Below are 70,657 nucleotides of genomic sequence, written 5' to 3'. Positions count from 1 at the left end.
CTACTACTTTACTGGACTTCGAAGATATTTCCAAAAAAACAGTGTTTTGCAAAAGCATGAAAGATATTAGTAAAACCTCCTGGCTAGAAAGGAATCAGAAATAGAGGGCTTCTTACTCTGAAAYAGATCAGAACCAGAGATGGCAACTCTGTGATGCTTCAGGACAGGTGCTGGAGAAAAGGGTGGAATCCAAGATAGTTCTATTCCTCAAGTCAAACAATAAGCAAGGATGGGAATGAGAATAGCAAAACAGATCCTCTTACAGCTGGGGGCATGGTTTCACACCAGCAGCACAAGCAGAGTAGAAAGTAGAGCAGGCAGAGTAGGCAGCCTGTCCTTTCTTCCTGACACAGAGAATGGTGCAGCAAGTCAGCTCTGCCTGGCCTTTTTAACCCCAGGCTAAAAAGTTTGAAGATTTATGCAATACGAGCAGAAGGTGGAAGCTGCAAAGCAGTTCCAGCCTCTGCCAGCTGTTACTATGAGCTGAGATAAGGCACAGTGAGGGAATGCAATATACAATGTTAGGGAGGTTTTCAATGTCAGCAGGTTTTCACATCTATGACGCAAAGGGCAGTTTCAAGGTATATTGTTTACCTGTGTCTTTGTTCATAATGGCATTGTAATAAGCGAAGAAAGCTCTGAATTCAGCAGGTCGATGAGACATGGCTTTGAACACATTAGGCAAAAATCCAGTCTGTTCAAGGAAAAAGATAAACAAGTCAAGAACTCTAACGTTAATGCACAGTGCAGCAAGCAACATTAATGTGTTAGGCTTAGGAAAAAAACTGTTAGCACAGCAGTCCTGGAGAATCTCCACAGTCCTTGCACTTTAAGCCCATTTATAAATACGACTGACAATGAAATGATGTGCTTCATAATTAGGTATTGCTATGTATTCATAGAATGAAATCTGCCCTGCTGATCATCTCCCACACAAGTAATGACCACAATCATATTCCCCTCAGGCAACTCTCTTCCAAAGTGAGAAATTATCATCTATTTTGTTTCTGCCTGCACAGAAGCTGCTATGTCCATCTGATCATCCTAGACCTCCCCTAGTTCTCCCCCTCCATACAAGATTACAGGACACAAGACAGCATCAGCTGAAATTGAATGTCACACAGTTTGAGATACAGGCATACCATGGATTTATGTGCTGGTCCAAAGATGTGGCTCTGTTTCATTTTCTGTTCTCTCCCTGATGCTCAGTTCATCTCTTTGATGGTGCACTAGGCTGCCACTCCCAAAGAATCACTTGCTGTCTCTCCTATGCAAGATCAAGCTAATACTGAACACATGTGTGTCTGGGTCCTACCACTCCATGTTTATCTGTATGGGATTTCAGCTGCTGTTTACTGCCTGGCTGCCAAGCATTGGGCGATCCTATGGCAGTTCTATTCAATCAGTTTTTGTTGAGATTCTGGTGTGTCTGCAGACTCTACTGGCTTACTGGCTGCTATTCTTCAGGATGTTTCTGAAAAAGTAGAATAGTTCAGGTCTGACAGACTCCACTGGCAATCTTCCTCCACTGTCACACAACTGACTGTGTATTCCTCCTATCCCACACATCTGTTTGTTGTTAGTTAACCAAGGGGACAGTCTTCCCTCTTAAATCATGACTGATTAATTTTTTTAGGAACCTTTGGCAACACAGGTTGGTAGCAGTTCTGGTAACACAAGTCTGCTACATTGATTAGGTTCTACATCTAGGTCTTTGCTGAGACCTTCAATGCACTGACAGAGAAGAGTTTGCATCACAGTGTATGAAAGCTGTGCTGGATCTTCCTCAGTCTATCATATTTACCTGTGAGACTGCTGACTCCTTTTGTTATTACACAAATTTCAGTAAGATTACTGTAACTGTAACAGAGCAAAGATACAACAGACTGGCAGGAACTATAGGGATGGAAGGACCAGCATTCCCCTCTGAGGAAGCTCTTGGAAGAGAGAAGTCTCAAGGGAGTTGCAGATGGTGGAGTGTTTTAGCAATCAGAAAGATGTGTGTGGAGTGAGGAAGGAAACTCATGTCCAGTTCTCTGTTGTTTCCCTTATATCAGCACAGTGGGGCATTTGGCACACTGTTCTGTTGTTCCACCCTGAAGCCCATTTAGCTTTGGGGAAAAAAGTCAAAGCACAAAAGAAGAAATACCTCTTAAGCCTTTTAATGCTGTCATCTAAAGAGCCTCCCAAAGGTTACAGAAAAAATTCTCTGTGAAAATTATTAATTATTAATTAATTATATTAATTATATATAAATTAATAAAATTCATAATAGTGTTGCAAGTGAACACAGATGCTCTCCAAGCAAAAAATATATATATATACGTTGGAGTTCCCACTACCCCTGTGAGCCGGAAACAATCTGAAGCAACCCACTAGCCTCATGGAACCAGAGACACTTAAAATCCTCTGCACGACTTTCAGCAAAATCCCCATCCTTTAGACTGGAAAGAACTTTGCAAGAAGTACTGTTCACCTCAGTCTCGTATCAGGTTTGTGTTAGACCAAACCAGACCAGAATCTTTCTTTTAAGATGTGTGACCTATTCACATTTTAGACCCTTTCTGCTGAGAGGATTTTGCAGCAGAACACTTTTACCTTCATTTCTACTTCCTCCATGAGCTCCACAATATCATATGGCATGTCCTTCTTGTTGGGTACTGGGTACCGTCCAATAGGTCTTGCAGAGCTCTCTTCCTTGGTGCTGTATGCATGGCTCAGGGCTGCCGCATGGGGCCTTCTCTGGAGTCCCCCCGACGCTAGGTGAGGCAGATGCTAGTGAGAATGGAGGGAAGAAAATGTGTCATTGGGAAGGAGTTATCATCTTGGTAGTCTGGGAAGGGAGGACTATTTCTCAACTACCCTTGCTGTTATCACACAACTCAGGGGCACCTCTGTCACTATGAGCCACTCTGTGCTCCCTTAGCAGGGCAGGCAGTGCACTGGAAGAGGAAACCCAAGCCCAATTCCTGGCTTTAGCATTGAGCTGCTGCGCAGACATCAGGCAAGCGTGACCTCCCAATGTTTCCCTCCTGTGTACCTGCTTTGTCTGGTAGGCAACAACTACTGCTCCTTAGAGTTCTCACTAGTCAGGAATCATGCCCCTTTGCACCAATGCTGAACCTGAGGGATTTCCTAAGCATAAAGGCTTTTTTCCAGCTGCTCTTCACACAGCAACTTCACACAAACATCTAACAGTTGCCCTGAGGATCTCCTTCAATAAGGACAGCTCTAAGAATAGATTCATGTCTGGGTTTTTCAGTCTTCTTCCAGGCAAAGCAGCTTCCCCTCCTGGGGTAACAATTAGCAGTTGAAACCTGAATGGTATCAGAATTAGGCCTTTTAGTGTCCTAAAGTAAACAGTATTCCTATAGCAAAACAACTGGAAAGGGTTTGGCATTCACAAGACTCTGTACCATCCTTTGTAATGCTGCATTATTGCAATAAAGGTTGTGGTCTTGCAGCATCTAATAATATAGAAATGCTTCATTCCTAGGCTGTTCTTCAGTTGTTTCTGAAAACGCTTTGCAAAAGCAGCTTCATCCTACTGATGGAAAACTGAGGCTGAAGGGTGAAGTGACCCACACCAGGTCACTCTTAGACCACCAGCATAGAAATAGGAACAGAACCCAGATGTCCTCTTTCCCTGCTTGGATGGTACCACAGACAGTCTTCCCAGCTCTCTGGCACACAGCACAACAACCTCGAATTTTCACAGGATCACTGCATTATCCTCAATCACCCCATGACCACACAGAAAAGCACTGGCTTTTCCCACAATTTTCAGATAAATGTTAAACGAGTCAGACCCTCACATTTTCTAGGTGTTCTTGTGTGGAACAGGTTTACTTGAGTTCCAGTCTGAGATCCCAATCTGCTACTACAGCATATATGAAACAACAATGATAACTGGGGTAGAAACACATCAGTTTGCTGCTAAGAGGAAGGAAGACACTAAAACAGCTGATATGTGCAACCAGCACCAAAATGATCAGAAAAACACTGCAGCAAATATAAACAGCAAAACCACCTGAGAAATTAAATTTCTGAGGATAAGCATAAAAATAATATTGAAGTGTAAAAAACAACTTTATAGGCCACCAAAAGCAAGGATTCCATAATGTAGAGACCTATTGCACATGCTGTTCAAAATCAAAGCAAAAAGAGAGGGTTTTTTCTCTAACACTGATAGGAAAACAAGTGTTACAGATCTAAAGGAGCAGGGTGTGTGAAACACAGCAGAGACAGCCTACTGAGGGGATGGTAAGCAAATGACTGAAAAATTTGACTTTTGTTTGCAATGATTTTTAACTCCATGAGAAATAAGCTGTACAATCTAAATTAGTTATCTGAAGAACTCCATGAAGACTCAAAATACTGTAATGCAAAATGATGACAGAATGAGTGTTTCCTTTCTCGTCTTATATATGAGAGACCAGCTAGAGCACATCAGCTCACCTGGGGCCTCTCTCTTAAATTCTTGAGCATGCAACTGTTTTAGCCCCTGACTTCAGTGGGACTAACCGTATGAATAAAATTACATGCTTAAGAATTGGAAAGAGCAGGGTCATTTCAGACCAGTGGAAGACAGGAGGCATTACTACAACACAGCACAAGTCACCTATGGCTGCAAAACTAATTATATTTAGCAGCCACAGGAGATCATTTCTATGAGAGGTTTGGCTTGTACTTTGACAACAAATGCAGCCTGACAAGCTTTCCTTTGCCTTTGTTTTTTATTCAGGAACATTAGAAGAGCAAGAGGCAGGTGGCTTTTGGAAGCCACCTGGATTAAACAAGGTACGCCTGGAAGACTCAGGTTAGACATTTTTCTGAAGCACAGACATCAGTGCCACAGTAAGAGAGGAACGGGAGAGAAAACTGTTCCGGGGAGGGATGTGCCCGAGCCGCCGCGACGCTTCGGTCCACAGGCGGCAGCCCCGGGCGTGGAAGGGCAGCCCCACCGCCGCGGCGTGCAGAGCGGCAGGCGGACTCCCTGCCCGTCGCGTTAGAACAGCACCGTTGTACCCCCCCGCGTCCCCAGAGCACGGCAAGGCTTCTTCAGCCGAAACTGCTGGGGCGTCCCTTCTCCGCCCGGCCCTGCTCTGCGCCCCGGCTCCGCAGCAAGCGGTGCAAGAAGGGAGGCAGCGGCGGCACTGCCGGCCGCCCAGGCCGGAGGGGGCCGCCGCCTCCTGCAAGGCCCCGAGACGGCGCAGCCCCGAGCAGCGGGCGGGACGCTGCTGGCAAGCGGGGCTCCGGCGTACTGCCGCCCGCCGCGGCCGGCGCCCCGGACCGGCCCCGCTCCGCTCCGCGCCGCCGTACTCACGGGCAGGCAGGCTCGGCTCCGCTGCGCGGCGCGCAGCAGCCAGCTGCTCATGGCCGGTCCTCCTCTTCCAGGGCGGCCGAGGAGGAGGGAGGCAGGGCCGGCCGAGGCTACTGGGGCGGAGCAGGCCAGAGCCTGGCGCGGCGGTTCCGCACTGCTGCCTGCCTCGGTGCCCGGACCCGGAGTCGCGGCAGCCGCTTCCCCCGCCCCGCTCGGGAGCGACGGCGGAGCCCGGAGGCGCGGGGCAGCGCCGGCAGCGGTGGTGGCAATCACGATAAGGACGATGGTTTGGCGCTGGGGACTTGTCTGTAGCAAAGCGGGCTTGTTGGGAAGCATCCCGGTGCCCCCTGCGTTTGGCCCTGGGTTCAGAGCCCCTCTTCAAACGCAATCTTGCCAGGTAAGGGCAAAGCAATACAGCTGAGGGGTCTGCCCGCAACACCCACTGGGGTAAACTGTTCCTGGCTCTGGGACGTCCAGAGTCAGAGCTGAGAAAATACGGTGGGAGTTAATCCCAGAGTGGCTCCAGGAATCCTGATACAGACAAGAAGGAAAGTCTCTTGCAATGTGTAAGTGTTCATCTCAGTCAAATACACTGGTAGGGGAGGTGAAGTATTTCAGCATGACCACCTGCAAACACATGCCTTTTATCAGGCACAAAACATGCTGGATCCAGGTGAGCTTTATGTGACTACAGCTGTGTGAATTTGCCCATTTCTTTGCAATACCTTGAAGAATAAAACCTGAGTGATCTGTGAGTCTCTGTGTTGGGGATCTTGTCACAGAATGGAGGACATCCCTGTGGTCTGCATTTTTTTGGATCTATAAACTCTGCTTTCTGCCTGCAGCCAGTGCTGTTGCAAAGTGCGGTGAGGACTGCTGGCAGTGTCATCTGAGGCAGAAGATGCCCAGGCCCCAGAATAGGAAAGTGAATGAATGTTTCAAGTTTATATGGGTATTGTCAAGCTGAAGGGTACTGGCTTGTGCTCAGGACTGCATGGAGCAAAGGCCGTTTGTGGACAGGGTGAAAGGCTCTGCCCTCTATTCCAAAAGAGTCCACAGGGGAGGCCAGGCTCCTCAGTATTCCATCTTCATGTCCCCTGAAGGATGAACTGGGGACAGGATGCCCAATCACACATCCCTTTGGGAAGCATGCAAATCCATATATCTCCCCTGTACCCTAATTAACCCTGTAACTAAGTGGGTATGCTGCACTAGTTACAGACCCTATTGAGATGGGGAGTAAGGGAATATTCTGGGTGCATGTTCCACTCCCTCCACAGCCTTGCTGTGTGATAGAGAAGGTTGCAAGGGCTTCTGAAAGCCTCTCTGTCCATCAACCCCAATCCACTAGGGAGTAGGTAAACATGAGGGGAGCCAGCTCAGGGCCTCTGTATGCAGCAATACTAGAGCTCTCTTGATGCACTAGGCAAGCAGCTTTAGTTGCTCCTGTAGCGCTACAGGGCCTACAGATAAAAATACACTGCAGAGAAAAGCGGATTATGACCTAACATGTTCCACCATGGGAGAGCTCAGTGAAGCAAGCAGGCCCTCTCCCATAGCTGCAGCCGGGGGCAAGACACAAAAAGTGCTTGTCACCTCAAAGGGACAGAAGATCTGCTAGAAAAAGGCAAGGCAGGTTTCTGCAGTAACCAGTGCAATGAGACACCGCTGTGAGTAAGTAGCTGCAATTCTGCCTTGTGCTGCTTGTAAAGGAGAATAACTGTCCATTGCACTTGTCATGTCCCACCCACCTGGTGCTGTTTACAGTGCTGAGGCTGCAACTTCTACATGAATTGAATCCACTGTCTGAAAAACAGGTACCTTGTGTCCATATATAGACGGGTATTCCTCTGCAACAATGGGAAACATTTTCCTAACATTCCCTAAATGCAGCACCATTCTCAGCACAATCCCATCTATTCCAATCAAAGGAACAACCAGCTCAAGCAGTGCTTTTCAAGTGCTCCAGAAACCTCTTCAAATTCAGTAACATTATATGGGAAACCAGAGTCCTGACTGGCTCTGACAGTGGTCTTTGAAAAGCATCAGATACCTGTGTATCTGGATGGCATACCTTTGAAGTAGTGTCTCAGGGAAAGTGAGCCGAGCACTGATAAAAAGGCAGGCAAAGGCAGAAGCCTCTTGTACAAGGGTGCAATTCCATATTACCTGAGTCAGGTTAACACAGCAGGCCCAGTGAGGGTGGCCAGGGTCGGCCAAGAGACCAGATTGCCACACATATTCACAGTGACGTGGCAGGTCCAAGAGCAAGCCAGTAAGTCAGAGGGTTGGGTACATGGCCAGGCACAGCCATGGCTGCAAGACAGCTGCAATGTAGCTCAGGCGGAGGCCAAAGCTGAGAACCACAGTGTAAAAGTGGCTCCCAAGGGAATCACAGAATCACAGAATCGCTGAGGTTGGAAGGGACCTCTGGAGATCATCTAATCCAACTCCCCTGCTCAAGCACAGTCACCTAGAGCACATTGCACAGGATTGCATCCAGGCGTGTTTTGAATATCTCCAGAGAAGGAGACTCCACAACCTCTCTGGGCAACCTGGTCCAGTGCTCTGTCACCCTCACAGTGAAAAAGTTTTTCCTCAAGTTCAGATGGAAGCATCTGTGTTTCAGTTTGTGCCTGTTGCCTCGCGTCCTGTCGCTCGGCACCACTGAAAAGAGTCTGGCTCCAACCTTTTGACACCCTCCCTTCCGATATTTGTATACAAAAGATCCCCTTTCAGTCTTCTCTTCTCCAGGCTAAACAGGCCCAGTTCTCTCAGCCTTTCCTCATAAGAGAGGTGCTCCAGTCCTCTAATCATCTTTGTAGCCCTTCGCTGGACTTGCTCCAGTAGTGCCACATCCCTCTTGTACTGGGGAGCTCAGAACTGGACACAGTACTCCAGATGTGGCCTCACCAGGGCTGAGTAGAGGGGGAGAATCACCTCCCTTGGCCTGCTGGCAACACTCTTCCTGATGCACCCCAGGATACCATTGGCCTTCTTGGCCACTAGGGCACATTGCCGCCTCGTGCTTAACTTGGCATCCACCAGCACTCCCAGGCTGATCACAACCCTCTGAGCCCTGCCAGCCAGTTCTCAATCCACCTCACTGTCCATTCATCTAGCCCACACTTCCTGAGCTTGTCTGTGAGGATGTTATGGGAGACAGTGTCAAAAGCCTTGCTGAAGGCAAGGTAGACAACATCCACTGTTCTCCCCTCATCTACCCAGCCAGTCATTCCGTCATAGAAGGCTATCAGATTGGTTAAGCATGCTTTCCCCTTGGGGAAGCCATGCTGACTACTCCTGATCACCTTCTTTTCCTCCACATGCTTGGAGATGGCCTCCAGGATGAGCTGCTCCATCACCTTTCCTGGGATGGTGGTGAGGCTGAGTGGCCTGTAGTTCCCTGGGTCCTCCTTCTTGCCCTTTTTGAAGATTGGGGTGACACTGGCTTTCTTCCAGTGTTCAGGCACCTCTCCTGTTCTCCTTGACCTTTCCAAGATGATGGAGAGTGGCCTAGCAATAACATCCGCCAGCTCCCGCAGCACTCGTGGGTGCATCCCATCGGGGCCCATGGATTTGTGGGTGTCAAGTTTGCCTAAATGATCTCTAACCTGAACCTCCTCGCCCAAGGGGAAGTCTTCCTTCCTCCAGACTTTCTCTCTTGCCTCCAGGGTCTGGGATTCCTGAGGACTGGCCCGAGTAGTAAAGACTGAAGCAAGGAAGGCATTCAGTAACTCTGCCATCTCTGCCATCTCTGCATCCTTTGTCACCAGGGCACCCACCCCATTCAGCAATGGGCCCACATTTTCCCTAGTCTTCCTCTTGCTACTGATGTMTTTGAAGAAGCCCTTCTTGCTGTCCTTGACACCTCTCGCCAGATTTAATTCCAAACGGGCCTTAGCCTTCCTCATCACATCCCTGCATACTCTGACAACGTTCCTATATTCCTCCCAAGTGGCCTGTCCCCCTTTCCACTTTCTGTATACTTCCTCCTTCTGTTTGAGTTTTGCCAGGAGCTCCTTGCTCATCCATGCAGGTCTCCTACCTCCTTTGCTTGACTTCCTACTCATAAGGATGCTCCACTCTTGAGCTTGGAGGAAGTGATGCTTGAATATTAACCAGCTCTCTTGGACCCCCCTTCCTTCTAGGGCTGTAACCCATGGGATTCCTCCAAGTAGCTCCCTGAAGAGGCCAAAGTTTGCTCTCCTGAAGTCAGCGGCTGTGATCCTACTTAGTGCCCTGCTGCCTCCTCGCAGGATACTGAACTCCACCATCTCATGGTCACTGCAGCCAAGGCTGCCCCCGACCTTCACATCTTCCACCAGTCCTTCTTTGTTTGTTAGTACGAGGTCCAGCAGCACACCTCTCCTTGCTGGTTCCTCCACCACCTGTGTCAAGAAGTTGTCACCAATGCTCTGCAGGAACCTCCAGGACTGTTTGTGCCTAGCTGTGTTGTGTTTCCAGCAGATATCGGGGTGGTTGAAGTCCCCCATGAGAACCAGGGCCTGGGATCGTGAGGCTACTTCCAGCTGTCTGTAGAAGGCCTCATCGACTACCTCTTCCTAATCAGGTGGCCTGTAGGAAGCACCCACAACAGTGTCACCCATGCTAGCCTGCCCTTTAATCCTTACCCATAAGCTTTCGACTCGCTTTTCATCCACCCCTAGGCACAGCTCAATACATTCCAGTTGCTCTCTCACATAAAGAGCAACTCCACCACCTCTCCTTCCTGGCCTGTCCTTCCTAAAAAGCACGTAGCCATCCATGACAGCACTCCAGTCATGCGAGCTATCCCACCATGTCTCTGTAATGGCAATGAGATCATGGAAGGGGTAGGCCCTTGCTGAGGCAATACAGGGAGATGTATTCAGAGCCCTGAGGTAGCACATTAAATGTTGGGAGACCTCCACTGTCCTGACACAGAGAGATAGCTTTTGAAGTTTAGAGTGGAAAACATCCATGCACAGGGAAGTTCTGCAGGTACATTGGCATGTGGTAGCATGGGATGACTGTCAACCATGACAGGTTTCTATGCTTCCCCTAAAGATAGACGAAGTTCTCCAATTGTCTGCATTGCTTCTATAGTGAGGCACAGTTGGACAGTTCAATTCTTTCAGCCATGTCATTCCAGGCTGATTTTTCAGGTTGTAATACAGCACTTTTCACTGAAAGTAACAGACGACATAGTTTTGCCCTCAGTTTTCCAAGTACAAAGTTTTCCATCAGCCTTTCCTCAGAGCTGGCAAGTATTTCGGAGGATTCTTGTGGGCACACTGCCATAGGAAGCTCAGCCTGAAGAGCATCTTCTGTGTAATACAGAAGAGCATATTTGGGGGGGTTCCCCTGTCCTAACTTCCCCCAGGGTCCTCAACGCAAATATCATGTTAAAACCTGCTCTCCTACAGTGCAGAAGATGCAGATGCTTTCCACAACAGCTCTCGTGTTTATTCATTACATAAAGAGAGGGGCTGGGAAGCTGAAGGTAAATTTATTTTATCTCACTCAAAAATGAACTGTATTTTGGATTCCTCCATCTTGTTGCAGACATGCAGATGAGGGCCCTGCAGCCCTCACTCACTGGTGCGCAGTGTGATAGAGGACCTGCTCTCACTCCATTTTAACCCTTAGGGCTGCTCTGTCTGATGTGCAGAGGGAGGACATCAGGGAGTTCAAAATACAGCGCTTGCTGTTTTCAGTGGTTTACACTGATGTAAAAGAACGTGAGAAAAAGCAGGGGTTTCTCTTCCTGTCTTCCCATGCCCCATTTCCTGGCTCACCTGCGGTGCTCCCTTTAGCCAGGAGCAAGTCCAAAGACATGGACTGAACATAAACAAATAACTCTCGCCGACTCTTTCTATGCATACCAAGGCGGGAGTACACAGTCACAGCTTCGACCGCAGGAAGCTAGGCTCCTCCGTGCATGCTCTGCGCTGGCTTCGGGGGCAGCCCCGCCCGCCGCACCGCCCCGCGGGGCGGGGAGAGCCGACCCGGAGCGGGAAGCGGCGGCGCGGCCCCGCCGCGGCGATGGAGGGCGGTGGCGAGGCGGCGGGGCGGTGCGGGGAGGCGGACAGCGCCTGCGAGGCCCTCCGCCTCCTGCAGATCGACCCCGGCGACCCCGCAGAGTGGCGGGCGGGCGGCGCGGTGCCCTGTTCGGTGGGGGCCGGGGCCGGGGCCGTGCGCGGGCGCGGAGGAGGGACGAGGGGCAGGCGGAGCCGCCCGGGCGAGCATCGGTCTGGGCCTGTGGGAGGCGGGGCTGCATCCGCGGTAGGGCCGCACCGGCTGCCCCCGGTGCTCGCTGATTTCTCAGGGCTTTTTAGCATTGCATTAGCTTTGCATTCAGACCGCTTTGAACCCTTTAGCTCCTCATGAGCACTCGGCATATGCCAGAACCATGCAGACAGTAGCCAGGAGACTCCCCTTCTCTGGCAAGCATCCCGGCTGCACAGCAGCCCCTGCAGCACCCAGGTTCTCCGATCTCTGCAGGAGAATGGCTGGAGGTCCCTGGAGCTATGCATGTCTCTCTGCTCTCTCCTGTGCCAACAGAGGAATGTCCTGCGGAAACAGAAACACTGGGAGAAAGTCATCATGGCAAAGAAGAGGAAGAGGACGCAGGAAAGAGAGAGAAGAAAAGCACGGCAGGCTGAAGGCAAAGGTAAGAGGGAGCCATCGTGCAAGAGTATCACAGGATTCAATGAGGAAAGACCCTGCAAAGAAATGCAGGAAGGAGCAGGAAGCACCTGCATGGGAATAGAAGCATGCTTTCTTATGCAAACTGGTGGGGCCCTAGTGTGAGTGGTGTAGGTCCCTCAAGGCCTCCAGCCAAAGTGCAGGCTGCTCTCTTTCTGCTCTGCATTGCAGGCACTGCAGAACAGCACAGCAAAAGAGTTCTGAAAGCCATCATGAAAGAACGCCTTCTGGAGGCCAAGGAGTCTGGGCCTCGGCTGTGCGTGGACCTCAGCATGGCTGACCACATGACAAAGAAGGTACAAGGGGTCTACTTACCGCCCCCTCGTCCATAGCTGCAACCTGTGAGTACAGTCCTGCTCTGGGACCATGAGACTCACAGGGACCCTGGTAGCTGGGGGGGTAGCCCCATCATAGCTTTGGGGCCTGACAAAGGTTTGTAGGCTGGAGCAGGTCACTGGTTTGTTTTAACTATGCTAATGAAGCTTAAGAAACCTACCATCTACGGTAGAGTTGGGATACATGAGGGTGTATGCTGCCACAGAAACACAAAGAGCTTTCCTGAGCTCAGGTTCTTGGGAGACACTGGACCCCTCCAGTGTTTGCCTGTCCCTTGGCCCCCAGGCCTGCTTGCTGCTCTCAGGTCTTCAGTGCACTGGCTTGGTGTGGACTCAGCTCTTTGAATTTCTCTCTTTGGGTTGCTGTGCTCCCTAGAAACAGCCTCTCCAGAACCTCACTAGCCAGACTGTGTGACAAAAGCAATGGATGTCTGCAGGCCCTGGAATGGGGTCTTGGTGCTCCTTAGCCCTGGACATGCTGTGTGACTATGCTTGTTCTTTCTTGGAAGGAAACGAGCCGCCTTGCTGCTCAGATCAGGAGACTCTATGGGGCCAACAGGAGGGCCAAGAAGCCATTCTGGCTCTGTCTGACAGAGTTTGTGATGGGCTCTTCGATCTATGAGGAGTGCTTCCGCATGAACGATGGCTTCTCCAATTATTTGGTAAGGGTCTCTGACCACAGTGTTGCCGAGGCGTAGGAGGAATGGCTGCCCCCTTCCAGTGGCTCATGTCGGTGCCATGTAGCAACCTCCACCCACAGTGCTGGCCCTCAGTGCTGATCCAGGACAGGCTGAAGTGTGATCATGCCTAGCCAGCCAGCTGCAAGAACAACATGGTGAGGAGGGAAAAGCTCTGTTGATCTTGTCTTGGATTCCTTCTTGGCTTAGGGCAAATAGCAGGTGCTAGTCCTAGCAGCAAGTTCAGCCATGAGTGTGAGAGCTGTGAATGGTGTAGGGGTACAGTTTGCTGGCAGTGCTTAAGGTCAGATCTTCTTGCCCTTTGGCAGGAGATGAGAACTGACTGAGAAAACTGGTCATAAATGTACCAAACCTTCAGGCTTAGAGCTCGTGGTCCCTCCTGCCTGCAGGAGGAGAATTCCTCCCAGATGCTTCTTCCATAAAGAGATATGTGGACCTGGTATAGGCAGACACACCAGGCTGTACAGTTTTTGGGCAGGTCATGGATTCCTGTTGGGGAATTTTATACTGAGCTTAGCGGGGCTCCAATATGTAACCTGTACATACAGGTTATGTCAGTGACAGTGTCAGTGACGTTAAGCCATGTGTTCTACAGCACACACAAGACTGCAAGTGGAAACAGTGAGGGAAGACAACCACATGGAATGGAGATTCCTGAATCTCTCAAAAATTGGAATTTCATTTAGAATTAGTTAATTATTGCCGATCTGTCTTCCTTAAGACATGTCTAGAGATTTTGATCAGGAGAGGATATAATGGATCTTGAGAAATTTTTTTTTTTTTTCAGTGCACATATACAACATTTTTCAGTTTTAAAAAATAATCCTATCTGCAGCTGTGTAAACACCAAAGGCAGTGGTATCAGTTCCATTACACTTCTGTGTCTAAGAGTAGAATCTGCTCAGGCAGTGGACTTTGGGCTAATGGGTTTCTTTCCTCTCTGTCTTGCATTTTTCAGATGGATACAACTCAAGAAAGTTACCTTGACCTGTTTCCTTTAGATACAATTGTTTATCTCACTCCTGACTCCGAGAATGGTAAATATTTTGCTTGAGTCACAGGGGCACTAGGGTAAAAGACTGATTTTTAACCTTTTAGAAATTATTCTTAAGTCTATATCGTACTTCCGGTGATTCATTTCCAAGCATTCAGTGTCTCAATTGCTTGAGATATACTCTGTCCTTAGATCTGATGGTCATTCTACTCTGATCTTAAACAGCCTTGGCAGGGAATGAGATTTTGAATCAAGGCTCTGTGTGATCTGCAGCAAACTTAATTTGAAACCTATTTGTAGACCCCTGCAGTTTGTAATACTCCTGGCTAGCAAAGTGGAGATGCTGTGACAGTTTTGGTTGAAATTTAAATGGTATTTTTCTTTGAAAAAATGCAGTAGCTTAACATCCCCTTTATTGCTTAATCTATTGTTGTGTTCATTTTCTCTTCTTCCTCCATTTCTAACTGGCCACATGTTTCTGCAGACATAGATCCATTTCTCATTTTATGGGAAAAGTCTAGCTCTGCTAAGGAAGCCGATATGGGCAGGGGAAGGTTTTGGTGGGTGACATTGGGGTGACCAGTGGGGAGGCATCTGCAGAGCTGATTGGGATTGGACTAACCAGATCATCCACATGTCAGAACAGAAAACAGTGGAAAAATGAACAACATGTTGCTCATAGAACTGCATCTCCAGCACTCTGCACTTTCAGCCTACATCTGATCTCCCCCTTTCAGGCTGCCTGCAGGTTCAGGCAGACAGCTCTGTCTTAAAGGTCTGCTGCATGTTCTGAAGCTCCAGAGCAGGGGGTGGCCACCACTTTCTAGTATAAACGTGGCCTTGCCTGGAGAATGGTGCAAAGTGAGATTTTACAGTTGCATGGTGATGAGCATGTGCTTATTTCCTTTCTAGTCCTTGAAGACATTGATCCAAAAAAAGTGTACATCCTTGGAGGGCTGGTGGATGAAAGTATTCATAAGGTGGGTAATAGCTTCTCACAGCCTGAAGGTGCTGTCTGTCCTATTCTCTACTTGAGAGATCAGACATCCCTTTGGTAGTATCCAATGCTTTTGCTGCCTTGATTTGATAAGTCTCTACTGTGCCATCAGCCATTCTTCCCACAGAACCCCAAGGTCCTGCCTGGATTCAGCACCAGGGTGAAAGAGCAATCTGGATGAGATGAACCCCAGGATCCCAGCTTTGCAGCTGCTTGTATGCAAAACAGTGTACATGCTATATACGTCCATGTCTGTGCACACTAGGTGCTGTGTTCTTGTTTCCCTTGTAGAAGCTGACCTTGCAGAGGGCTCGAGATCAGTCCCTGCAAACAGCCCGCCTCCCAATTCGTGAGTACATGGTGAAAACCATCAACACCAAGAACTACCACTCAGAGACGCTTGCAATCAATCAAGGTGAGAGGCTGTGCCTTGTCCTGTCACTTGTGTGGGTTTTGTGTGTGTGGGCAGCTATCAAGCACCTGCATTGGGGGGAAGGAAGCCCTACTAAGCCCTGAAGCAGTGCTGTTTCCAAAATGGAGGTGCGGTGCTGAATGGTGGGGGTAGGTGTTGTGCAGAGGTTTCTCCTGCTAGGCCTTGTCCTTGCTGCCCCCATTTTAATGGTCTCATGTGCTTTACTGCAGCAGCCCATTTTCAGGGGAGCAGAGCTCACATTATTCTTATTTTGCACAAAGCAGTGAACAGTTAGTGTCGGGAGATGTGGGAATGATGCTGTTGCTAGAATCCCCTCAAGGTCCTAGACAATGGAGATGGAAAGAAGTTGTCAGGCCTGTGTCAAGTTGAATCAAGGAAAGGCTTACAGCAAAAGGATGGGACTGCTTTGTGCTGTACAGCTGTGATGCAAACATAAGCTCTCTTATTGGCTGTGCATCGTGACCATGTGCAGGCTGGTCACATTAATGGATGAGCACTTGCTTTCCACCTCTGCTGGCAGTTTGTGGCTTTGCATCATGAACCCCTGTCTGCCAGGAGCTGGTGAGAAGCTGAGGTCCTGGGACAGCTCTAGTGAATTCTGACTTCTGGCTGGAGAAGTTTGTTACTATCTCCTTCACCACAGGGCTGATGGGATGGCTGAGGGCTCTGCAGAGCACCAAGCCTAGCTCCTAGACAGCACAGTGCATTCAGAGGGAGCCCTGATGTTGAGGTACAGCAGCTGAGAAGCCCTGGTGGAATCACTGTAGATAAATGACATGAAAACACACTATGGGGAGGGACACTGTCATCTGCAGCACAAACACAACTTGGGAGATACAGGATAGTTGAAAAGGTGACTGGGGATAATTTGGAATAGGAATTTTGCCTTGGTTGACACAGCTCTTGCTTTTCCTGGTCAGAACTTCCCAAAGTAATCCTTCAAAGTATGTATATCATCTGCTCTCAGATGAGCTGCCTCAATCATTTCCTCATCAGATTTTAAATGAAAGAAAATGTGAGCCCTATGCTAATCTATTGGGGCATCAGTTATTATATTTTCCTGACGTTTTGCAGCCAGTGGGGTACATATGACAGCTTGGCATTGATATCAATATGACAGTCTTGTCCATCTCTCTGTTATTGACAGTCTTCGATGTCTTATCAACTTACTACGAGACCCAAAATTGGCCAGCAGCCTTGAAAGCTGGAGTTTCTTCTGGAAAAGGCTATGTGCTCCCAGGTGCAGTAAATTAAGTAAAAATGCATGACAAAGCACAAGAAAACTCTTTATTTTCTGATATTATGGAGCTGTGACAGACAAGGGAAGCAAACTCCAAATTTCAAGCAGAGACACCACCATGAATGTGTATACAGAAAACACAAGTCAGCTTAAATCTGGGATAAGGAGCTTGTCAAGAGTGATAAATTATACATCAGCAGGGTATTCCTGGAAATGACTTCTTACCTTAAACTCAAAACAAAAGCCAGTTGAGCCCTGGAATCAAGTAAAAACTGATGGGAATTCAGTTTTGCTTTTCTTGCAGATTTTTGTTAGGGTATTTGTGTCTCTTACATTTACACTTGTTCTGGGACAGAGAGAAGAGCTTAAAGTATTTCTTTCATCTTGATTAAAAGGAAGTAGTGTGATGTTAGAAGAGTGACAGAGTACAGAACACACTGGTAAAGAAAATCATCTTTCCCATCAAAAAGAGCAGTGCTGTTCTGATTGGGGAACACAGAATGGGAAGTGATTCCCAGACTATTGAGGTAACAGTTTCCAGAAGTACCATGTCCTATCTTCCTTAAACCAGCTGAATTAAAGACTTTGTGAGCTGCTGAATCCCATAGCTAATTTTGTGCATTCTGCTTACAAGCTACAATAAAATGTTTACTCTTCAAGAACTTCATTTCACTCCATTAATTATCAATGTATGGTGCCTTGAGAAGTTCACTAGCCCTCATGTTCCTCCTGGAAGGGGAGACATATGCGATTTGACTGTGCTCTGCCTGAAGAGCGGTGACATATTTCAGGACCAAAGCAGGAAGCATTTTGATGTTTGTTCTGCATCTAACTAGATATTTTTCCTCAGCCGTTGCTGCCAAAAAAAATCAAGGTCAGTGACTATGTCTAGTCACCACTGGAAGTACTTGAAGGTCTTCTGAGGTAAATTCCTCTTTCATTTGCCTACATGTCTTCATTCCTCTTTGCACTAAAACCCTTTTACAATGCCTTGAATTCAATACTGATGAGACCGAGACACAAAATGTCAGCTATTTGTGGATATATTGAGTGTTGTTCCCCCACATAGGCTGAATTTGTGTATGTTCCCATTGGTTGCAGAAGTCTGTTGCTTTACCAGGTCACAGAGGCTCTCCTTGTCCTTATTCTGTGCCCCTGACTGATCAGCTGTTGGTTTGTAGTTAGATGGGTCATGGCAGTTCTGCTGACAGAGCAAAGTCTGCAAGTTGGCTTCAGTGTAAGAGGCTTTAAGTTACTAATTCAGACCCTGAGTTTGCTAGGCAGCAGCATACAATTACCCAAACCAGCTGGCAGTGATGAACTGCTCTGAAATCCTGCTTGGGATGAGAAATTTGCAGAGTGCTACCCTCCCCAGTAGCTGGAGACACCTGTCCCTATGCAACCAGTAACTAGCAGACTGCCTTTAGTTAGCTACCTTGGTGCCTGCTGGGCACACTCTGTGAGAATGGTGAATGCCATGGGTTTGGTGTAGTGCTGCTAAGGACTGCTGAATTGCTGTGGGTATTTGCTTGCCTGGCTGTTAGCTTCTTTCAGGTTAGGTAGGTCCTTTAGAGCTGCCACAGCACCCCAACCTTCCTTCAGACCAGCCCCTTCCCTCCCAGCTGCCTCTCTTGTCCGTACTAGGGCTCAGTTGAAAGGACTCAACCTTTCTTCCCCACAGGCATACAAGGCAAAAGTGAGGCTGGCCTCTCTCAGATGTTACGGAACCACGGGCACATACTGTCTATGTGTTGTCCTGGTGCTTGGGAAGGAGTGGTGTGTGTTGACAGAGCTGGCCACCTCTCTTGTAGAGGCCTGTCTCCTTGACTCATCCAGGGGCCCTCCAATTGCCTCTCTGCTGCCTCATGCAGACTCCTCTATCCTGAACACAGACCTTCAGCTGCATGGACTGACAGAGAGCAGTGCCAAACTTCTTGTCTGCTGCCTACCTATTTCAAAGAACTGCATCAGCTCCCAAACAAGGCCCCAAGTTAAACAGCAAAAGTCAACTACCTGCCTCTGCCCTCTTTAGTGCTAGAAAGCTGAGGTAATGCCTCCCAGCACTGGAAGGCATGCTGATTCACTAGAGGTGCACAGCCAGAAGACATTTAAGGGCAAACAGCTCACGTCTAGCTGGGGATATAAAATGTTAGGGAGGAAGAAGGTTGGGAAAAGGCTTGCTTTCTCCTAGGGTGGTAGGCATAAAGAGTCATCTGTTCTCTAACAGCTATGAAGGCAGCACTTCAGTGTTATGGATCACTTTTTCCTTTTTTGGAAGACAGGGATCCTTAGATAGCTAGAGGGTGGGGGATTAATTTGGAACTTTTTTAAGCATCAGCAGAAGGCACCTATAGCCTGGGATGACCCTCTTTTTCTTGCCTTGCAAGGAGAAGCAGTTAAATACAGAATAAATTCTTTCCAGAATTGTGCAGTTTTTGCTACAATTTCTAGTATTTCCTTGACCACAGATGGTGGATAAAGCAGTCTGGGTCCTTTTGCGTCAGATCAGGGTGAAGGGGGTGACCTCACTCACATGAAGAGTCTTCCTGGTCTCCTATGTACCTGGACAGTCAGTAAGAAGGGAGAAGGACAGGCCAGCTGCTAAGGGCTCCTGTCTTTCTCCACAGATGACAGAAGGAGGCTAAGACAACACCCTGAGACTAGCTACCTGCAAGGTGTTCAGGATGTGAAGGACAAGCCCTAGACAAGATACATGAGCCCAAACCACTGAAACACTCTGTGAGTTTGCAAATTAGATTGGGATTGTCTTTACAGAATTTAAAAAGGCTAGGTTGGAGTGGGGGCAGCCCCCAGGACCACCCTTGGACTGGGCTGCTCTTGGTGGGGGTGAGCAGTGGAGCATGGACAAATCATTCCATGACCGTTCTCTGAGTTGTGGGACTAAACACCCTGTGTGGGAGAGCCTGGTGACAGACAGCAGGAAATATGGCTGAGCTCCTCCCCGACCAATACATCTGTGTGCCACCAAGAAGCCTTGTCACAAAGAGGAGGGTACCCTGAACTGCTGCATGAGACAAAACACAGCAGCTGTAAGGGCTGTGTGCTGGTGGGCAAGGAGCTTGACACCCACATCCTGGCAGCTCGGCCTGTGAAGCAGCTGGTGAACAACCTGCACCAACTGGTGGTAGGTGCCCACCACATCTGTGAGCATGGCCACAAGCTCACTCTGCCTCTGCATGCACAGCTGGCAGTGTGTCACCTGGAAGCAGGCCACTGTCAACTGAACCAGGTCATCAAACGTCACTCTCAATGCACCCTGCAGCTCCTTAAGGGGTCGCTCTGTTTTCAGAAGCTCCTGGCAATTGGCCAGCAGGTCCCGGGAGGCTGATCCAAGTGCACCCTTGCTCTCAGAGCTGTGCTCTGCACATCTGTCTTGCAGGTGGGTTGTTTGGTTGCCAGAGAGCTTTCCCACAACCTTCTGAAGCTCTGCAATGCAGGCTAGGAAGTGGGAGAGATCTGCAGGGCTCATCTGTGCTTGGTCCTTCAGCTTGGTCAGGGCTTGTATGTGAGGGTCCAGCCATGCCCTGTCTCTAGCAGTAGCAACTGGGTAACTGTCCACAGGGGTGCCAGGAAGACTGTGGATGGTGGATGGCGGGGTGGTGAGGGGCCCCAAAGACATGCTGTGCATAGGGATAGTGTTTTCATGTTCCCCCTCTTCTTCAGGCCTGTGGAAGCAGCTGACATAGGACAGCTGACAGCTGCACTTGTCCATCCCAAGCTGTGGTGGAAATGTGTTCTTCATGGGGGAAAGACCCAGAGATCTGGTCTTGATGTGGCCGGGAGGTGTCTGCTCATCCTTCTTGTAGTTAAAGCAAAGGAAGGAGTGATTTGAAGTCCTATGGTCTCCTGCTCTTTTCCCCAGAGAGGCCAAAGGAACTGGGCCTGAGGGAAAGGCAAGCCCCAGAGATGGAATTAGGGGACAGTCTTTCTCAAGCACTGTAGCTTCTTCTCTGGGAATAAGAATCTGACTAACCTGAGGCTGTTTGTAATCCACATTTTCTGTATCTTTTCTGGGCTCTCCTTCATCTGGCCCCTGGTTGCTCACCAACTCTTTTTCACAGGCTGGTACAGCTGAGGGTGTTTGTGTCTCTCTTCTGACAGCATCAGGCCCGAGGCATTCCCTGGTCATGTGAGCTGTCTCTTGAGAGTCCAAAAGCTCTGGTGGGTTGTCCGCCCTCTCCCTAGATGGGTTGGATGATGTGAGGTCTGTCCTGACCCCAAATGACAGCCAGGAGAGGTGAGTTATAACCCCTGAAGTGCCACTGCAATCTGTTAACAGCTGGGTTACATTTGGAAAGCCCACACAATTTTTATTGTGCATTTTCCAGAAGGATTCTTCACTTACTGCCTGTCTGGTTTTCACCTGAGACAAGCCTATTTCACTCTGGTTTTCAGCACAGTTGTCAAAATCACCTTTTCTTTCTTCACAGGGAGCCAGGACAAGCTCTCCACATGCTGCTTCTTTCCCTGCTGTGGGGAGCAGATCAAACTCCAAAGTCATACCACAGGGAGAGGTCATGGTGGTGCCACAGGCTAAAGGAGAAACTGCACATTCATTATAAGGGCAGATCATTTCTTGGCTCTGAAATTTGGCTTCATTGTTGACCTTGCAGTTGGCTTCCATCATCTCAGCTGCTCCCTTCAGCACTGCTTGGGCCAGCTGGTCCCTATTGGTTTCACAACTGTCCTTGCTTTGCGCCCCAGTTTTTAACTCAATGCTAGGATCTTTTTTGGTGCTTCTGCTTTGTTCCCTGGGAAGGTGCCCAGCTTCCTCCCACAACAGGAAGGGTGCATGTACAACACTTGCAGGGCTGAGGCCATTGTCCACACATACAGCAATGTCTGAGCTCTCTTCCCCATTCTGGTCACCTTGCAGGCGAACAGCTGAAATGGAAGAAAAAAACAAGTCAGTCACTGATTTTGTTTCCATGGTGTCAGGCTCCATTTCCATCAAATCAGCCGATGGGTTTTTGCTTAGAGTGTCTCTCTGGGCCTTTGTATCAGTGTGAGCTCCTACTTCTGTGTCCATCTTAATGTTCTCTGAGGAAGGTGAATCTGGAGGCTGAGTGAGGAATGATGGGTAGAGTGACCAACTGCAGCAGCTCTGCTGAGAGCCTGGTAAAGCCAATGGGAAAGTGACCTGCGAGGTGTAATCAGTTTCCAGGAAAGATCTCCTCTTCCTCAGGCTCTTGGCATAAGTCAGCTCCTTCTCCATTCTGTGTTTCTCCCTTGTCTGCCTTGACACCAGGTTTTCCCCCAAGCTGTAACACCTTGGCTTCTTTAGGATGCAGGAGGCATTGTCTACACTGTCCCAGGATGTGAGGCTACAGCCTGCTGATAAGGACAGAACATGTGAGTCAGGAAGTGGCTCCAAGCAACAGAACATACATGCATCTGTGCATGCGGCCAAAAGATCTTAACACAATTCTTACAATTACAGACATACATGTTTGGTATCAGAGACTGGCTTGAAGTGCTAAGGGAAGGTATCTTATGTTATGATCATGCAGGTACTTGCAACCAGCTATACCAAAAAAAGGGAAGAGTCTGGACATGTGACTACAAAGACTGAGGTCCAGTATTACAAAAAGTAATATAGTCTCCTTGCTTGAATAGCATACTGGGGTCACTTCATCTGACTGCAGATACAGCTATCATTTGCAAACTGAAAAAGGTGTTATTAGTGGCAAGCTACAGAAAGCACTGGCCAAAAGTTGCAGATTTATTAGCCTTGAATGGAAACTTTAACAGAAATTCCTAGCCTGAATATTTAGACAATAAAATACCTAGAGATTACAATATTGTGCCTGAACATTGCATTGTTACTGTATGTGAACTCAGAAGCCAAAATTGTCTAAGTATATGAAATAGATTCTTAAGAAGTTCAGTTGAAGTTGAAAGAGCTGATTATTTCAGAAGCAAGAATCCTCTCATTTCTGAGAAAAAATAACTATCTGGGAGCCATTCAGCAACAGGACTTCTTGACCCAACTACATAACATGCTCTGATCCCCAAATTATTTTCAGTGTCAGTTGGGTTGTGCATTGAGCTGTAAAACAGCTTCCACCTCTTGAGTTAAGGTAGTGCCTGAAAGCAGAAATATTTTCCTTAAAGCTTCATGTCAGTGTAAGGGTACAGATCTTTCCTATGTTCTATTTCTGGGAGTCACCACCCTTTTCATCAACAAAGATTCAGTGTACATAGGAGGCTGCATAGGACTTGCTCATGTAGCACAATGGCTTCAAGACTAGGCGGACCCATATATCAGTATTCTGGAATTCGTGCAGAAACCTGGGGACTTTCCAGAATGCTAAACTCATTTGAAAACTGATTTTTTCTGAGACCAGTGCTTGAAAGTTATGGGAAAATGTCTCTGCAAAACTGCAGCTCTGAGCCCTATTGAACACCGTCTGCCAGCTTTGCAAGGTATACCTGCTGAAGGCTGGCTTGCAGAGAAGCTGTGTTTAAAGGTCCTTCAAAACTCTGGGAAAATCTATGAAAATTTGAAAGAGGAGATGGTCCCTCCTGTATCATTGACATAGTAAATAAGCACAGCCCTAGCACAATGAGTGGAGAGAAGGTGACAGGAGATCACCTGCAGGGGGTCCATGAGGGTTTACCTGCCAGAGCATCCGGGGGGCTGAGTCTGTCTGCTGCATCGTAGAACTCATCCTCAGAGCTAGTGTCTCCAAAGCCTGGGGGAGGGTCCAGAATGAGATCGCTCACCTCTGCCATTTGGTCTGATCTGCAGGGTACACCCTCCTGGGCAGACACATCTTTCCAAGAACTTCTTCCAGGGCTGTGATTGATGTTCCTCTCCACACTGCCAGCAGGGGATATGCTGTAACAAAGGCTGTAATAGCCCATGGCATTTCTCTCAGACAGCTTGGTCTCCAGCACAGATACACCCATGTCCTCACCTCTCTGCTCAGAGGGACTGTGTTCAGACCCAGGTTCTGCTGCTTGTGGTACCTGCAAGAAACAGAAGAAGTCTCTGGCTTCTGTCCTGCTGGAGCCCCTTTCAGCACCAATGGGCAAGAAGCTCTTGTCTGAGCTGTTCATCTCTTGCACTGTTGGCGTGTAGAAATGGAAGAATTCTGGCCTAGAAGAAGAGCAAGCTTCCAGCTCATCTTCCTCCAGTGCATCCATAGAGTCACTTGAGCCACTTGTCTTAAACCCTCGGCTCTCAGTGTTAGCTGAATCTGAAGCTTCTGATGTGCTGTCTGTTGCATTGTCAGACTTATTGCATTGTTCACCCCCTCCAGCTTGGGGCTTTATGCTGTCCTGATCCAGGCTGTGGAGGTCTTCCAGCTTCTCCTCCTCACACACAGGATGGGCACTGCCATATGTTGCAGGAGTGTCCAAGCAATGCTCTGAGGAGGAATCTAGCTCCCAAGAGTCTTCAGAGTCACTGCAGGTTCTAGATTCATACCCTGAAATTTAAACACATACATGAGTCTGCACTTAGCAGAGCATGGAGAAACAGTCAGACAAAGGTCTGAAATTGGCTGTAGGGCAGAAACTCAAGGCCCGGGGATCTCTGCCATCATTGTTGCTCCACAGCAATAAAGATGAAGATACAGTCTGAAGTGCAGGGCCATAACCTGTGAGCTGGGGCTTGGTCCTTCCTTCTTGCTTTTCTTTTTTTTTTTCTTTTTTTTCTTTTTTTTCTTTTTTTTTCTTTTTTTCTTTTTTTTTTTTTTTTTTTTTTTTTTTTTTTTTTTTTTTACTTCATAGCACATGTTTGCATTTTGGAGAGACAGTGTCTCTCAAGTCCTTCATTACAGCACCTCTTACATGAGTGGAGATAGAGAGGAAAACCTAGGCCCAAAACCTCTAAAGAGCTGAATGCTGTATTTATGGAAGAGAACTGCATTGTTGCCTCACCGGCAGCCCCTAAATCCCTGTGCTCTCCTGATTTTGTGCCTAGTCTGGGTGTTGGTAGCACCCAATATCTCCAGTTCTACTGTGCTCTCCAGTGACCACCAGTGATCAGCTCAGGGGTCTCAACAAGAAGTCCTACCTCCCTAAGATCCCTCTAGGGCCACTGCACAGAGACAGGCTGAAACAGAGTGAAGCATACCTACCTAGCAGCTCAGTTGCTCTGAGCAGATCTCTGAAGGACCCTGTCTCTTAACAGAGGGAGCTTAAGAAAAACAGCCAGCTAACCTGTTGTCTAAAGCCTCAGTCTGCAGCATCTGTTAGGTTGGAGTTATCCTGGCAGTGGACAGGACATCATGTGAAACACATACCACTGTCTCCTGTCTGGGAGAAGCCAGCAGAGGGGAGGTGGTTCACAAAGTTGGAAACAGCACAAGGACTCAGTTACTGGTCTGCAGTTTCAATGATAGATACAGCCTCCATTTCTTGGGAAGAGCAGACAAGTATTGCTGGCCTCCCTGTTGCTGCCCAACACATTTGGGTCTGATGGAAATCTGGTAGGGGCCCACACCAAAGCTGACAGTCTCAACAGTAAGCAGACATCACTACACCCTCCAGGGCTACTGTTCTAGCATAAGGCTGTATTCGTGGGAGGGAATAGCATCTCTGCTACTAGAGAAACCATTCACTTGCTCCCTACCCTTTGGCGAAAAGATGGCTGGGTTTTTACCTTCTTCAGCTGACATACGGTGCAGTTGCTGTTTTTTCTCCCCCCAAGTAAATATGGAGACATTTGCATCCACGAACAGCCTGTAATAGCCATTGATGAGGCAGACAAGATCTTTTGCACTGTTTGATTCCAACAGCAGAGTCAGCAGCTTTTGTTGGGCAGAGAGAGGAAGAAAGAAAACCACAATAACATTAAAATAGACAAACACTGTTTGTGCTGCAATCTGCAGGAGTGTGCTGCACACTAAAAAGGCATTCCCTGTCTCCCATACTGCCCTCATTGCAGAGCACTCTGTTTATGCATGAGGCACAGAGAAAGAATAGATTTTTTTGTTGCATTTTGTTTTTTGAGATGCCTGGTTGATGAAGGACAGCAGGAGGAATCACTTTTCTTCCATCATTTTGTGTTCTTCCTAATAGCTTTCCTTTCTGAGTCTGTTCTAAGTCTTTACCATTAAGGACACTTTTAGCTGAAGTGTCAGATTTTGAAAAAAAAATGGTGAGAATGACTCCCCCTTGTTCTCTGGCCCTGACAGAGCCACACACTGGCCATCGTGAAACCACCATTACCTTCAGATCCTGCAAGTAGATTTTCACCATGCTCACTTTCTCAGACTCCTCCGTAAGCTCCAGCCTGCTGATGTTTGCAAACTCTGCCAGACTTGTTATGATGTTGAGCTTATTATTGATAATCTGGCTCACCCCGTACTTGGCCCCAACCAGCAAGGCAACGTATGATTCTCTGTCCTGTAGCTGTAGGGGGAGAGGTTAAATCAAACTTCAGCTGAATTCTCAGCAGGAACCTGTTCACCTGGGTTGCACTGGGACTCCTCAGCCATCTTTTACTGTGTGGTATCTTTTAAAACAGGACTGCTGTTACAATTGAACTGTAATCAGCTGCAAAAGGGAGCTCCTCATTTCTTATAGGTCATCTTGTCCTGGCATGTCTTTCTTCTGACTTGGAGACTGCCAATTTCCCTGTGCCCCCAAGACACACGGCCCGAGGTGCAGCAGGCATCTAACAGATAGTTAGCAGCAGGTTGCTATAGGAAGTGTCACCAGTTGGGCTGTGCCAGATGAACCTGGCAAGACCTACTGGAACAGGTCAGAGACTTCAGGGAGGCAGACTGAAGCAGCCTGCAGAAAAGACTGTTGCAGATCAAGAGAAGTCTAATGTGTCCCATTCAACCCAAGATCAACCCGGAGGTACATGTCAGGGCTGTAACCCCTCTCAGGACTCAAAGGAACTGGCACTTTGTGCACATTGTCAGCCAGACACTGTGTTAGAGATGAGCCCAGGTCTATGGAAAATTGCAACAAAGCCTGCAATTTGTTTCTTTTCAGCAAAATTCACTGACAGACTATTTCAGCTGTCCTCTTTCTTCCCAATATATACTGTTTTCTCCTGGCCCAAGAGACTCAGACAATGGTCTGCGATGGTAGATGTAGTGTGACCACCACAGAGCACAGCAGACACAGGAGACACAGGACTGGGACGGAAGCACCTATGAGGCACTACAGGATAATTCACAGTCAGCCTATTTTGGCTCTCTGACTTTTTTTTTTTTTTTTAAAGAAATGCCAACATTTTCTGTTAGGATCAGACATTTAAAAAATAAACTAATTTAACTCCCAAATAGTTTAGCAGAAATACTTCATTTTCCACACAAGTGTAAACATAGGCATTACCGTAACACATCAGCAAGACCCTCCTCTGATATAGCCCAGCTGCACTACTTAGCTCTCTGTACAAAGCAGCCTGTGATCCCCAGTTTAGCAGGTGATCCAAGTGATGACAGGCAGAAAACCGAGAGACTCTTGTGAAAAGAGCAGTGTTCTTTTTTAACAGAGAGGTTTAATCTTGGCCAATATCTTTTCTTAATGGTTTTTAAAACACCCTGAGATCTCTGAAGTCCTTTAAAACATACAAAATATGGACAGAGCTCACCAGAGAAATAAGATCCACATATTTTAATTAGAAAATAACACATAACTATTGGGTAAACTGCTACATTATTGACTTTAATGGAGCTATGCAGAATTAACCTAACAGGGAGCTTGATCAATATTTATCATGATGTCTCAAGATAAAGTACCACTAGTATGACTGCAGCTTGCTGATCGCTGAAACAGCATCAGCAGAGCTAATGTTACATTTTCTACAAGCATCACAGCAAAGACAGAAGAGAAGACACAGTAACAGGTTGCTAGTTTTACATCAACAATCAGCTTAGAAAAATATTTAGACATTTCTGCTTTACATAGGGTTTGCTTTGGTCAAGTGATAATCTTATCCACAGGTGAAGAAAAGGGGTTAAAACTGCTTATAGTGCCCAATCTTTCCAGTTACTGTCCAAGTAATCTCTCTGTGAGAGATACACAGAGCAGATAGTAAGACAGCATGCCAAAACCCAGTAAGACAGAAAAACAGCGCTCATACCATCAGGGTGGCATTAAAGATCTTCCCATTGTACATCTTCAGGTCTCCCAGTATCTGTAGGTAGCTCAGGCGCACCTGGACTGCTGCGAGCATATGCTTAGTTTTGCAAAAGAAGAAATATTATTTAGAAACATCACAGACAAATAGTGTTTGCCAGGTATCCTGTAGGCTAGAAGATTCAGGAAAGGTTATTTTCATACAGGATTTGGTATCTGGTTTGGTTCAGATATGCAATAGATTTGTATTGGATCGTCCTGCATTGCAGCATTTACTGTCTGGCAACCTCACAAGCACAGTGCAGCAGCACACACTACACATGCAGATTAGGGTGTGTGGGCTGCAGAAAAGGTTAGAAGATGAAAAGATACAGAAAAACAAATGGTCATATAGAGATGAGACCAACACAGGAAAGAAACATGCTGCTGGCACCCAGGGAGGAACCGCAAAGCTTACCGTACGCCCTGCCTTCTGCCGAGGATCCAGCAAGACCTGGTTCCGCTTCATGTGGTAGCTGATAGCTTTCTTGATATCTTTGCCTCTCATGTTTCGAAGCAAAGTTGGTGAGATGAAGTTTTCAATTCCCCAGTCCTTCCTGCCGGAAAGACAGGGAAGAGAGCAAAGAGAGTTCCAGCTGTGCTGCCTCACAACAATGACAGAACTTGTAGAAGAAAAGTCTGTCAGGGACAGGGAAGGACAGAGACACCACCTCTGGCTCAGGGAGTACTGAGTGCCAGGATGCTGTGGGATCGTTCTGAAGAATCATGCAACACGGTTACCTTGCTCAAATTCTCTTCTCTCTGCATCTGCATCTGATCGGGAGATATGTTTGGAGGAACATGTAGTCTCACCCAGAATGCCTGCTTTACGTGCTTATACAGAAGACAATCTACAACTTCAGTCAGCATAATGGTCCTGTCTGTCCTTACCCTCAGAGAATGAAAACTCCATCTTTACATCCACTTTACTTTGCTTACCAGATTATTATATTTTAATATCTCTGCTCTCCAAGACCCAAAAATATGGACCAACTGTTCTGCTGAAGAATTTATTCAGCCCAAGCATTAACTGTCTCGAAACTAAGAATGATGCAGAGTTTTCTGTTATTACTTCTCACTCTCCACTAACTGCATGTGGTTGGGCATGTCCGGCTGTAAACAATGAATCAGTGATGCTGCATGGGCTGGCTGAGGCTCAGCAGTGCTGTTACATCAGCACTACAGCACAAATGCCTGTTACTTAATGACTGGCCCATCACAAGTTCTTAAAGCAGGATTGTTCTTTAGGGCAACTGTGATCTAACAGTACTGACATGCAGCACAGTGCATGTGCTGCATGTAAAAGCACTTCCTGTATTTTTTCCAGATCTCATTACTTCACAGGTCCCATCAATTGTGCTGAAATTACTGAAGAGATAATGCTGGTGGATGAAGAGGTGTAAAGTGCTGGATATGCAAAGGCAATGATTAATTTCTCTCAGAACTACAGCATGCAAGTCTCTGTATCCTGGCAGGAGTAGCCTGGATAAGCATAACTAGACAAGACATTGTGGCAATTGCTATTTGATGTCTCTGCTGTAGCTACAGATCAGAACTTCCCTCTGCTTATGGAAATGCTTAGATGTTACACTGTCCACATTATACAAGCAGCTCAGAAGGAATGTTAAAGACAGGGAGGCTCATGCAACTGCCTTATCCTAAAAGGACTGGCATGACTAAGAGACTGTAATCTCTTTGGGTCAGAGACAGTCTCCTACTCTGCATTAAACACTGCGAAAATGCAGAGCAGATACCATTTTTGATTGGCTCTTTCTTTTGCCTTGCCTGGCCACAACACAACACAGAAATTTTGACACTTACTCAATGTATTTCAAGGACACTTTCTGTGGCTGAGCACAAGCATAGATCCTTTCCTGTATGTGCAGAGCAGCCAGACGTAATGCCACACTGCATTTCATTTCCACAGCAAACCTTTCCTGAAGCACATCACTGCAGCTCTGCAACAGACAGAATTGAGTTAGCATGACGACAGGAGCTCAAACAGAAGTCAAGATAAGACCTCTAGTATGACTGTCATGAGTCAAATAAAGGGTGCCATTCAGCTCATTTCTATCTCATTGAAATAATAATCATGCCTTTAACAAGCCAAACATGCAAATTGGTTTGACTAAGAATTTAATGTAAGTTAAACCCAAATCATCTATTCTTAAATGCTCAACATTTTACATTCATTTAACAAAACTGCCCTAAATTATGCCTTGGTTTAAAGCAGACATGAGGACTTGGGTAAGAAGAGTTCCTGAATCATGGGATGCCTCAGTGTCACCTGCAGATAAAGATACTCAAAGGCAACTGGGTCTTCCTGCAGGAGGTCTAAGGGATCCTTTGGGATGAAGCAAACTCTGAAGAGGCACCGGTAGTCATGGGATTCTCTTTTCTGGACCACCTGCAATGGACAAACTCAAACAGCATCATTTCATAGCAACTGCTGAAATCCCCCCCTTCATAAATGCACACTCTGGCTCTTATGAACTTACACAGACTATTTAAAGCCAGTGGTATCTGGGATGGTTGCAGGTTAGCCATTGTCTTTAGCAAACACAAGGGGACATTGCTAATGCTTTTATTTCTTTCTTTGATTCTTCTGCTTTTTCGTTTTCTCTCTGTGATAGAGTGTAAGGCTGCTGAACTTCATTAAATAGCCATTGATCTTATGTACTTGTAGTGTAACCATAACAGAGGGGTCAAGGCCATATGATAATGACAGAGGAAAGGGTAAGCCTCTCTGATTTTAACTTCAGCCAGAAGATATAGCAGCTCAAAATAGACACTTGTGTCATCATCATAATATCAATACAATGTTAAGGCCACTACATTATACTTTAGCATATTTTATTTTAGGCAAAGCCAGAACAGTCTCATCAGCAGAAAGTAAGCAGAAATTCTCAGACAGTTGTGCTCAGGGGTTGGATGGAGGCTGTTAACTACAGAACCTATGTGCATCAGAGCAGATCACCAAATAACAACAAAGTCAAGAGCACGGAGATGAGACCCATAAGTAGACTCACTGTCACAAATTAGTTTAGCCCAGAATTACTGAGAAAGCAACTATGACACAAACAAGGTTAGATTTGAATAGGTTTTTCAAGTGATACACAGTTATTTTAAGACTGTCTCAAATGTTCCTCTGTAGATGAGCCTATCTAACAGCTGGCACAAAGCATGCTGGTCCTTGATTGCACTACTCTGTTCAAGCAATACCAGCTTATGGGTATTGCTCTGTGGGCTCTCTAAACTGATTGAGGCACTTTTGAAAGCATTATTTCTCAGTGAGCTCTGGTTAATGCAGTTTTAATATATGTGACAGGCAGAGAGGAGGACAGCACCTCTGGAGATGAACTGCAGAGTGTCATAGCAGGATTCACTACTTCTAACACTGTCCTCTGCAGGTAGTCAATAGCTCCCCCTCCTTCCTCACAGTAAATCAAGCCAAGTTCTCTTCCTCTCATACCTCTCATGATATCTGCAGAGCTGGGCTCTCTCCGTAACTTGTTGAAGCAGGAGAGGCACCAGACCAACTCATCCTGTGACCCCTTGCATGGGTGCAACTGCATTGGAGGGGCTCTCCTCACCTGCTCAATGAGCTCATCATCATGCAGCAGGTAGATCTTAGCAATGTTATACCGCTCCTCCAAGGCTAGGGCGAAGTGTGCTATGCTCCGGATGGAGAGCTTCTCCTTCAAGGTGAGAACAATGTCCTAGGAAGGCAAGACACGTGGACATGTGAATGCAATTTAAACATAATTGCTGAGTGTTGCTAGGACACTGTATGAATCTAGATGCTAACAAAGCTGCCCTTGATTTGAGCCTACCATTGGCAGCTGTGTGGGACAGCACTGAGAAGGCAACAGCTGAACCCAACAGGCTTCTGCAGCACAACAGTGAGTTTTTTAGTGCTGTCTCACAGAGAACCAATGCCTATATGATTATACTGCGTTTATCTCTTCACTGACAGATTTTGAACCCATGGACCTAGACAGACCATAGAGGTTTCATGGTTAGACAAAGCCTGCAAGCTTATCAGAACAAGAGATATGAGGGATGCCAGTCTCTGTGTGATTTCAAACACAAGCTTGACAGTTAGCTGTTCTGCTAGCCCAGCAGGATGTCCAACCAGTAAATGCATATGCCAGCCAGTCAGTCAGCATACAGGTAGCTCAGAAACACCCATGTACGCTGGCTATAGCCAGTGAGTAAGTACGGGACAAGGGAGGGAGCTGAGACAACTGTGGGGGGAGCTTGGGAAGCATAGATGAAGGGAGGACAGAATATTTTTCAGTAGGTCAAGAGGACTAGGGAGAGAAATTGGGGCTTGCTGTGATAAGAGTGTAGTAAGATGCAAAGCCTCAAGGTATAGCAGACATCAAATCCATTTCTTAGAGTTGCATGTCCTGGGCTGCTTCATGTTGAAGTCTTTTGCCTTATAGGTTTTAATTTTAGTTTATAGTTTTTTAGTGGTGTTCAGCATTTTCTGTCACCCGCAGCCCAAATGTTTGCTCTTAATCATTCTAGCTTTCTAGAACTCTAAGACACTATTCAAAGAAACTACAAAGAACTGGTGAAAAACATTCCCCCCCACATCAAAAAATAGGAAGAATTTAAGAGCACAGTTGTCAGTAAAAATCTTTCCAAACTTGATGAGGTGTTCAGCTGTATGCAGAACGCTGTTAGAATATTAAATATTTTGTTGGCAGACAGAAAACATTACATAAGGCTTGAGCGAGTACAAATTAAAATAAAACTTTGATTCACTCAAGCCTCATGGGGTGAGCATAGATGTTTGTGAAAAGACTCATTTTAATTTTAAGCCGGGATCTTTTGAATAGGAGAGAAACTTTTGAAACACCTATTTCAGAAAACATTTACCCATTTGAATGTATCTATGAGGGAAGTTGGTGAAAGTTTCACTGAACTCCAGCAGGAAAAAATTTGTTCCAGGATAGAGGTGGGTAACTCAAGTCAGTCATGAAGATCTAATCCATCTTTTAGCAATTAATCCCTTGCAAATGGGCACTCAAATTTCACTCCTCAATTCTTCTCTACCTTCCCTACTGCCTCCTTCCTTTCTTTTATTGTTTTATTTTTCTTTATGCAGCAGCTGATTCTCACAAGATTTGCAGGGACTTATTTGCATGAGAGACCATTACAGCTTTGTGAAATTTGGATTAATTGGACAATAGACCCACTTTTTGAGGAAAGTTATCAATAGATTATAAATAAGATCCCCTTGTTTTGCCTCCTTGATGTTATTTCCATTTAATACTCCAGAACGTCTGCCTATCGCTTGCCTTTTCCATACTAACTGCACTGCTGCAGGACATCACATATTTAAAGAAACGATGGCCTCCAATTGCTGTACACAAGCAAATCCCAACAACTCCAACAGAAACACTGAGCAGCTCTGAAGATTAGGCTAGAAAAACTCACAGCTTGTAGGCCTTTGTCTAAATGCAGCAATTATGAAAGTACTAGATTAATTGCTCTGGAGAGCAGCAATTTATATTTTGAAGAGAATAATGGTAGCTTTTCTGTGATGCCTCCAAGCACAACTGATCCTAAGGGGGTGGTACTGCTTTTCGTCTCAAGAGGTTATTCAGTTTTCATGTCCCAAAAGGACAAGTTTTCATCTATGCAGAACTGAGGCTGGAATACAGAGAGACACTTCAAAGAACAACTGGTGCTAATGCATTTGATGAATTTACTCCAGGCCTGGGCTCCACCCTCCATGTCCTAAACCAGGAAACTTGTTCTCCCTCTAAGGGGTGTGCATTGTCAATGCCATGTTAAACAATCTGTTTCCGAATATGCTGTCCTGTGGTTTCCCAGGAAAGAAAAGTTTGTGTGGCCAGCTTCTGATTTGTCAATCCCCTTCCAAGCTGTCCTGTTGTCCAGCTTCAACTACACTTCACAAATTTGTACTGGTCTTACAGCCAAGTTCCTGCAAGTTCTGTGAAAATTGCTAGGAAGTTGATAGGAAGAAAAAAGAACTAAAGCAATCCTGCCAGTGCAGAATGAGCAAGAAAAATCCAGCTCACTGAGTAGTGGCCAGCAATGCAATCAGCACTCGCTGGCTAATCTGTAACCAAGGCTTTGTAAGTTCTACTGCTTGTACTCCTTTGCAGATGGGTTAAATAGGGGTGGTAGGAACAAAAACAGATAACCAAGCATCATTACCTTCACAGTAGTGCTCATCTCAAACCTGAAAGCCTTCGTCTGCCCATTTTCCAAGTATACCTTGAGAACGTTTGGCATACAAAGAAGAGAATTCCCCTGTGCAACAAAAGCAACAGCCTTAATTAATCCCCAGACCTATGAGGCATCTGGGAGCCAGACTGCTCCACCTGACACAGCACATCCTGAAATAAAAGCAAATCTTTCTCTGCTGTTACAAACCTCATTTAGGGCACCTAGCTTTATTTCCTGATTATGCTCCTGCTATGGAACAAGGGAAAGAAACCATAACAAATTCCTTTCCCACAAAACACTGCCAAGGCAACAGGTGTACATGGTCCACTGTCCAGTTTCCACATGGCATGATATCAAAAGCTGAGAGACATCATCCCTGCTCACTACCAGAAGAGCAGTGAGGGTTGCCAGAGGAGACATCTTCCCATTGCACCAGACAATATTAACCTTCACACTGACACTTACCCACTAGCAGCAGCCATGCCTTCACTCCAGAGATATGCAAGCCCTCCATGCTACCATGAATAGACCTTGCATACCAGGGGAAGGCGCAGGATCTAGTTGAGTACGAAGCAGTACTTTACTTGAGCATCCCTTTAAGATTTGTGACTCTTGTGAATAACAGATGGTGTCACCAGAGTTTCTTGAGACATGTCTCAAAAGCATTAGGAAAGGCAATGACCACCATAGCGAAAGCCCCTTCCTTTGGTGCCCTCAGGAGGATCTGGGAACTTGGCCTCTGTCCTTCTGCAGGTACCCTGCAGGTACCTGCAAGGAACTACACCCTTGAGCCCACCACCTTCTTCCTTTAGTAGAGATTGTTTCTGCCTTCCCTCTTGTTTTCAGCCTTGTTCTTATTGCTGTTCAATGCTGAGATGGTGTTTACTCCTCCTCCACCCTGAAACTTATCATTCATGTCTCCCTTTACTGTTCTTGAACTAGCACATTATTTTTTCTACTTTCATGACAGTCTCAATGCTGAGAATGACCTTTCTAAGATGATTTCATATTTCATCTATGTTTCATCTGCTGGGAAACACCTCATAAATCTCATGACCTTGGTCTCTATTGATGGAGACCCCACATGCCCTGGAATTACTACAACAGAGAACATAAAACACTCTTGTGTCTTGTGCCTTTTTCCCCCTTTACCTCCCCTCCCTCCCTCACTGAGAGAAATGAACCATCGTTGTCACTATTCCTGAGCCCAAGCTCTACTTCCTTTAGGCTAAGTAACCCAAACAGATCATGTCTGTGACAAGCTCTGGGTCCTCCATCAGTTATAGAGAAGAACTGCTGTTTTACACTTATTGCATATCTCCTTTGGTACCTCCAGCAGGTTATCATATGAATATGGCCTTGCTGTTTTGTTCAGCCAGCACTCAGCAGAACTTGAAATATATATAGAAATTTTCAAATTACAAAACAAAATTAAATATCACAACTTTCCTGATCAGATCAAATTGACAGCGTGGTTTATCCAGATGAGATTTCTATCATTTGGTGAAGGCTCTGATAGATTATTATGAATTAATTTAGAAAGCTTCTGATACGGCTTAAGCATGTGTACCCCTACACTTTTGTCTGATGCAAGGCTGATTCACAGCAGGTTACAGCCAGCTCCACAGCTTCTAATAGTACACTGTTGATGTTGACCTGATGATCCTGAGGGATGCGTTTCCTGCATATCATTCAACTATATGGAAATAAACCAAGTTTGCACCCGAAAACAGAGGCTTGATAGCATTTGGCCTCATCAACAATTTATGCTCCCAAACTGAAGTTTCAGATTTCATCTGTAGAAGGCAGCTTCTTGACTCCTTCCAAAGGTCACGGAGCTCATTTAGCAATGCTCCATTAAGATGACAAGAGTTGTACATTTACTGAAACGGGAGACTCTGCAGTTTTCAGTGCCATAATATCCACTTTGTTGCCCTTAATGCATCAATCTTCTCTAAGTCTGAAGGGAGGAGCACATGTCTGTGGTGAATATTGCTTTTCCAGAAAGAAGAAATAAATACACAACAAACATACTTACTCTTCTTTTTGTGCTAATATTTTACTGTACAAATCAGGGGCTGTATACCAGCTGGTGTAAAAGGAGGTGACACCTGTGGGATCCCACTTGTGGAGGAATCCACCTCACCAGATTTCTCTTACCTCTGTGCTCTCACTATGTGAATATGAAACTATGCTGACTGCATATCATCCTCCTCTGTACTTGCAAGGGGATGATAACTTGGCTTAGCCGAATATTGACAGAGACTCTGTAGGAAGTGCAGAGTACAACCTTCCATCTGGAAGTCCTTTCTTAGTGATCCAGCTGCTGGAGTTGTCAAGACTTACCTTGTATCCAGTAGAATGGTACAAATTTGAAACCTCCACGCACTAGCAGAGTTTTGCCCTTTACACTTTCCTCCGCAACACGAATGCCCAGCCTATGGCTGAAACAGCTCCATGGGGACTCCCAGGCAGAGATCAGTGTGAACCCCCAAGTACAAGAAGAATCAGAAACTGCTGGCATTTTCAGGTCTTTAGATCTGGCTGTATCCCAAGACCAGACTTGCCCAAGGCCTCTCACAGTCATCCCTGCCTGTGAACCACTTCCAGGGCTCCCTTTTCTTCTGTTTTCCTTGTCTGTATGAGATCTGTGGCCTATGTCTCATGTCTTTCAGCCATACAAAGAGTCCAGCACACAGCTTCTATGCCAAGAAGGGTGGCCCAGCTACAGTAGTGCTCAGCTAGGATTACAGACAGACCTTACATTAAGATCAGTGGGATCTGAACACAGCCCAAAATAGGGTGAAGCCTTGCAGCAGCCCTAGCACATCTGTCAACAGCTGGCAGAGAGGAAAGGATCCTAGTGTCTAGAGAGCTTAATGGCAACTGTGCCAGAAGTGAAACCTAATCCTCTCCTGCTCCTAAGAGAGGGCCAGAAAAGGAGGAGGGATTCTGACATGTCTAGAGTCAGGCATGGATGTCAAAGCATTTGCACTGTGCCTGTCACAGCTGGAGATATCCAGGACATCTCCAGCTGCACCTCTGCTTTGGTGCAAGGTGAGAAGAGGAGAGCAATCAAATGCATCCCATGGAGGAATGCTTTGCCTGAGCTGGGTCAGGAAAGCTCAGTACAGCCAGAAATGGGAGAGAAGAGACAGCCTAGGAGAAAAGAAAGAAAGGGCCTAGTGACTGTTTCATCACATTGCTAAACGCAAAGAAGTAGAATTTGGTCAGATCACAAACAACTACTGAACAGCATTTACAAGTAGGGGATAAGGCAGGGGGAGTGTGGACACTGAGCTTCTTTATTCAGAAGGGGAAAAGGGAAAACTGGTTGAAGACTGCCAGCTCATCCCAGTTCATCTCAACCACATTGAACTTCTTAGTAAGTTAAATAAATAGAAAATATTTAAGAGCTTCTTCCATTTAAGGATAAGTGTCTTCACTGCTTGTCCTTTTTTGCCACAGGCAGACCCACATCTACCCAGATCATTTGTTATCAGTACTAGAAACCCTGCAATAAACTTGCAGTGAGCCATGCTTTTGTTGTTTCACATCAGGCAGATTGGCTCGGGCTACAGATAGTCTATCATGGAGGCAGCTGTGAATGCATTGCACAGTCCTCTGCAAGGACAGGAAACACAATGAGGCGGCAAGTCACCCTATCATCTAGAAAACATCTTGTGTCAAATTTAACAGCAAAGCAAACTGACCAGTACCAAACTATCCAAACATAGCATTGCCCAAGGCCAGGAAGAGATGCCTCAGCTACTTTGGCGGTGAAAAAACTGTCATGGACATCACAATTCACCTCTTTTAACTTTAGAGTTAGGATCTGTTGTGCACAAACTTCAGTCTAAGCATACTATGACAAAATTAACACCTCAGGAGATGACTCTTCCATCCCATGACAGCAGTAGCACAGGTATGTAATGCTAGCATAAAGTTTACATGATGGCAAAAGGACATAAGCAGTACCTGGAGGTATTTATCATTAGTCTACTGAAATAAATCACAGGCAAAACCCCATGGTAAGGAATAAGACATCTGGAGATGCCAATGCTTCCCCACTGATCACAAAGAAAACCTAGGAAACAGGTCAGGACAGGATGCCTGGGTACATATCCAGGATATGTTAACACAGTGAGCGTGTCACTATTCTATAGGTCCCAACCATGCTAACCCAGCCTGGCATCTGTCCAAAGGTGTGACCTATTTCTCCCAGAGATGTGGTCCCCAAAGTTCCCAGCAGCAAACATGCCTCACTGACCTGTGAGTGTCCATTCACCAGCACCTCCTCTGCAAACCGAACTTTCACAGGGTTTGTTTTTAGCCTTGCCCTCTTCTCTGCAGTGAGAAACGATGACTTAGGCCCACCCTGAAAAAATAACAGTGTGGCGTTGGCAGCTCAGTCTGCTGCAGTTATGTATGAGGTAAAGGCCCATGATACAAGCAGAACGTGATCACAGCCCATGCCAAAGCTGCTCATACCATATTGGCTCATGCTTACAGAAACAGGTGATGTTAGAGTCTCTTATTTCCCTGGGAAATCCAGGTCTGCTACAGGTTCTTTGACCTATCTGGACAGTTGTTGTTTTCTGGACCCAAACCCAGGCGTCCAAACACATGTTGTGCATATTTCTCATTTCACTATATGTTAACCACCTGCTGTATCTGGGCATCTTCCCAACTCCTGCAATGAAACCAGGATCCCACAGAAAGACTCACCGTTAAACCACCAATGGCTTGCTTGTATGGGGCTACACACCATAAACCAATGTATGCAGACTGCCTGCAAGCCATGGACCAGAAAAGCTTTATCCAATATACCATATGAACATAGCAATGTCTGCCCCACTTTCCAGCCCAGCAGGAGTTTCTAGAGCATATTCTCACCTTAAAAATATTTAAGAAAGCTTCTGGAGGGCAAAAAAACCAGCTTGACTTTGCAGTACTGTTGTCACATAACCATACTTTTGCCATTGGGGGGCCTACCAACCTCACAGAGCACTACATGAGCCTAGAAACCATTGAGTTCTTGTGCCAAAATGTCTTCTTGTAAAGCACGGCATTCCCTGAGGAGAAGCCACTAGGGAAACAGAAGTCTCTCAGTATCCTCTGAAAAGATTTTCAGGTAAAGCAATTCCTACACTCTTCCAGAGGCTCAAACGCCCCTCAACCTGTCACAAGAATCATCTTGCTCCAAAGCTATTTGGAAAGTATGGGGGAAGAGAGGCAGGCACGAGTTCCCAGTCAGCAAGTCATTCTGGAGTCTGCTGGGTTGTAGAGATCACTGTATCCCTAAGGCTGTTCATGAGGAGGGCCAAAGCCTGGGACAACCTTTCTAGAGTGGCCAGAGCAGCCCTGGCAGAGGGTTTGATATCCATCAATGGGAGGCGTTACCTCTCAGCTCTAAGCACTGCTGCCTTCAGAATGGGGCAAGAGCCAACCCCAAACCCAAGATCAGCCTTGACTGTATTTGGAGGTGTCCTTAAAGTGACCTGCAAAGGAAAAAACAAAAATGGGTTTGTGCTCCATTTGCCTCTCAAAAATGTATGAAGGCCTGTGAAGGGTTTTCCAAATCCCTTTCTCTCTGACAACCTGTTGCATTTTTCACCATTTGGCTGGCATTCAGGTCTTGTCTACTTCATTTTTCCCTTGATGTCCAGAGCCAGACCAAGCACTGGCAAGGCTGACATTGGATATACTACACCAGGGATGTCAGATTAACAGAGAAGGGAAGCCCCTGTTCACTGGGTTTGCTTAAAACTTAAAGCTTAAAGCTTCTGGTTACTTTGACTTTGTGCACATCTATTGAATGACAACACCTGAGAAATTCTGGGCAGGAAAAGATATTTTAAAGAGTTTTTTTCCTTAATGCATCTTCAATGAATGACCAAGAAACCTCATGACATTATGCCTGAGCTTCATGAACTCTTCTTAAGGAAAACCGCCATTCTTTATGTTTCTAAGAATAAATCAAAATGAAAAAAATCTCCAAACAATCAAACAAGACACAGTCCCAAAACACTTTGCTAGGGAAAAAAAAAATCCCCCTCAGGCCACTTTCATACACTGTAAGAAGCCTACAAGCACACAAACTCAATTTTGCCCTTGCTTTGCAGCTCAACTTTAATACATACTGAAATCCATATGGATAAACACATTATGTCGGCAGTACATCCCTTCCAGGGATTCTTATGCTATAGAGGTGGCCAATCAGCTCTGAATTTTCATACTAAAACTTTGAATCTTTTCCCAAAGTAAGATCCACACACAAATCCCAGCCCTTAATGGGGCTGGAGGGAGGAAAACACAGCCAGCACAAGCAGTTTTGTTGATTCAGGAGAGAGACAGAAGAGCAGAGAGTACATGGAGGAAGTATTTATAGACCATCCCTCACACAAGGACAATGAAGCAGGCTGGTTAGCAGCCTAGCACAGCTAGATCCCAGATTTATTGAATAAAAAAGGGGGAAATTCAAGAAGTCAGACTTCAGTAATGAATGCCTCTTCCTCAGGCTGTAGTGAGCTATCAGATGGAGCCTGAAGAAAAAGGCATAAACATTTTCTAGTGCTTCCAAAGGGGAAAGAGGTAGAAAACCCCAAAAGCTTTCAAGCAGCCCCTAGAGAGAGTGTTGCTCCAGCACCCCAGGCATCTGCCTTACTCATCCTCAGGGTGCAGCTGGCCTTCCTCAGGGGGATTCCAATAGACCTAGACAGGCCCATAGCACGTGGAGAACACACTCAGATCTCCTGTTAGGGAACTCGTTTCTCCAACAAGGTACAAATTCTCAGGCCAGGTTGTTCGTGAGAGCTAGCCACTATCAATGCAGGCCTGAACTTCCTCACCCCTGACGAGCACCTCTGGCCCCTAACACACCCTGTCAGGCCCACAAAGCTCCCCATCTCTGAATGGACAGATGTAGAGACAAAACTCAGACATGTACCGGCTACCCTTTCCAGGGCTGCAGGGGAACCATCAGGCTGAGAGTTGCAATTTACTGGCTGCAATTTACTAGCTGAGTCAATTCACCAGAGGCAATAACAGCCACAAGTCAGGCCTTTGCAGGGAGCTCTGACCCCAGTGTCCAGAAGAGCTGTGAGGAACTGCCAATGCAGTAATTCTCCCCCAAGGCTCCTCAAAAGGTATACACACATGCAAAGGCAGAGGGCCCCTTGCAGTTATTGAAGAGCTCTTTGATGGCTTTGGCTGGCCCCCTTGTGTGGCCAACACATACTCAGATCTTGCCATCCCATCTTCCCCACCTTCAATTGGTGGGCATTGCTCTGTTAACCATGGCCAGACCAAGACCACAGCACAGCAAGCAGTGCTACTTATAATGCTGAAGAAAAGCAATTTACCGACATGCAGCGCAGAATGGTTAGGAGGAGTTCATCTCCGGCCTCCCTGTAACAGAGACAGATGCAGTCAGCCAAGTTAAGCAGTCACCCAAACTTTCCTTTTCAGTTTTGCTGACAGATGGCATTAACAAGGCCTTAAGCAGATCAGCTTTCACTGTGAGGGAAGAAGCGTGGCTGGGCAGGATGCAACCCACAGTCTCCAATATGGAAAGCACCATCTTGGCAAAGAATGCTTTGCCTTTAGGAAGCAGGAGAAACCCATGGGTCCTGCTGTGAGAGCTCTGTGGCCTACAACCTACCCAAGCAGTGTTTCAGGAAGACTATGTGTGCCTTTTGAACTACACAGTGAACTTTCATCTGTGGGACTTGTTTAAAGAGGACATTCAATGGCCTAAGCCTAGCCTGCAAGGCTGAGCTTAGGCAGGACCCTAAGGAATGCCACATCATTTGAGAGGGAGAGATATTCCTTTGTGATAATGATTTTCTTCACACAACCATATTTAGACTGCACTCTCTCAAATACCTTCATAATCACAGGTGAAACTTGGCTCCTGTATCTTTTCTCTCACTCCTTTCACCACCTCATCCCTGTGACAGTCCTCTGGTTTCTCGAAGGACCATACCTGATGATATCACCTGCATGTTCAATAGAAATATCTTCCACAGCTGTAGTGTTTATCCGAAGGATCTGATCACCTGGCAGCAACTTTCCATCAGCTGTGCTCCCTGTTGGAGATCAACATATTGTTAGTCATGACATGCTGCAAACAGAACTCTTGCTATTTGAAATGGCTAACTGCTCTATGACCTGAAAAGATCCTGTTCCCACATGGCTTGTGCTTGCCTAAGCAACTTCCTCTAGATGCTGAAATAGGGATTTTGGGCCCTGGAACTAGCTGGTACACATTGGCTGTGTCAGTGCCACATAGCCCTGGCTCTCCTCTGGCCTCATGTGGTGCTTCTCTACCTCAGGAAACTATTCTTATGCATGTTTTTTTCCCAGTTGTAACCCATCATCACACTATTGTCATAGTTTGAAGCCAATGACACACACTGCATGTCCTGGGATGCAGCAGGAAGGCTCAGGCTGTTGAAACAACATAGAAGGCCTTGGAGATGGAGGGAACCAGCTGCTTGTTGGTACAGATCCCGGCCCATGATGTCCCCAGGCCTAGGTAGTACTTGGGAGAGAGATATTATAGTGGGTCAAAACTGCACTGGGGCTGTGATAAAAATTAAGCAGAATGGATGACTCAGAGGCTTAAAGCATGTACTCACTCCCTGGCTCTGGTAGTACTTGGGAGAGAGATATTATAGTGGGTCAAAACTGCACTGGGGCTGTGATAAAAATTAAGCAGAATGGATGACTCAGAGGCTTAAAGCATGTACTCACTCCCTGGCTCTGGTAGTACTTGGGAGAGAGATATTATAGTGGGTCAAAACTGCACTGGGGCTGTGATAAAAATTAAGCAGAATGGATGACTCAGAGGCTTAAAGCATGTACTCACTCCCTGGCTCTGTTAGTAATACAGATGAATCCATGGACAAGCTAGGCTCAGCTTCCTCTGTCTTCCCAGTGGCCACACTCAGAATGGGCTTGGGGAAGACAAAGGAAGATTGCCCCCACCAAAGCTGCAACTTTACTTTTTGAGTTCATAGTGACCAGAGCTGTTGGTAAGGTGCTGAAAACCCAAGGTCCCACAAACATAGATGGACTATGCCTCTACAGTGAGGGATGAGCAGAACAGGATCAACACAGATTTTCCATTTTCCGTATTGTCTGTCCTTGCTGGTTCCTTGTCCTTCAGAGCCAAGGTCTAGCTATTCAGAGCTGACTCCAAACCCTGGGCCCAAGAAGGCCCCTTGAGTTCCTGGACAGTTGTCACAGCATGGCACTCCCTCTTTGCAAATTCTGCACCATGAGAGAGATCCCAGAGGTTCATCACACTATGCAACAGTAGACACAAAGGCAAGGGCATGATGCAATCAGCAACTGCTAAGGTTTTAGATCAAGGTGCTCCACTAGACCTTGGGATATGTGGGTTGGATTCCTGGCACAGTAACTTCTCCTTTGTGACTCAGATTGTTCTTGTAATCTTGATAAAGGGAGAAGGTTTCCTTAAACATATGTGCTTCTGGGAGAATGCACAACTAGTGAGAAAGAAGGTTTCAGAGCTTTGCTACCTGGAAGAGCAGCAGCCACAGAATCTATGGGGCTAAGGAGTAGGTGATCTTCTCGTCTGAGAAATAGGTTTCTGTGAATGTGAACCCCAGAACCGTCACTGCCTGCCTGGCGGGTGAGGCAGAATATTTAATCTCTCTGACAGACAGGTTTGCTCACGTATCAAACTAGCACCTGTCCCTCAGGTAAACCATAGCAATAGGTAACATGTGAAATGCAGAACACAGAGAAAATTATTTGGAATTGAACACAAGGCTTTTAACCTTTAGCTCCCCCAGCAAAAAAGCAAGACTTAAAAGGAAGGGTTTCTCTGCACCTCAGTCTTAATAAAATGTTCAAGTTTTCTGATTAAGAAAAAAGGTATAACAGAAAACCTCCCTCCCCACTTTCATCAGACCCAAAAACTCTGTGCTAATTTAGCAGCACATTTCACATGTGATGAATGGAAAAAAAAGTAAAATTTCACTAAAAAGCACTGTGAAAGAAGAGAGAACATGCTGTAGCAGCTTTGCTAAACATGCAGCAAATAAGCACACTTGGACAGGCCACTGTCTCATCCGAATTGGGAAACTGAAACACARGGCTGCTGAATGCCACAGCCCACATGGCCTGGGAGAGCCATAAATGCACAGGTGAAGTTGATCACAAGTGCCATCTGGAACACTTCAGGCCTCTTACACCTGCTGTTGTAGGGAGAGAGAAAATATGCCTACCTGCAGTGACAGATGCAATTGTAAGAGGAAGGTTTGGACAAATCTCAAAGCCATAGTGATGGTGGACCAAATCCTTGTATATCGTAACTCTGAGTTTGACACGGCTAGCAGGCTGGCCACTGCCATCACTGGAGATATCTGCCACAGATGCTCTTCCCCTGTGAGACAAGAGCTTGTGATTAATTAAGACACAGGCAGAAAACACCTCTTCAAAGAGGCTGAGAATCCCTACACTCCCCTTTCAATTGGCTGCACCAATACAAGGATAGATTAGTTCTTCTTGGTATATCAGCATGCAGATCCACATTGAGTAGTTCTGCAGTGCTCCCCAATGACAGCCCAAGAAGTCAAGGTAGTTGTACCAACTAGTTCCAAGGCAAGATGAAGCCACAATTCTTTCAGCCACTTCAGTCCAGTGGTCACATGGAGGCAGAACTGCAGGCCCTCTCCGCAGCAAACCCTGACCTGTACGGGTCACAGCAACACTTTTACCCTGCAAGGCATCAAGAGAACTTGCAGCTCTTGGATCCTCCCAGAATCCAGTCCAAGGATGAGTGGACTTCCCATTTCCAGTGAATCACTTCTCATCTTTGGTAGACTCCTCACTTCTGGGAACTGTCATCTGTGTCCTGAGCACAGTTTAGTTTCAGAAAGGTTGGAGGACAATGCCTCATTGATACTATGATAAAATTCAATACTTCAGATGAGTTAAGCATAGATAAGGCCGTATCCAAATTCCATCAAAGCCAAGAACAAAGGGAGAGAAATTTGGAGAATTCTCCAAAGCCCACCCTGAGCTTTACATGTGGTGCTCAGGCACGATTATCTGTCACAGCCTTCTCCCACAGGAGCTTCCCAGGTCAAGATTGATGGCCCCTACTCTCCATCAGCCTAAGCAATGCCAATAGCTCTTGGCCCCTTCAGTCCCAACTCTGCGTGGGGGAGAGGAGTTAGATGACTCAAGCTGAAATTCCACATGAGAGCAGCTTCAGAGCTGGACCGTAGCTCCCAAGCCAGTGTCCCTGAGAAGAAAGAGGCCATGGGTGAAGAATATAGGAACAGTTAGATGGTTCCCATCAAAGTTAATTTCCTGCCTCACTAACGCACTTCCATTTTGCCTGTGACTCCTGCACTGGGACACACTGGAGAAAGCCCAGTCCTGTGCTGCTCTTCCATCCATGACTCAAGACGCAGGGAATGCTGAGACATTAGATAAAAGAACATCTGTCAATTTCAATGGGGGTTCAGACAACAAGAGCTAAACACATGGGTGCCTTTGTAGATTGAAGTCTGTCAGCTGACTGCCAGCAAAATTTCCGCTATATTTTCTCTGATTTAACACTGTACTGCTTGAGTCTGTTGGAAATTTTAAAATGTAATCGTCCATCCTATGGATCAGCAAATTTAATATTTGACAAATCAAAAAACTAGAGTAATAAAAACACCAAGAGAAAGCAATTGCAGTATGCAGCAAAGGATGATATGGGAAAACTTCTGTGATCAAATTCAAATAGTGATTCTAGCAGGAAATAACCAACACAAGATTCAGGACATAGATCATGTTTCAGGTTCTTCACACAGTGTGGGATTGCTTAACCTGATAATTCAGGTTAAACTGACCTGCTTAACCTGTTAATTCAGCCTCTTCAGGCCAATTATTCCAGTCAGTGTTTGAAAGAGCTCAAACCCTTTGCCATTCACAGGAACAGGCAACAGATATCCCACACAGCATGGAAATATCCTAAGTTTTAGATGCAGTATGTGTTGATAACAGCAGAATTTTGATTCATGGACCTTAGGAAAGGAAAGCAACCATAGGCCAGGATATTGAGTACGCTGTTCTCCCTTTTAAGTGCAATACAGTCTTGCCCTAAAAACACTGACCAATGGCAAGTCACAGAGAGAAATAAAACCCCATCTGCAAGAGAAGCACATTTCACATTGAACAGTACTCCTGTTTCTGTGGATGTGGCTCGTGAAATCAGCACTGAGGAAAGCAGGAACATTTGGCCCACTGGAAACTGCAGGGAATTGCTTAAAACCCCTGAATTTTCTAGGGAATGCAACAAGCATATTTCTCAAGAAGAACTGAAGGAATGACTCAGATCTGCAACCTGTGATTGCCTTTGTTCACTGGAAGCAAGCCTGTGCTGTCCCTGTTCAAAACTGATCAATAGGTGTTTCACTCACAAAAACATGTTTACCTGGATGCACTACTCCGAGAGCGATGGAGCCATTTTGCTACCATTTGTTCTATGCCACGTGCTTTGCGTGTCTGGACTAAGTTAGTCTCCAAATCTTCCATTACCTGAAAGTGACAGAAATCACAGGAGAAAAGAAAGACAGAAGATTTACGAAATCTTTCAGACACTGTTCACGGTTCCCAAGATTAATTCAAAACTCTTGTTAAAAAAAAGGCACCATGGGAAAAATACATATTCTAACATCCTAGCTGGTATTTTCGCTTTGTCCAGTGACTGGTCGCTATGCTGAATTAGCATAACAAAGAAGACTTGGGGTAATCTCCGTAGTCCTTTTTCATGATTTCTCAGCAAAAGAAAGCTGCTTTCCCTAGTCATAGGAAAGCCCCTCCCCACTTTGGTCTACAATCTCTTAATGATAAGTTTGGAAATACCTACCAAGGACATTGATCCAAATTGGACACACATCTTCCATTGACCATCAGCCCTACAATTAGTTAGTCTGTTATTTAGAAAACATCTTATTTCCATGTGTATTACCACCTCAACAGTTCATAACTGCAGTACTGGGCAACTAAACTAGGCAGCTGTCTTATCAACTACACAATTACAGCAAGTGGCACATAGAGCCCAACAACATTTGTAGTTCAGTCAATAAGTGAAAAATACATAACAGTGAGGACTGGCTTGAAAAACAGAGACCTTTCCACTGTAAATCATTATGGTCCATATAAAAACGCAGGGATATTGCAGCAAAACAACTGTAACTACCTCATGTCCCATTTACTTTTTACAATGTTCATATTAGCTCTAGAAAGACAGGGGACTTTCAAAGAGTCAGCTTCTATCCATCACACACATCTGCACCATTTCTTCGAGCAGTATTTCCATAAAATAGTCTTCTAGTCTTTTCAGTTTCTCTCTCTAAATTAAAAGGTCAGCAGTCCACATTTTGAGATCTTAAAACATTATGTTCTGTTTACATTCTTCACATGCTGTGGTTGAACAATACGGAAATAGTCACTTACCAAACCTGCTTCCTATGCATGTACCCACTGCTGTTGACAGGCACTGGTATTGTTCAGATTTTTTTTAGTCTTACAGAACTGAAGAACCATGGCATTGGAAGAATTTGTCTCAGACCTGGTTAATTCATCTTGAATTTAAACACATCCAAAAATTGCATTTCTTGTGAAGATGCAAAGGCTACATCTACTTCCAGATCCCAAACTGAAGGTGCAAGACTACACTCTATCAAACCAGTTAATTTGCAGCTTTAACATTGCGCCTTAAAAGATGCATAAAACCCATAGTCACATAGTACTTCTTCAAATACAGGCATAAACAGTTGGCTGCAGGTGAACCAAATGCAAAACAGGACAGAAAATATGTTTGCATCTACAAAAAGTCATGAAGAATGTCAACCCTCAGCTTTTCAAATATTGGTAAGGAAACAGAACTATTATACCCACCTTTCAAGTTGTGTCTTCTTCTCAGCCTGTAACATCCGTAGGTCCCCAGCTTCTCTCTCTTGTTTACCTCTCAGATAGTAAGTTCTGTGTGCCAGGGACATTCTTTGTTATGCTGGGACTATATGCAGGAAAATGGGCTGCTGGTCCATTGGGGGAGCTCTGCTGCAATAGAAATACTAATAAATTATCATCACTGTTGCTTAAGACATAAAAGAAATGGTGGGAAGCTGCCAGTAAAGAGGCATGAAACATTTTGTCTGAACACAAATTTGACCTCTTTCCCTCAGCACCCTCCTAACTCACCACACCCAATCTGTTCTAATAACGAAGAGAGGTCAGGACCAACATTTGTTGATTGATGTCTCTTTCCCTTCCAGCAAGCCTTTCTGGCCAATTTCACTGTCTGCCAATGCAGCAATGGACAGAAAAGAGGGTCAAAAAATTCATCCCTTCAGCAATTCTTTCACTGAGTGTCCTTTTGGCTGTTCTTTCTTATGCAAGACAATCCAGACTTGTTCTCTCAGCCACACTGCTGTTGTACCTGCCACTGAACAACAACTCAGAGCTGTGTGGGGAAAATGAGCACCCTTGCAATCAAACCATGTTTCCCAAAGCAAAACAGAACTTGCAGGATGGGAAGTCTGCTACCTTCCCAGAAGCACGAGTGAGAAGCAATAACAGCACAAATACAAGCACAGCTGTTCAGCAGCCAGGAAAACATATATATAGAACATTTCAAACCAAGGCCTGAGTGTTCATTGTCTATGCCTTGCTTGTTCCTTTCAGCCTCAATACTTCATGGTTTTGCCTGTCAGCTCTCTGGACACTGTGATACTCACACAATGTTTCAGCTGCAAAGATCTTCCGATTTTGACTGAATCTCTCTTCTCAGCAGCATGAAGTGCTTTTGGCTTTTCAAATCCCTTCAAGTGCTCGATCATTCCCCTCAGTGCCATAGATAAAGCCCTAACTGCAATTGTTGCTTCCCTCCAAGAGGCTCTCCCCTATGTGAACTTCTAGAAATAGGTCACTTTAGTTGCTGATGCAGAGACCAATTGCTGTTTGGTGCTTTCTAGTTACTTTCATCTGCAGCTCCAACCTCCATCCTGCCCCTTGTCTTTTACTTCTTTTCAAAAGTAAAATGTGCTTGTGCTATGCTTTAGAAAACYGAGCTCTATCAAAGAATGAGTACCCCTAGGTGCTGCTGTCTTTGCTGTTCAAGTTCTGCACTTGTGTGTTTAAATCTCATCTGTATTACTGCAGGCTGGAATAAAAACTGAAGAGTAAGGGACTTTTGGAGAAATGGTTAAATGCTTGTCATATTCTGACCAAGGCAGAAAAAGGTTGAATGGCTTTGCTGAACCAGTCATGGATATGTAATCTAGTTTCATAGGGATTAAGAAAGAAGGGACTGTACAGATTTCTGTTGACAGCTCCTCTAACCTTTCATGCAACCTGTGATATTTGGTGGTTTCTCTAAAGCCCCAGCTCCTGCAATCCTATGATTACAGCCAAATCCAAGATTTCTTTTCATGACAAAAGCCTTGGCAAGGAGGCATGGCAAGGAGGAAAAGCTTGAATAATGAAGATAAAGGATCAAAAGCCAGATGCAACATCAAAAAAAATCCTCTAAGTAAATCAGGATTTTTGAGTCAAATAACATGTTTTTTAGAAGAGGCAGCTTTTGGCAGATATTTCCCTATAATAGTGCAAAACCAAATGCAGCAGCCTCTTCTTTCTGGGGGTCTCCCCAGGGTAGCACCTGCATGTGTGCACCATGTCAGGCAGAACCATTCAGCCTTTTGCCCAGTAACACTATGCCTGTGCAGTTACCATCTCTGCCTTCCTTCAAAAAGGGGCCACAAAAGCTCTGAGCTGAACTCTTCTCCCACTTGCACCTGCCCTTTTGTATCTATTTTTGAGTCAAGCCCTTGAGCACATCACTAAGCAGCTTGCCTAGGCTAGGATCCAAATATGCAAAGATACTTAAACTCTGTCAGAGGAAACTAAGACTACCCTTTCTGGGCATTTGTACAACTAAATGGTCAGTGCAGAGAGCTAGTGTTTGGTATCTCACAGGAAACCTGGGCGATTCTGGCTCTTTAGCAACAATGCTGACTCAGAGATCAGGGCCTTGGGAATTCTCAGAGTGCACAGCCATGGGGTAGCATAAAGAGGGTGTTTACAGACAGTAGCTTTGAGAAGTTGTGTCTGTCTCCTACACAGAGGAACAAGGGATGCAAGGAGCCCCGCCACAGTCGCAAAACTCTCAGTCTTAACTGGTTGTGTTCTACGCATCTTTATAATAGAAACAAGAATATTGTTTCCCCATTAGCCTCTCAGCCATGGAAGGGACTGTCTCTTCTCCACAGCTTCCTTTTGGGTTGCTGCAGTGGCAAAGGAGGCTTTAAATTTTCTGCTCCTGTTGCAAATAAGTGACAAAATACAGCTGATTTTTTGCCTTTTGCTCCTAGTCCACTTCAACATTGAGCATGAAACTAGGGCGAGCCAGCCCTATGAGGAGAAGAAGCTGTGAAGAAATGGATGCGCACTGTGGAAGAAGACAGAAGGCCCTGAACTGGCTAGTGTTCAGCCACTTAGTTCAGGTATGACTAGCAGGAAAAAAAATATTCTGCTTGAGAAGAATACTTCCATTTTTCTCATCTCATTAAATGGAAGGTATCAATTCATTAAATTGAAGTTTTCTAACAGACAAAAGTTCTACTAGTATTTTGAAATTATGTCTTTGTTTTAAATTGTTAACTGCCATCAAAATGTAAAACTGCAGAAGATTCTTACTCTAGAATGCTGATCCCTGCAGCTAATATCTGAGACAGAACTGCATAGCACAAAGAGGTACTTAACCATATTTCTAGCTGCTGACAGAGCTCTGAAGTAGGAATAAGATTTAAATAAATGAATAAATAAAACAGAAAAAACAAATTTTTAAAGTCACATATTTAGAGGGTGTGAAACATTTGCAGAGAGAGGTTTCTAATACAGATAGAGAAGAAACTCATTTTTAGAGAAAAATTTGGGAGACAAACATTCCTTCCAGCATAGCTAAGACAACCCTGAATCCAGAACCAGTAGTAAATCTAGCCTTTAATACAAAGGTTTTGTAACCTCTTAAACTTTCATTTGAAATACATCTAAGTTATATAGAAAACATTGAAGGTCAGAGAATCATAGAATAGTTGAGGCTGGAAAGGATATCTGGAGATTTTCTGGTCTGACCCCCTTGCTCAAAGCAGGGTCAGCTACAGCAGGTTCTCCAGAATCACGTCCAATTGGATTTTGAATACCTCCAAGCATGGAGACTCCAGTATCAGTGGTAGTATCACTGGTGCCCATGTGGAAGAGGAGCAGGGGTAACAGTCTGAGGGCTGGACCAACCTCTGCAGCCTTTCCACAACAGTCCAAATGTGAGCTCACAGCAAGCAGGAAATCTCCCTAGATGATAGGTCAGGTTGGCAAATAGGGGCCTCTGTTCCCTGCAGCATGAAGACCCACTGCTATCACTTGCTACTTATTCCTGGTGCTCCTGTGAGGCTGAGGTTTAGCGGGCTTACATGCTTCACTGGACAGAGCTCGCAGTCCCTTTTCAGCTATGAGGGCACTGAATCTGTTCTGTAATTGCAAATCTTGAGGTGGAGCACAAGCCTTCCTCCTGGTGCCAAAAGCCACAGGAAAGGGAAGTGCAGGGGTACTGGTATTTTCAACACTACTCTAAGATCTTTTCTGCTGTCTGTCTAGAAAGAATAACTATTTTGTATGAATTGCCTTAAATTTTCCCTAACAAATTTCCAGGATTCTTTTTGCTCCCATGCTGGGCCTCAGTGTGGATGTGGCAGAAAAGCAGTAATTCTTCCAGAAAGTTTCTGTTTCTTTTTATCCTGTCACATCTCTCATCACAGTTCCAACATCACTGCAGCCAGCCAGCCAGCCAGCCAATTAACTGGCCACAGCTGCTATCAACACTTGATCTATGCTACACATGATATATTTTTATTTTTCCTACGACACAATTAAATGCACCTGCAGCTAAAGCAAAGCTGCAGAGAGACAGCCAGGCAGCCAAAATACAGCAATATACTACTGGGGAAATGATACTCCTTTCCACCCCACAACTCTGTAACCTGCAAGATCACTGCAAGGTCTATTGATCTCCCCAAGGAATTATTGCATCTGCACATGAGATAAGGGTTCCCTCAGCCATGCACCTAGGCCCTCTGTGCAGAGCTCCCTGTCTGTTCAACAGGAGTACAGCACAAGTAGCAGAACACACTAAAGGTTGCAAGAGAAAGAGTAAACTGGTATCCAGGGGACATACTGAGGGCAAGAGGGACAGCCAAAATCAGCAGGTCTCCTTCATTCACTGATGGCAGAGAACTGCATGAGCAGAAGTAGTTGCAATAAGCTATTGTAGAACAGCTTTGGATGTGGTCCACCCATATCTTCAGGATCAAGGCTTCTGGAAGGATCTTGTGCATTATGTTGGTCAGCAGTATGCAATCCTAAGGAAAGGAATAATAAAATCCAGGTAGTGTCATCCTCCCTCAGTCCCCAGACCACAGTATAAGAATGGGTACTGAGCAAGATCTGTAATACTTCAATGCTCCTCTGGGTGAACAGAGATTTGCTGCTCTTGATTCACATGCTCACTGCCCATGCAGCAAGCACACATAGAACAGTGCACGTACCAAGCAGTCCTGCAAGGTTAAAAAGGTTGTAATGGTTTGTGGGAACATAGTCCTTTCTTCAGCGCAATTTTGCCCCCTTGAAAGAGCATGCATTGCCAAGACAACATCAGAGCAAAACCCAAACACTGTTAAAATAATCAGCAAAAAGAACAAGGATAACCTAGCTGGCCTAGGTCAGTGACTGGTCTCCAGTTTTCCTCAGGATATTCAGCATTGTGGCTTTTCCTATTCAGCTTTTGAACTCTGCCACAGTTGTAAGACAGGCCATCTGAGAACAAATAGATCAACAGCACAGCGGGCAGCCCACAGTGAAGCAGATAGGAGGAGATTACCTACAGATAAGATTCCAGTTGCTTACACTGAGCTTTGAGAGCTGTCATAGTGACAAACGTAACTGTCCTTGGTCAGCTATTATGCCTTCTCCCACAGACATGGACAGAGGTGAACAGGCCAGCCTGAGGGCCTCCCTTTCACTCCGCCCTGGGAAAAATTTTTTTTTTTTGCTTTTCAGGACTCAGTAACTTTCCTCCTTTCAAATCTTCTGTGGACATTAGTGACTCACTGTATTCTGTTGGTCTGGGGGGCACCCAGCTGTGGGTAATGCAAAGGGTACCCACAGAACATATTTCTACAATACTTCATCTTCAGTTCAGTATTACCAACTTGCTACACAACAGCCACCATGATACTGTAGGTTCCCAGAGTCCCTAATGACGACTGGGAATTTCAGATTTGATTTGATTTTTACCATCACCATCAGATTATAACACCCACCAGAATGGAAGTATCTGATCTTCACAGTGGTAACAAAACCACCCTTGATACATGATCCCAGAAGAATACATCCTCATTAGGCAAATTTAGAGGAATTTGAGTTTTGGTTTGTTTTGTTTTAATTTCCTGATACTTTAGGCCTCTTTTGAACATTGGGAATCAGCAGTGATGACACACATTACTGTGAGAATAAGTGTATTTACAGCAGAGGCAGTGGGACAGCTGCATTTTCTTTTGTATAAAATACATTTTTCTACCTGCAAAATCAGATGATCCGCATTTGCCTTATCATTCACCTGCCAGCTCTGCCACTCTTATCAGCGGAAGATGAGGCCAGACTTGGCAGCTGGTACCTAATTATTGTAACTTCCTTTCTGTGGGACATAAGAATCATGGATTAGGAACTGGTGCAGCTACACAAAGACTGATCCAGTACTCCTGCCTCAGATGTGGATTTACCAAGTAAGTAAAGGGCTTTTAAGGCTTCTTCCACCTCCCAATATGAGGCCAGCCTCCCAGCCACTCTACAGCATGCTTACAGCAAAGAAACAGGAGACCAGCCAGCTCAGGCCTCTAACCTCCAGCTAATCCTACATAACCTTCACAGGAGGCCTAGCCTGACAAACATGATCATGGAATACACTGAAACCCTGCCTCTGCCACCCTGTCATGCCAGGGACCCCAATGCTAGCAATCACCACTGTGGCAGATGTGGAGATAGCACTTCTTTGCAGATGTGTCTACGAGTTCTGAACATCCATTTTATTCAACTCAAAAAGCCTCAGGGACTGGAGTAAAAATTTGGGACCCTGAAAATAGAGGCAGTAAGATTCAATGGCAGCAACTGCTATGACCTGGGGTGTAAAGACAATGTTTCCTGTGGGCACTCTGTTTTTCAGTTGCATCAGTTTCTCAGAATCACAGAATAGTTGGGATTGGAAGGCACCTCTGGAGATCATCTGGTCTAAACCCCCTGATCAAGCAGGGTCATCTAGAGCAGGTGTCCAGAATCATGTCCAGTTGGGTTTTGAATACCTCCAAGCATGGAGACTCCACAAGCTCTCTGGAAAACCTGTTCCAGTGTTCAACCACCCTCACAGTGAAAAAGTGTTTTCTTATATTCAAGTGGAATTTCCTGTGTTTCAGTTTGTGCTCATTGCCTCTCATCCTGTGACGGGGTACCACTGAGGACAGTCTGGCCCCATCCTCTATACAACCTCCCATCAGATATTTATAAACATTGATAACATCTCTCCTGAGTTAGAGAGCTGCTGGGAGGAAAACATGAAAAGAAAGAAGTTTTTTGGAGGAACTGGATCAGGAGCTGGTCCTGACCAAGTGTAGGTACAACTGGCTCCTGACCCAGTTCCTCAGAATCTGCCCATTGTGTTAGATTTTTAACAAAGCATAGTCTGCTCTCACTCAAAAGAGGCTCCCAGCTGCAAAAATGGCCTGCTGTCCCCTTTAAAATGTTCCTTTTTTGAGATGCTGAGAGTATCCGAAAAGCAGCCAGGCTGCAGATATAATGGCATTAACACCCTGCACTGCTGCTAATGTGGCCTCAGTGTCATCTCTCTTTTTTTTTCTAAACACTTTGAAAGACAGCTGGTTCCATACCAGAACTCTTGGATTTTAAAGTAATCGCAATGATTTTAAGCTTCAGTAATGCCTCTGGGAAAAGAGAAGAGGCTTCTGTACCTCTCATGTAGTAGTATGAGGATGCTGCATACAACAGCTGTAAAAACTACTTCCCAGAACAAGCTGTGAAAAATTCTATGATAGGACCATGCTTTTTGTTATGCCTTGAACCTTTGCCTTGATGTGATAGAGGCAGAGCAGTGTAAACAATTCCACTGTCCTCCTGATATCCAAACTACAGCCATTCATGCTGAAAAGGTTCTCCAGAAACAAGTCTGTGATTCCAGTTACCCAGTCAAGATGAACAGGGCCTTTACATCCTCTATAGCGGGTGGGACATCCTTGCACAGTGCAGCTGGGAAACAAACCCAGGCTGGTCCCTGCCTGAGCTACATCAGTTATCAGGCATGCTATTCCCTGGACACTAGTCATCTGCTACACACTGTCTTCATAGGGGCAGGGGGGGAACTGCAGCAGCAGGTTTTTTCCTTTTACCATAAGACTGACCTCTTCGGTTATGAGAACAGGACAGGGAAACCTGTTAGCTCACACTCAGCCTCTCTCCTATCAGAAGATGTCAGAAAGAACTGGGAGTCTCTGAAGACCATGGTGGTTTCCACATCTCCCCATTTGCAGGTGGAGAGCCCCAGCCTTTCCATCTGCTTCCAGAGATCTCAAGAATAGTGAAAGAAAGGTTCAGCCTAGGGACTTGTTAAGATCCTCCCCAGTCAGTGAACATCCCTGACTCTGAAGAATGCTTGGATTCCTACGGGATCAGACAGTCAGCTTGGGGTCCCTCAGTCAAAGCGGCACTCTCCATCCTTGACACCAGGATCTGGTGCAGAGCTGCTAATATTGGGCAGATGAGGGTTTACGTGAATGGGCAGGTTCTTACATGGCAGAACACACATCTCTGCCTAAGAGACAGGTCATCCAGGAGTCTGGTAGTGTAATGGGTCAATCAGAGGGTAGAGACGGATGAATACAATTGGCAACATCCATCTCTGCTCCTTCCTTTCCAACTGCTGCTCTTATCCATGTATTGTCAGTGTAGCCTGTTCTTTGCTTCTAAGGCAGGTGGTGGAAAACTAAGCTCATCTCTCATGAACATAGCTCATTGTGAGCCTGGGATCCGTCAAAGGACAGTTTTGGAACAGCTGGGCTTCTTTGCAGCATAGCTTTTGCAGGTCAGCCAGCCCTGACAAGGCATTGGGACAAAACAGTAATTTACAGACTTTCCACCAATCTTCTAAAGATGTTCTCTAACCTGTGGTCAGGGGAGATGGCTTTAATTTTGGTCCTCTGGCCAAGCTCCCAGTTCCCTCTGGGGAACCTCCAGTCCCACCAGAATGTTAGCAACCCCCATCTAGAAAGAGGATACTAGAAACCCTTCCAAGTATTTTTCTGCCTGTGTAGCACCAGACCTACAGGAACTCCCCTCTTTCTAGGACACATTTTACCCAACACAACATCCATACCATGCTGCTGACACACCAGTGTTCAGATTAAGGCCTACCCTGAAACATGAACAGCCAGAAGGTAAATACAGAAGGTAAATACAGAGAGTGCACACAATCAGGAGTTTGGCAGGAACACAGACCAGCAACCAGCAGTTCACCCATTACTTCACCATATCTTTCTTCAGACTCCAAACAAGCATAACAAATTCTGACTGGGCAGATTTCCTTTCTCTTCCCAAAGTCCAGGCCTTTTATGGAAGTTAAGAATAGCTACAGCCTCACATTCAGACACAGTCCTAGCAGTAGCCAAGCAGCAGAGTCCTCTGTTAGCAAGTCAATCTCCAGTCCAGGCTGAGGCTGGAGAACCGAACATTTAAGGAAAAAGGAACACCAATATACTGTCTGAGGCGAGCCATGCTACTGTCAATATTTGGATGCATTTGAGCTGCCACTGTTATGGTTTCCACAGGAAACTAAACATGACCCATAATGACACAATTTAATAGCATAAACCTCACTCACACACACACACACATACACACACACACACGGAAAAATCACTGTGGTCATCATCTCTCATAACTCAAGACAGTATGAGCAGGAGAAGGTTTACCTGAACAAATTTGTAATGCTTCACTGGCTGCTGTGGAGTCAGTCCCCTGGGCTTGCCCAGGTCAAAGGTCAGAACAAAGAGTTCGTATAGAAGTTGCCTCCATGGGAAAGGTCTTAACCTGTCTGGGGCTCATCTGTCCTGCCCAAGGGGATGGTTCAGGGCATGATCCTGTCTCCATGCTCAGAGGGTAGATGCCCAGAAATGTCATCCTCTATCATAATGTCGGTCCTCTCACCTATTACTGGAGTGTTGCTTTTCACCCACAAGGAATACATCCCCATGATACCACTTAATAGTCCCTGTCTCATTAATAGGATTGAGGTCTGTTCAGCACAGTTTAACCTACACGCCCTTATATTAGCTGCTTATCTGATCACCTCTGAGGCCCTGATTATAATCACTTTGGTTCCATGGGACAGCCTGCTCTCTGAGCAAGGACTTTACAGCTGTGCTGTTGTCCACCTGACTGCTTGAGAGTCCTGAACTCTTCAGCCCAGCTCCTTCACGTCAGGGAAGCTAAGCTTTGACCAGGAAAATAAGTTTCAACTCAGTTGCTAAAACGGGAGAGAAAAACTCTATAGCATCAACAGGTGGACCAGCAAGCTGGCAACCTAAATCTAAGGAACAGGTGACAGTCTCTTGTTTGCTGTGAAAGTGAAAGAACAAACAATTCATGTCACTGAAACCACTTGTTAGCAAAATGTCCTTCAAGATATGGAGCACCCATGCTGAATCTCTCCCTTTTCCTGACACTCCCTTTAACTAAGTTGTTTCTACAGGACCTTAAAAAACACCTAGCATCTGATGTGCACAGAGCAGCTACAGTGACTACATCAATTGCTTGCCTCACAGAGGTGTGCACTCACAAAGACAATCGGAACCTCACTGCTTTCATTCTGCTGGAGAGCAAGGGCAGAACAAATAGGCCAGAGGCATCGCTGCACAGTATTCTACTACAGGGGGGCCCACAAAACGTGGCCAGTTCTCAAACAAAATACAGAACATGAGACAGCTTCCCATTCCAGTGCTAACAATGTAACTGGGCAGACTGCAGGCTCTATCCCTGTGAAAGGTATATTTAAAACATTTGCCTTACTATCTAACACTTGTCAGCGTTTTTTTCTGCCTAAAGCACACCTGAACAATGTCAGGCCTTGCCTCTCCATCTTCATCAGTGGCCAAAATGTTCAAATACTGGTCCAAAACAGCATCTGTAAGGAATTTGGCCCAGAACTCATGGCTGTGGAGGCTAACCACCCAGAAGGGCAGGTCTGATGCATCACAGGATTCTTCCTCTGCATCTGGATCCCCAAGCAATTGCAGAAGTGTGGACCACATCTGTCAAGGCTGTTGAAGACAGTACACCAGCCCATCTGGTATTTTTTAAATTCTCTGGTTCATCTATTGCTATCAGCAACCAGAAAGAGAACCTGTGTTGTGCCAAAAACATATTATCTTGTCTGCTAACAATACCAGGCAAGTCCAGCATCATCTGATTCCTGCTCCAGTGCACACATGCCCTTTCCAGCTGGTCAAATCAGCAGTCAGCATACCTGATTAGCATACTTTCATTGTGTTGGTGAGCAATTTCTGGCTTGTCAACTTTGTCACTGAGCAATACAGGCAAAAGCACCAATCTGATACAACTAATTTTTCATTGAATCATCAGTTAGCCTTGGGATTGAGCAATGATCTGACGGCCACCACAGCCTCCACCCATCAGCCTATTCTCACAGCCAGGGTACCATCTGACACCAAGAAACAGGCCCCACACTGGCTGGTCCAAATGGAATGCAGCATCCTGAGGTAGTATCATTTCTGATGCTTTCTAAGAACTCATGCTCCTTGACTGGGCTCCTCCTCCCATGATGCACCACATCCTTCACTCTTAGCAGAAGAAAGTAACACATCACATGGTAACAGAGCAACGAAGCGCTACAGGAGATGTAATTTGTGTCAGAAGCATGATGTGCCCAAGCTGCAGCCCCCCCAAAGTGCTGCCAAATCATAGTAGTGTTTTCTTCTCATCCAAAGTGGATAAATCTTCAATGTACAGAACTTCTTTTTAATATCAGGGAGAGAATTAGGAAAAAAAGAAAACCCTGATGCCTCTTAGTTTTACTGAAAAACATGGTTTTCACTGAAAAACACTTGTTGCAGGGGGGGGTAAGCTTTCCATCAGCCATACATACAAGAGCTTCAGAACAGAGGAATTTTGAACACTCAGAGCAAACAAACGCAGGAGAGATTATGCTTTGGGCCTTGATGATGGTAGAACCCTGCCTGATGCAACTGCTGCACATAGATCAAGTTTCCCAGGAACAGCAGAGAGATCTTGAGACATAATTGTGCCTTCACTTGCACGTTCCAAACACTTGAGTTCTTGGACCTTTCTCTTCCCCCAGAGAAAGTGAAGTTTTACAGCGACATCACCCGAAGATAACTTACCCAGGTTCTGACAAACCASAATATCTCCATACATGCAGGTTACTGAGGATAAGCTCCTCAAAGCCCTAACATCCTCCTTCAGGTGCTCTTCATGCAAAGGAGGCTGCCTTACTTTCAGTAGATGTGCCCAGCAGACTGATATGAACTGGGGACAACAAGATCATGGAGGAGAGGAATGGCACAAGGCCCTGCTCAATCTGAAGACACCCTGTATACTAGCAGTGTGGAGAGACTCAGCACTGCACCTGAACCTCGTGTGGCATGAGACTTGCAGCTGGTACTGAGCAAGCACGATGGCTCCAAGCCTAGCACTGAAGAAGAAGCCTTGTTGCAGCAAAATAACAGAGGCAGGGACTCAGCAGCCACTGACCAGCTGAAAGATGAAGCTGAAGATCCAACTGAGCTGCAGCCTTCACAGCAGTTATCTGGTGCAGCCATCTCCCAAAAGGCTCATAGGAATCATTGTCATTGGCATCTTTAAGCAAAAGACAGGTATTTGTTACAAAGAACTGCCTCAGTTAAGCCAGTGTGTGTGGTTAGGAACATCCTCAGCGAAGTTCCCTGGCCTGAACAAACACAGGAGGTCAGTATGAACTGCTGAGCTGGAAGAGGACTGAAGGAGGGGGGGAAAACAATGGCTGAGAAACCTTGGGGAAGCAGTCATATATTTGCTTTGAAGGAAAGCAAAAGAGAAGTGTGCGTTGTCAGCTCTGGTGCCCCAAACACAAAGAACTTCCTCAGCCAAGAAGGGAGCAGCAAGTTCAACACTACCATCCTGCCCTCAGGCCAACCAAGGCTGTTCTGCCTGGCCCAAACTCTTCCCATTCCAGCTGGGTGGAGGCCCTGCTTGTTCTCCCCAGTGTACAGTCCTGAGGCAGGGCCTCTTGCTCCTATCAGCTGTTTTTTTTCCTGCATCTTTTTAGCTACAACAGCCTCTCCTCTGGTCCTGACAAATGCCGGCCCACATCTATCCAGGATGCTGACATAAACATATCTCTCCTAGTGTGCCACCTCCTCTGAGTATCTTCCTCTCCTCTGTCACACACATGCCATGTTTTAAACAAGCAGGGCCTTTATATTTTCTTCCATGCAACATTCTGTTCCAGGAGCTCTCCGCTGGTATCTACAGAGGTGCTCTCTTTCCCTTCAAATTCCCCTTTGGTACAACATCCATAGAAATCCTACCTGGACACCTGGTGCAGCGGGACTACTCCTTATCGCACTAGCAGAAGTAATGACCATTTCCCTGCCTTTTGTGTCTATTTGTCTTTGCCTGATGCCTCCTGTCCTTAACAAAGATCCCAAAGGCTGCCTTGATAAGTGTCTGGGGCCAGCAAGCCTGGCTCACGGCTTGGGCTTTTGGCTGCATTGTCAAGGTGGGTTCATCCTAACCCCATAGCTGCTTACTTGGGGGACACTGGCTGCCAGGGCAACTGAAGTGTAAGAAGCAAATGATGGCTGCACAGCAACTGCCCTCCATGGAGCACCTGAAGAGTTAACAGGGACAACTGCTGCCACTCTTTCCTCTCCAAGTAAACCTGCCCCTTGGCACCATGTGAAACACTTGCCCAGATCCAGGGAACCAAGAGAGTGGCTTGCAGTCTGCCTGAGAATAGACACAAACATCAGAAGAGCATGTTAGCCTGCCCTGCCGGATCACACTTACTTCTGCCAGATACCCATGAAAACTGTCCCTTTGTCCTTGATTAGCTTGCCCAGACATACTAACAGTGGCTGAGATGTATTACTGAACCTGAGTGTAAATCAGCCATTGACTGCTGCCCACTCCAGCTAATCTGCAGGACACTGTCTGCTGTTAACTTTCTTTCTGAAGTCATCTGGAATAGTCTGTCCTGTACCATTACCTCTTTATACTGCTCTGGTTTAACAACTTCCTCTAGACATAAAAGACTCCACATATGAATTAGTTTTAAAATATAATGCTCTAGACAGAGTATGCAAAGAGTTCACATGCTGAATAACAATCATTTACACAAAAGCCCTATATCCTTGCCTCGCTCATATATCTGGAGCAGAAGGGGAGAAGCAAGAATAGCTTCACACACAGTCCATTACACACAAACTGAAGAAAGTGATAAACAGAATGTTCAAGGTGAAAAGGGGAAATCAATACCTTTCCTCCTGAATAGCTTCACTTCTAAAAATAGACTTGTGGAGAAGTGTGCGGAGACTTTTGTTCCTTCAGTAATATCTCTCTGGACAAGAACTGTGTATACAGGAATGTTTTCTTCTTATTTCCTGATTTAACTTTCCAAGAGAAACTTCTTGCAGAGGTGATAAAAAGAAATGTCTGAGTGCTGTTAGCTCCTCTTCCCCAGTCCCACATTGCACAATACAGTCAAATTAAGCAGCAGACCCTATTAGCAACACTTTCATGCCACTCACAGTTTGCACAACAGGAAAATAAAAGATTCTCTGCAGACCTCCATATATTGCCACTGACCTCCAAATTTTGGTGCTGTCCTGTAACCAACAAACATTCCTGTACAGTTCAGCACTCAGAATATTTCCAGTGTCTTCCTGGAATTGCTTACACAGAAAATTCATCTCATCATACACAAGTTCAAGGCAGACAGTTTAACAGGTTCCTTCATACCTGAAGGTGATCTTTATTTCTGGCATTGACATGAAGGCTATGTGCTGGGAAACAACTTCTGTGCATGCCCTTTTGGCAAGTATCAAGAAAGGAAGAACAAAGAAAGGGAGAACACATGCACCTGTGAAACAGCTCTGCATGCAGCATGAAACTGCAGTGTCAGTATTTCTCGAAAAGCCTACGAGCTCCTCTTGAGCTTTAAAAATGACAGACTCTTTGCAGGCATTACAGCCCAGATAGCTAAATAGCATTAGACACACTGCTGTATTTGCTAGCAGTTTGCTTAGCAAGAATTTAAAGGGTAATTTAGTAAAACATGAAGGAGTGAAATCCAGGATAAATTAGACAGCACTACACTAAGAAACACATGCCAGATGCAGCTACCAGTGGCTAAACTAGAGGAGCAAGGGAGTCCCTACCAGCAGGCTCCACAACTGTCTGCAACCTCAGCTTCACCTAAATGTTGGCTTTCCTGCTGCCAAACATTTCTTTCCCACAGCAGCCATAGTCAGTAAAGGACAAGACTGAGAAGCTCTGATAGAAAGGATCTTCATCTGCTATTTCCTGGAGGGCTTCCCTGTCTTCTTCCAAGTCTCTTTTCCCTCCACAGCCCTCCTGCCCCTCTACTTAGTCCGAGAAATACTGTGTCCACATTTCAGTCTCCACAGTCTCCTTAGTAGCATGAAATTGGATGGAGGACCAGTCTCTTCCTCTGAATCGTGCTGTGTCCTTGCAGTTTGCTCTGCTACCCCCTTGCTTTTGGCCTTCGCACCCAATTCAATCACAGAGCTTACCCATCAGGAGCTGGTCTTGTCAGAGAAGCATTGGCTGCACACTTTTGCTGGCTGGTTTAGAAACAGAAGGATGGAGCAAGGGTTAGGTGCCTCTCTATTTGAATCCAGGGGAAATTCATGAAGTAAGAAGGAAATTCTGCCTTGCAGGCTTCCAGAAATTTTTCTTTTAAAGCTTTGACTTTTATCAGGTTGTGCAATAGCCTTATGAACCTTTCTTCCTTTGCTTTGCTACAGAAATGCTCCACTCTATATGGGAGTGGAAATAGCACCAAAGAAGGAAAAGTGAGTGAAACGGTCCATTAAAGGCTTCCAGTCCAACAAGACTATCATTTCCTCTCCAGTTCTGCAGATATTTTCTGTGTCAGCAGGACTGCTCATACAGTACGCCCGCCTTCAAGAACGGAGCCACAGACAAGCAATTGCAGGGAGTTAGCAAAAAGGCATGAATCTCAAAAAGTGAGGATCAGCATGCATATCCAGGACAAGTTACACGAGGAACTCTGGGAAGTGTGCTTTAATAGTTAGATATCCATCATTAACACATTCAAACTAAGCAAATACAATCACTTCAGTCAAAGAGACTAATCTACATCATCTATCAGACGAATTTGCACTGTCACACTGATTTTATCCAGGATCCTTCACAGAGTTGTATTCCACCTGTCTTGGCTTACACTGTCCTGCAAAGATCTTGCCTTTACCCAGGGAGAGCACCAACCCTGATCATGAAGAGGTTCTCCGTAGCACAGTGCACCTTCCACCTATCAGTTAAAACTGCTCTGACTTCTGCTCCTTCAACTCAGGCAAAATTTCTCTCCCCTTATTTTTCCCTTGTAGTTAAAACAAAACAAAACAAAACAAACAAACAAACAATATCAAGATCAGTGACTGAATTCTACACTGGAGAAGGTTTTATTTTGGTGTTATTTGTATAGCTTTCTCCCATGCAAGGGAGAACTAGCGCACAGATTTTGGTGTGAAATCAGGCCAGCAATCACTAAACAACTACCTTAAATGAAGGGAGAAGCACACAGAATTCAGGGTCATTAACATTTCATTCAGACAGAAAGATCATAGAAAGCTGTGATGCAGCTAGGTAGTTATTTTTGGATAAGAGATAACAGGACAACAGGATACTAGGATAACAGGATAGCAGGACACTAGACCAAACCCCAGTCCTACCAGCTTTCTGCTAGATTGCTGCGTTAGTACAGCAGAATCTCTCTCTCTTATAAGCCTGATCACTACATCTACACTGATTTCACTGATGACAGCGGGTTTTGGGTCACACAAAAGTTGGCTATAGTTAAAGTTAGAGCACGCAAAAGTTGGCTATAAGCTCTACTAGCAAAGCAACTTTCTATGTGGTTTTTGAGAAATAGTCAATGCTGATCAAAACCTGCTAATAGCACTAAAATGCTTCTTGAAGCTGAAACAATCAGTTTTGAAAAAAAAAAAAATTAATATACACTGCTATGTACCTGCTATATGTATGTACTTTAGCGGTGACCCCAGCCACCTTCAACCTCTTAGAGTGCCTGCCCACAACATCTCCACCTCCCCCATTGCCTCTCTGCATGTCAGGGGCAGTTTATTTCCAAAGAGGCCAAGGCAAACTAGGTCAAGAAATAAGGACAGCACTGCCATAAGCATGTGAGATGTGCTTCTAACCAAAATACCCCTTCAATGGGAAATGGCGAGAAACAAAGTTTCACAGGGATGACTCGCATGTAGGACAAAAGTGATTGGAGTAGCTCTACTGCTGGCATGGGCAGTTTTGCAAGTTTCCTATGTTCCCCTGAAATCTTCCACAGCATTGTGCTGTGTGTATTCAGAGATGATATGCAGGCAACAATTTACACAGCAACTTTTTCATGAGAGAAGACGGTAACTCCTTCAACAGAGATCTATCCTGACAGCCTGGTACGGGGACAAGGTCTGCAAATTTGGAGACAAATCTGTTTAGAAACAAGTCCCTCTCTATCACTGCCAAGCCTCTGACCGACAGAAGCCAGGGTGGATGTCACTTTGTGGCATCACTGCCAGGGGAACCCTATCCGGCAGCTAGGGAGGTACATGCACCCCTGCCTCCAGCCTCACCATGACAGCCCAGGCTGGAGCTTGCCTGTTCGAAAGGACGGCGCAAGGCTCGGCAGCCGTCAAAGCTGACTCTCCCTGGCATTAAACACTGTTCAGGCAACTTGGAGCCGCAGCTGACCCAGCGGGAGTCACGGCGTGGCAGAAGGTAGCTCCTGCAAATCAGTCCCCGCGGTAGGGATGCTGCAGGACGTCGCCGAGGACCGCGTCGCCTGTCCGCCCGGACACGCACCACGATCGGCCCCAGGCCCGGCTCCCCGAGGGGCTCCCCACGGCTGCGCCGCCCCGCCGCGGAGCCCCATGGAGCGGGGCCGGCCGGACCCGCCGCCCGGGCAGAGACCCGCCGCTCGGATGCTGCTCCCAGTAGGGACAAGACAGGGCAGTGTCCGCAGATCCCCGCGGCCGGGACGGGCACCCCGTTACCTGGTGCGAGAGCCGAGCCCGCGCCGCCGGGAGCGCAGCGCGGAGCCTGCGGCGGCGGCAGGTGCTGCCTCTGCCCCGCAGAGGCGGAGCCCGGCACGGGAAGCGGGGCCGGGCGCCCGACGCGACACCGCCCCCGGGGCGAGGGCGCGGGCGCGGCCACCGCCCCTGCGGCCGGCCCGAGCACCAGCTCTGGGAGCGTGTGGATGATGCGAGGCCCCGCGCTGCCCTTTAAAGAAGAAAACGCCGCTCCTCTCCACCCTCCTCTCTCTCCTCCATCCTCTGCATTTGAACCCACCACAGCTCCAGGAATAAAATAATAATAATAAAAAAAGCCTGTTCCCCTGACTGCATAGCAAAGTTGGCCACTCCAATCATGCACACACTGTTACTGGTTGCCACAGCTACAATCTGCCTGCCCTTTCTGGGCCCACAAATCTCCTGCAGTCCACACAAGTCTGGCCAATTGCCTTATTTACCTCCCTTGTCTCCAGAGCTCTTACATCCCCTCTCCTCTCTGTCCTATACCTTTTCTGCTACTTGCCCTGCAGTGGTTGGGCCTGAGTTAAACATCAAGTCTCCCACCCAGCCTGATTCCTGAAATGCTTTAATCTGTCCCCTCATGAGTACCTGCTGCCTTCTGTGGCATGCAGTTGAAAGTGCTGACTGGTACTGTAGGATCCCAGCACTCCATTTTCCCAGGATATGAGTTTCAGGAGAGGTGCAGTTTTGTATTCAGGCTGGCCCAGCATTCCCATTGTGTTGCATTGGTATTGAGATACCCCCCAGAATCCAGAGCACAGCGACTTTGATGTTGAGATACTTAGGGGAAGCTAAAACAACTTGCTGCACCTACACTGGCTTTTGAGAGGCTCTGTCCTGGCTCTGCACTGTGTTTCCAAGCAAGTCACTTTTTTCTTCCCCCCAGCCTCTGCAGTGGTCTAGTTCCTGACACACTGGACATCAGGTGGTGGTACTGAGGGCACAGAAAGTGGGTGCAAGGCTGCTTGGAGAGGGCCCAGCACTATGTGACTTCCATTAGTGCAGTGCAAGCAATTACCCAGTGATAGAGCTCCAGTTTTTCCCTTACTTCTTCTTTGATACTGGGCTTTGCTGTAAAAATGCCCTGCTCCAGGTTTAAGCTTCTCTATGATTGTCTGCAGCCCTTTATTTAGCACAGGGATGGTCAGGAAAAGATGACAGTCACCTACTGAAAGGTATTGATTTTCTTCTGTATTGTGCCTTTCTGCTTTTGCTCTTTCAACTCCCTAATTAGCCCAGAGTATTTCTGCACTGCGTATCTCTCTGCCTTTACCTTGGCTGCTCTTTCTGCTCTTAATCCAGAGACTGCTCTTCTCCCAAACCATCTGATCCTCAGAAACTCTGATTATTGTTCTCTCCTACTGATGTAAAAGGTGAGTTTGTCTGGCACCTTTCAAGATCAGTGCTCCCTTGTGATCACTGAACTTGTCCAAAAATTAGCTTTGGACCAACATCTGTATTTAATATGAGGTTAAACAGTGCCTGGCAAAAGGTTTTGCATCAACTGCTGATTCATGCAGCTCTCCTGGACAATCTACTGCACAACTCCCTTCCCACCAGTGCCCTCTATTTTCATATTCCTGCTGCTGGCTCTTATCTCTGCTAGTTTAGGGGCAGCCAGTCCTGTATTCTCACCTCTGTGGAAGCTTTGAAAGGAGCTTGTCAAAAGGCTTCGTGGCAGAGGTGGTGGAAGACTTGACCTTTACACATTGCTGGTTTGGTTTCTAAGTTTCTGAAGACAGCCTTCATCCAGAATACCCAAATCCTTTAGATTCACTGGATTGCAAGTGGAATTTTTCTTTTCACCACAAAATAGCAACAGTTCAAAATTCTAAGGGTTTTTCTGAGTATCAGAAGCTTGAAAAACAGGAAGCAACTTCACTGGCACTACTGAGGTAGAAGAGGTGAAAACCAAGAGCTTTTTGCTCCCACAGTGACAAATACGATCATCAGCAGCAGCTGCCTGAGTGAAGAGAAATGCCCAGGCCAGCCTCAGACACAGCCCTGAAGAAGCAATGGAGTATAGGATCTCCATCCTTGTCATACTCAACAGTCACCTGGAGAGGGCCTCAACTAACTCAATCTAGCTTTTGGCTTAGCTCAGACTTGAAGCAAGGGGTTGGACTAGAGACCTCCAGAAGTCTCTTCTGAACTGAATCATTTTGTGATTCTAGATCATGGGTCAGAGAAACTCAAACAAAACCAAAGAGGTACTTGAAAAAAAGCCATGTACAAATCTTCCACAAGATGCTGTGATGCTAAAAGTTTGCACAGCTTAAAAAGGGGCTGTAAATGCCTAAGGGGACCCTTAGTGCAAAGAGACCACTTGCATCTCTGAGTATCTAAGCCACAAATCACTGAGCTGGTGTAGTGAGAATACCTGCAAAAGATCTGGTGAGAAGTCAGTGACTGGCAGAGTATGTGATAGCAGACCCAGCATGTGAAACTACACACTGACCAAATTCCCATCAAGGCCAGGCATGCATATTCCATTTTGTCAGCAACATCTAGCTGCTTCCCATGCAATAGCTACTCAAGGTTAGCATAGCTGAGATAAGGAAACAGTTCTAGTAGATTTAAAGGGCCCTTATGAACAACAGGGAAGTCCTGTCCGTGCATCCAGCCTGTGTGTCCGACCCGTATCTCCAGTAGCCTCCCATCGGTGACCCTTCCTCACGGTTCCCAGGGCTCCCTATGCAGTCTGTAGAGTAAGTCCTTTATTAAATCTGTTTAACTCCTTATGAACCATGAGTGTCTCTCACCACTGGTATCCGACTCTCTCTTGCTCGCTTTGCAGTCACAGCTGGGGAGGCAAGATCGGGGAAAATATGTGGTTTTATTTGCTCTTACATGATTAAGAATGGGATTGTATTGTGCTAGGCCATCTACAAAAACACAAAACTAGATAGTCATTCTCCTTAATTCTTCTTAAATCCTTCTGCCAAAGTATGAAATAAAGCATACCACAAAATAGATCTTTTAATGTTGTATTTCTGAAGCTGTGTAACTACAGTGCCTTCACAGAATCACAGAATAGCTGAGGTTGGAAAGGATATCTGGAGATTTTCTGGTCTGACCCCCTTGCTCAAAGCAGGGTCAGCTACAGCAGGTTCTCCAGAATCACGTCCAATTGGATTTTGAATACCTCCAAGCATGGAGACTCCACAACCTCTCTGGGAAACTTGTTCCAGTGTTCAACCACCCTCACAGTGAAAAAGTGTTTTCTTATATTCAAGTGGAATTTCCTGTGTTTCAGTTTGTGCCCATTGCCTCTCATCCTGTGTTTGGGCACTACCGAGAAGAGTCTGGCCCCATCCTCTATACACCCTCCCATCAGATATTCATGAACGTTGATAACATCACCCCTAAGGCTTCTCTTCTCCAAGCTGAACAGTCCCAGCTCTTTCAGCCTCTCCTCCTATGACAGATGCTCCTGTCCCTTAATCATCTTTGTGGCTCTTCACTGGACTTGCTCCAGTAAGCCCATGTCTGTCTTGTACTCGGGAGCCCAGCAGGGACACAGCACTCCAGGTGTGGCCTCACCAGGGCTGAGTAGGGGGGAAGGATCACTTCCCTCGACTTGCCGGCAACACTCTGCCTAATGTGGCCCAGGATACCGTTGGCCTTCTTTGCCGTGAGGGCCCATTGCTGGCTCATGGTCAGCTAGCTGTCCACCATGACCCCCAGGTCCTTTCCTGCCAAGCTGCTTTCCAGCTAGTTGACCCCCAACCTGTACTGGTGCATGGGCTTATGCCTGCCCAGGTGCAGGACTTTACACTTCCCCTTGCTGAACTGTATTAGGTTTCTCTTAGCCCACTTCTCCAGCCTGTTGAGGTACCTCTAAACAGACTTCTGAAAGGTCTTCCAGAGTCCAAAAACAGCCTTAGCATACAAGACCTGGCGCTCTCTTCCCCTCCTTGCTAAATGCGGCTTATCACAGCTGCCACTCTGGAAGATCTTAGGATATCAGTACCACATCCAAGAAGTGCCACAAATTTTCATTTAGACAGCTGCTGGTAGCCTGCATAATCTGGGGAAGGTGGGCATAATCTTAAGCAGAAGATTTTGCTGGATTCTAGGCTACAGAAGTCAAAGCTGGTGGTAAAGAAGGGGGGCTGATGGGCTGGCAGGCTTTCTGAAGGAGAAATGTACTATTTTGTGCTTGCAGCTTGTGCTTGGAGGAAAATCTGTGTGTTCCAGCTGCATTGTTCTGCTGCTTAGGTGAGTTTTCAAAGCAATCCACACAGGGAATCAGATGTTATTTAAAAAAGGAAAGAAGAATAAAGTCATAGTTCTCTTTCATGGTGATGAAAATTGGTATCCTTTAACATGGGAACATCAGAGTTCCATTCCAAGATGTCATATATATTGAATCTGTACCTGTGTGTGTGGCAGAGCTGGGTGTGTGTTTATCTTCTCTCTCATTATTCTAAATGTCAAGAGCCTGGAGAACATTTCTCCGGAAAGTTATGAGACATTTTGCCTCTAGATAATGTTCTTTTTCATTGTCCAAGTCTTGATGATCTCACAGCTGACCTATAAAAGCCTTCTGAATATAGAAACATTTTAAAATAATTTGGAAGCTTCCAACTGGTTGCTTGTTGCCTGCTGAGCTGCTCCTCTGAAGAATGCAAGAACACAAAATCTCTAAGAGCTAATTCTAGTCATGACCTGAACTTGTGAACTCATCTCCATATTCTGTGATCCACAGAATAGCTCTGGAGTTGCTGGGTCTAGAGAGCTAAAAAACAGAGCCAGTTGAAGAAGAGTAACTAAGATCTTGTGAAGGAGAAAAGACCTTCAGATTTCACATATATGAAAAACTGATCTTAGTGGCTCTGTCAACCTCTCTCTCAGACTTCCTTGGTCTGGATCTGGATGACCTGCTTATCCATGCCTTGAGTGACTGTGATCTGCAGGTTATTGGCTCCAGGAGCTCCATTTGAACTGCCCCGATGTTCTTCCTGCGTCTCTCAGCAGACAAGGAGCAGCTCTGTCCTCCATTCCTTTCTGTGGGGTTGGCCATGCCATTTTGCTGCTGCCCAAAGGTCTGATGAGGTTTGACCCATCAAGAATTGTTGAGAGTTATGTGTGCG

The 70,657-nt window shown here is 46.1% G+C and overlaps 3 protein-coding genes across 7 annotated transcripts in view; 1 reads left to right on the top strand and 2 right to left on the bottom strand.

Annotated features, from left to right (window-relative positions):
- Window positions 1-5,511, bottom strand: part of LOC112969706 — a 7,848-nt gene extending 2,337 nt beyond the window's left edge. The window contains exons 1-3 of the mRNA XM_026073255.1: window positions 5,327-5,511; window positions 2,599-2,775; window positions 595-694 (exon numbers count right to left, since the gene is read on the bottom strand). Of these exons, the coding sequence (XP_025929040.1) occupies window positions 595-694; window positions 2,599-2,775; window positions 5,327-5,377 (328 nt within the window). The 5' untranslated portion in view covers window positions 5,378-5,511. The remainder of the gene's footprint in view (window positions 1-594; window positions 695-2,598; window positions 2,776-5,326) is intronic.
- Window positions 5,512-11,344: 5,833 nt separating this feature from the next.
- TRMT10B (tRNA methyltransferase 10B) lies at window positions 11,345-21,180 on the top strand. 5 transcript variants are annotated; one of them, XM_026073265.1, is made up of 9 exons: window positions 11,345-11,479; window positions 11,870-11,978; window positions 12,185-12,309; window positions 12,858-13,010; window positions 14,005-14,083; window positions 14,953-15,020; window positions 15,329-15,452; window positions 17,561-17,634; window positions 21,162-21,180. In XM_026073265.1, exons 1-8 carry the CDS (start codon window positions 11,351-11,353, stop codon window positions 17,590-17,592), a joined length of 819 nt encoding a protein of 272 aa, XP_025929050.1. In that variant the 5' UTR covers window positions 11,345-11,350; the 3' UTR covers window positions 17,593-17,634; window positions 21,162-21,180. The 5 variants fall into 5 exon arrangements, with proteins under 5 accessions (XP_025929050.1, XP_025929049.1, XP_025929048.1 ...); XM_026073264.1 differs by lacking the exon at window positions 21,162-21,180 and adding an exon at window positions 19,338-19,419; XM_026073263.1 differs by lacking the exon at window positions 21,162-21,180 and adding an exon at window positions 18,392-18,476.
- FRMPD1 (FERM and PDZ domain containing 1) lies at window positions 19,536-46,587 on the bottom strand. The gene is made up of 15 exons (XM_026073261.1): window positions 46,487-46,587; window positions 44,283-44,440; window positions 42,011-42,113; window positions 41,388-41,433; window positions 38,294-38,401; window positions 34,012-34,107; window positions 31,410-31,535; window positions 30,104-30,223; window positions 29,638-29,774; window positions 28,247-28,373; window positions 27,782-27,877; window positions 25,912-26,094; window positions 25,343-25,490; window positions 23,352-24,164; window positions 19,536-22,065 (listed from the first exon to the last, which is right to left on the bottom strand). The coding sequence occupies exons 1-15, from the start codon at window positions 46,585-46,587 to the stop codon at window positions 19,709-19,711; spliced, it is 4,719 nt and encodes a 1,572-aa protein (XP_025929046.1). The 3' UTR covers window positions 19,536-19,708.
- Window positions 46,588-70,657: the final 24,070 nt, after the last annotated feature.

Source organism: Apteryx rowi, unplaced genomic scaffold (genome assembly GCF_003343035.1).
Source record: "Apteryx rowi isolate R43461 unplaced genomic scaffold, aptRow1 scaffold_364, whole genome shotgun sequence".
NCBI classification, from domain to species: domain Eukaryota; kingdom Metazoa; phylum Chordata; class Aves; order Apterygiformes; family Apterygidae; genus Apteryx; species Apteryx rowi.
This window is presented reverse-complemented; position numbering and strand designations above follow the sequence as displayed.

Excerpts from the sequence above, each read along its gene's own strand:
- TRMT10B (XM_026073262.1), top strand. The coding sequence starts at position 11,351 with ATGGAGGGCGGTGGCGAGGCGGCGGGGCGGTGCGGGGAGGCGGACAGC. Across the intron at positions 11,979-12,184 it reads ACGGCAGGCTGAAGGCAAAG|GCACTGCAGAACAGCACAGC; the intron begins GTAAGAGGGAGC and ends TCTGCATTGCAG. Across the intron at positions 15,453-16,617 it reads GACGCTTGCAATCAATCAAG|TCTTCGATGTCTTATCAACT; the intron begins GTGAGAGGCTGT and ends TGTTATTGACAG.
- FRMPD1 (XM_026073261.1), bottom strand. The coding sequence starts at position 46,587 with ATGGAAGATTTGGAGACTAACTTAGTCCAGACACGCAAAGCACGTGGC. Across the intron at positions 38,402-41,387 it reads CCATTCTGCGCTGCATGTCG|GGTGGGCCTAAGTCATCGTT; the intron begins GTAAATTGCTTT and ends TTATTTTTTCAG. Across the intron at positions 22,066-23,351 it reads CCCCCCGGATGCTCTGGCAG|CAGGCTGTAGCCTCACATCC; the intron begins GTAAACCCTCAT and ends TGTCCTTATCAG.